Here is a 69,267-nt window from a genome sequence, read left to right as displayed (position 1 = left end):
GTTGCTCAGAACGAACTTCGTGTTCGCATTATTTCAACCAATGGTCAGGTCGCTGATGGTTTCACTAAACCACAAACTGAGGGTCGCCTTTGTGAATTTCGAAGCAATCTCAATCTTTGCAAGAGTTGTGATTGAGGGGGATGTAGAAGTATATTTGTATTAGGATTAGAGTCCTTTCCTTATACCATTGTCTCACGTAACCTTCTCCTATCAGGAGACTATCTTGTACCTTGCGCTGGTTCTCCTGGTCTATATAATGAAGCTACCCGGCGCCCTATGGGTCAAGCCGTTCTATTGAATCTCACAAACACGACTGATCGACTCGCCGGAATGTTACTCCTACAACAGTACATGAAAGTAAGAAACTTGCAGCAGCCATGGTTTTAAGTTAGTGTTTTACTGTATTGTCCACGGTTAAAAAGTGTTTTTTACAGGGACTGGTAATGCTTACATTTTCCATTGAGTGTCAGTTCGGATTTGCTGGCTGGCTTGCATTGATTGCGCAGGGAGGTACCTCGTCCGGCCATGGATCAGGTAGTCGTTGTCCGTACGCTTGACCATCTTTGCGTGACAGACCTTTCTTGCTTAGTATGCCGGGAGTGAGAGTGACTAATGAGGGCTGTCACCCAATGAGATGCTCTCTGTCGGCCTAATTCACTACGCCCCAAGCGATTTGTACCGGCACGTCAAAATTAACATGTTGGCGGGTGAAATTGGCACCCACCAGCACAACGATGACCGGGATCGCCGAGCTAGTGCCCACAGCCACAAATGGCTCTGTGCTGGCGGGAGCGTTAGGCAACCCACCAGCACAAATGCCGCTCCTTATCTCTGCAGGAGTTGAAGTTGGCCTCTCTCTCTTAGATCAAGCCTCTATGCCTTTAAAGTTTTGGGATGAAGCTTTCCTAACAGCCACATATCTCATTAATCGTACTCCTAGTCGGGTTATTAATTTTGGCACTCCCTTGACATGATTATTTGGCTAAACCCCTTCTTACTCTTCTCTTTGTGTTTTTGGATGTGCATGGTGGTCTAATCTTCGACCTTATAACAAACATAAACTTCAATTCCATTCAAAGAAACGTGCTTTTCTTGGTTATAGTAGTACACATAAAGGCTACAAGTGTTTGGCCATTGCCACTGGCTGAGTTTGTATCTCATGAGACGTTGTGTTCGATGAAGCTTTCTAGCCTTAATCCCAATGCCTGCACTCGGCTTAATCATGAACTCTTTTTTCCTAAAAATAATCATGGTGAGGCAATGAATACTGATGCTACTAACTTGCCTGATGCTTTACTCGATTGTTGTGAGCTGCCTTCTGATGATCAAGGTGCAGGGGTGATTGTTTTGCCGTCAAAAACACCTCATATGGTGTCCTTTCCGTTTTGGCAAGTGTTTGGGAGTCTGCTTCCCCTTTTAAGCTACCGTCCGAGGCTGACACGATCCCCGATGCTGATTCGGAAGCAAATCCCAGTGTTGATCTCCCAACATGAGCGTCTAATTCGCTCCCCTCATCTCTTGCGATGTCGCCTATCGCAGATCCTCCCGGCGCCAACCTGGAGCTGCCACATGTCTCCACAGCCCCGCCTACGTTCGATGCTTCGGGATCTTGTGCGGACGCGCCCTCCACCAGCGTCACGCCGCACGGATCCTCTACGGCGCCTTCTGGATCCTCTGCGCCGAATCAAGCTATGGCTGGTTCTGGTCGCCGGCGTCTACCTCCTCCACCTCTAGGATCGCCTTGCCCGGTTCATGGTCCTATCAGGGCCTCTCCTTTTTGTCCAAGAACTCATCTTCAGAATAATATACGCACGCCTACGCTTTATACTGATGGGACTGTTCGTTATGGGCTTTCAACTATTCTCCAAGAACGGGCTTTTTTGAAGGATTCTCTTGCTTCTGATCCTTTGCAAGATGCAATGCATACTGAATATGATGCTCTACTTCCCAATCAGACCTAGCATTTGGTTCCTCCTCAGCCTGGACGGAATGTGATTGACTGTCAGTGGGTCTACAAAGTTAAACAACGACCTGATGGTACTATTAATCGATATAAGGCTCGCCTTGTTGCTAAAGGCTTCAAGAAAAAATATGGTTTGGACTATGAAGATACATTAGTCCGGTCGTCAAGGCTGCTACGATACGCCTTGTACTGTATTTAGTTGTTACCCAGTAATGGAGTATCCATCAACTAGATGTTCAGAACACATTGTTGCATGGTGTTCTGTAAGAAGGTGTTTTTATAAAGCAACCTCCTGGGTTTGTTGATCAATCGCTTCCTCATTATGTTTGCAAGCTTGACAAGTCCCTATATGGTCTTAAACAAGCTCCAAGGGCCTGGTATTCTCGGTTGAGTAATAAACTTCAAGATCTTAGTTTTCAAGGTTCTAAGGTGGACACATCTTTATTTTATTTCAGAAACGGTGATGTGACTATTTATTTTTGATGTATGTTGATGATACATTGTCGTCAGCTCCAGTGATATGGCCGTGGATAAGCTTTTGTCTCAACTTAGGGACGATTTTGCTCTCAAGGACTTAGGTCCTCTTCATTATTTTCTTGGCATTGAGGTTAAGCATTGTTCTGCTGGTGGACTGCATCTTAGTCAGGGCAAATATGCCAACGATTTAAGCTTTAAGGCTAGTCTTAAAGACTGCAAGTCAGCTCCTACACCAATGGCTGCTTCGGAGAGGTTAGCGCGTACTGTTGGTGATCCACTTGACCCACCTGCAGCTACAAGGTATCCAAGTATTGTTGGTGGCCTCCAATATTTGACTCTTACACGATCGGACATTGCTTTTGCTGTTAATAAAGTTTGCCGGTATTTGCATTTTCTGACTTCTGCACATCTTACTGCTGTCAAACGTATTCTAGGGTACATCAGTGGTAAACTTGATTATGGATTGAAGTTTGTTCCGTCTTCTTCGCTTGTGCTTAGTGCATTTTTGGATGCAGACTGGACTGGTTGCTCCGATGACAGGAAGTCTACTGGTGGATTTGCTGTTTTTCTTGGAGAAAATCTCATCTCTTGGCATGCTAAGAAACAAGTGACCGTGTCTCATTCGAGTACTGAGGCGAAATACAAGGCCCTAGCTAATGCTACTGCGGAGATTATATGGGTGCAGCCTCTTCTTTCTGAATTGGGAATTCCTGAATCAAAGCCTCCGGTTTTGTGGTGTGACAACATTGGTGTTACGTATTTGTCAGCCAATCCTGTGTTTCATGCCCGTACTAAGCATATCGAGGTTGACTATCACTTTGTTAGGCAGCGGGTTGCTCAGAAGTAACTTCGTGTTCGCATTATTTCAACCAATGATCAGGTTGCTGATGGTTTCACTAAACCACAAACTGAAGGTCGCAATCTCAATCTTTGCAAGAGTTGTGATTGGGGGGATGTAGAAGTATATTTGTATTAGGATTAGAGTCCTTTCCTTATACCATTGTCTCACGTAACCTTCTCCTATCAGGAGACTATCTTGTACCTTGCGCTGGTTCTCCTGGCCTATATAATGAAGCTACCCGGCGCCCTATGGGTCAAGCCGTTCTATTGAATCTCACAAACACGACTGATCGACTCGCCGGAATGTTACTCCTACAACAGTACATGAAAGTAAGAAACTTGCAGCAGCCATGTTTTTAAGTTAGTGTTTTACTGTGTTGTCCACGGTTAAAAAGTGTTTTTACAGGGAGTGGTAACGCTTACATTTTCCATCGAGTGTCAGTTCGGAGTTGCTGGCCGGCTTGCATTGATTGCGCAGGGAGGTACCTCGTCCAGCCATGGATCAGGTAGTCGTTGTCCGTACGCTTGACCATCTTTGCGTGACAGACCTTTCTTGCTTAGTATGCCTGGAGTGAGAGTGACTAATGAGGGCTGTCACGGGATGAGATGCTCTCTGTTGGCCTAATTCACTACGCCCGAAGCGATTTGTAATGGCACGTCAAAATTAACATGTTAGCGGGTGAAATTGGCACCCACCAGCACAACGGTGACCGGGATCGCCGGGCTAGTACCCACCACCACAAATAGCTCTGTGCTGACGGGTGCATTAGGTAACCCGCCCGTACAAATGCCGCTCCTTATCTCTCCAGGAGCAGGCGCTAGTGGGGCGCATACCTCTCCCTTATCTCCTCTCATCTCTCCAGGAGGAGGCACCAGTGAGAGCGGCGGCCGTGCAGATGGGCCGTGGGTGCTAGGGGCGGCGCGTCTTGGCGGAGGAATCGGTTGTCGGCGGGCGCGGGCGCCAGTGGGAGCGGCGGCTGGTGGGGTGGACCCACGAGCCGGGGACCGGCGCGCTCGGTTGGATGCAGTGGGCGGTCGACACACGCGGAGACCGACGTGGGCGGGCGGCATCAGGTACTCTCTCTCCCTTATATATTCCTTTCTCTCATCCTCTCCCTCTCTCTACCTTATCTGTTCATTTCCTCTCCGGTGGGAGGGCGAGCTCCAACGGCGCCCAAGGGCGGGTGCAGAGGCTGAGCTCCGACGTCGCGCCCAAGGCTGGGCGTCGAGGGTGAGCTCCGGCGGGCGAGCGCTGAGGGCATGCTCTGGTGGCGCGCCCAAGGGTGGACGTCGAGGGCGAGCTCCGGCAAGTGCGCAAGGGTGGCGTGGGACTGACGCGATTGGCCGGCGTGAGGCCAGGCGGCTAGCGGGGCCTGACGCGGGTGGATGGGTGGCCCGCGAGCGCATGGGCCGGCGAGAGGACGGTCGACCGGCGAGCACAAGGGCCACTGCGGCCGGTCGGCTGGAACAGCCTCCAGCGGTCACATGGGCCGACGACCAGCGAGTGAAGGGACCGTCGGGGGCAGCCCCAGCCAAGCTGCAGTTGGCGCGGGCGACGACGGAGAAGTAATACGGAGTCGCGGCACGGGGCGAAACAAGCGGCGGCACGGCCATGGTTGCGGTAGCAGGAGCGGCTACGGCCATCTTTTTTTTATTACCTCAAAAATATCTTTGCAGGCGGGCTATCTAAGCACCCGCTAGCACAATTGGAACTGTACTAGCGGGTGGACACCTGCCAACATAAAGACATTGATAGTGAGTTGCTGATAGGTGCGGAATCCGCTAGCGGAAACTGGTTTTGACCGCCAGCGAAAATGTTTTGTGACGTAGTGATTAAGCGCACCACTAATCATGCATCGTACTCCCTGCTCTTCCACTAATCCAGCAAAGGATTCAAATGTCCATGATCAAACCGAGAGCCCATTTCCCGCTTCAGCTAATCGCTTCAGGTACTAAACCTGAATCTGGTACCCTCAAGCTTCATCCAAGAACCAAATTGCAGTCATGTAATAGGTCCTGGGAATCTCTACAGCTTCGCAATACGGTTTCTTAACATTCACTTTGTATCTTTCGGATGATCTTGCATTGGCTAAACGATCATACGGCCCAAGTCCTAAAGGGTTAAAACCACATCCACATGCTCTGCTTGGAGACACCAACCAACCTATGGTTGTGGTATCCCGTTGAGGTGCATCATCAAAAGTAGGGAGCCACTAATGATGTCGCCAATCTATAATGGTTCTGTTAAAGCAGGCAACAGCTCGTCCCTCTATGTCCGCGTCCTGGCTTCGCAATAGCATCGCGCTAACAACCCAAAGCCTAATCAGCTTTTGCGCTGTCAATGGCACAGCAAGGCCAACGCTGCAGTACTGCAAGTTGACCAGCCTGACTATTTTCGTGCTGCAAGCCTACTACAACACCAACAGTCCAACAACGGCGGCACACCGCGAGCCTACTCCGGCATGCCTGTATCACGCATAGGCATGGGAAGACTGTCAGCAACGTCTTCATCCCCCAACGATGGTAATCCGATGCTAATCCCTTTAAGTTCGGTGTTCATGTTCGCTCTAATCCCTTTTATGCACAAAGTATCTGGCAATATTATTGTCGTAACAAGTGTAGCCCTTCTTAGCACAAGAGAACAGTAACAGAAGCACCACAGAGCCAAAATTACAAGCTTCCTAAAGAGACTCGTTATCATCAGCTAGCTCCAGGCCCTAGATGCAGATCGAAGATCTACACTACTACACAAACAATCATCACCGCCGGCCTCAAATCCAGCATTACCGCTGGTTTTGGTGTTATCGGTAAAAGGTCGGCGGTCACCGTCGGACCTAGGATCGGTGCACTGGTAGAGAACTCGGTATTAGTCCCGGTTGGTAGGATGCAAATCTCCCGAAAATCCATCTGGGATAAACTAACCAGGACAAAAGGGGAGGATCTTTTGTCCCAGATCACTCAACCGGGACTAAAGATCCCCTTTTATCCCGGTTGGTATATAAAACGGGTCACCATGCTGTCAGCAACGTCTTCGTCCCCCAACGATGGTAATCCGATGCTAATCCCTTTAAGTTCGGTGTTCATGTTCGCTCTAATCCCTTTTATGCACAAAGTATCTGGCAATACTATTGTCGTAACAAGTGTAGCCCTTCTTAGCACACAAGACAACAGTAACAGAAGCACCATAGAGCCAAAATTACAAGCTTCCTAAAGAGACTCGTTATCATCAGCTAGCTCCAGGCCCTAGATGCAGATCGAAGATCTACAGTACTACACAAACAATCATCACCGCCGGCCTCAGATCCGGCATTACTGCTGGTTTTGGTGTTATCGGTAAAAGGTCGGCAGTCACCGTCGGACCTAGGATCGGTGCACTGGTAGAGAACTCGGTATAAATCCCGATTGGTAGGATGCAAATCTCCCGAAAATCCATCTGGGATAAGCTAACCGGGACAAAAGACCCTCCCCCCGGGTCACTCAACTGGGACTAAAGACCCCTTTTATCCCGGTTGGTATATAAAACGGGTCACCGTGCCAGTCACAAGTCACGCGATTTCACGCGAAATATGCGCGTGCGCGCTGCGTGGGATTCGAACCCACAACCTCCAACCTCGCGCGTAGCTTCCTTGCCATCCCACCTACACAGCACATCTGACTATATAGGGGATGCAATCCTTTTGTATTAACTTGTGGGGACCCTTTTATCCCGGTTGGTTTTACAAATCGGGATAAAAGGGTTCGAGGGATTTAGTCCACTTTCAGCCACCCCGTTGGGACCCTTTTATCCCAGTTTGAACCACCAACCGGGATAAAAGACCCCCTTTTATCCCGGTTGGTATTACAAACCGGGATAAAAGGCTCTCGACCGAACACCAACCGGGATAAAAGGAGGGGTCTTTTATCCTGGTTGGTGTTTCAAACCGGGATAAAAGGTCTCTCAGGGTCTTTTTTTTTCCACTAGCCTTTGCAACCAGGATAAAAGGTTCCGGTTGGTGAGCCCCCCACCAGTGACCGAGCTTTAGTCCCAGTTGGTGAACCTTTTGTCCCGGGTCAACTTTAAACCGGGACAAAATGAGGTGCATGAAAGGTGAGTTCTCTACTAGTGGTGGTGATGCTAATAAAAAAACGCGACTCACCAGCCCCACCGGCTGCATCCCGCCGCCACGGCTTGGCCGCGCCTCCCCCGCGACCCGCTAGCCTCCCCTCATCCCGGTCGGCCACAGCTCCTCCTTGCCGCCAGGAGGGGAGGGGAAGGGAGACGACGGGGAGGGGCTCGCCGCCTAGGCGCGGTTGGAGGGGAGAGGAGGGGAGGGGAGCTGTGGGAGAAGGAGAGGGAGCGAGAGGATCGTGGTGGCATCGGATCCGGTCGTCTTGCCCCCTCGGGCAGCACCGGCTCATCCTCGGAGATCCATCGCCGCTGCAGCCACAGCTGTGAAGTCCTCAATCATGCAAGTTATCATGCATGGTGGGCGCAAGGAGCCTACGGGCATACGAAACAAACAGACGAATGCCGCTATCGCTATCTGGATTCTGGAGGCATGCTTAAACCAAAATCTAAAAAAATATATGTAAGATGCACTGACTTGTATGGACAAGTAGTAATGTTCTCTTCGTATATCTCACCTTGTCCGGCCTGTAGGCATGGCTTATCTCAGGCGCGTGCGATGTAGATCGTCCAAGATCTTGCTATCATTGCCTTACAAGAGATGCTAAGCGCAAAGATACAAGCACGTTACCACGTACAACGTACGCACCGCCACTTGATTCCTGGCGGTTAGTATATATATTTGCCATGCTAACAAGACGTACGATTCCAAAAAAAATATGGGAGCATATATATCAGTTGGTTTACATATTTTGGACGGTTTCGCTCCAGTTTTTGAAGCTTTGGCACCTCTATCTACTAATAAATGTTACACTGGTTTTGAAATGTGTTTTTGAGCTAATTAAGATGCTGAATTATCTTTTATCTATTCTCATTAAATTTTCCTTATCTATTCTCATTAAATTTTCCTGTCACATAAGCAAAATGTTCCTTGATTTGGCACAGTAGGAGATGCCCCATCAGTCCACGGTGTCTTCATCCCCTCTCCCCAAGTCGATCTGCCACTAGCCTCCTGCTCATCTTATCATCTATCCCAGCGCCCCGCCATGTGTGCTAGTCACGGCTCCGGCACACAGCGGCAACCGGCCGGCAGGAAGCCGCCACTCAACAGCGAGCACCAATGGCAATGGCGCAGTGGCTCACCTCACTAATCCACTGACGGATTGTACTTAGCAGCGGCGAGATGCTTGATGAGAGATATTTTGGGGGGGGGGGGGGCACGACAGCCCCGGTGCCTCGAACCCTAGCTCCACGTTGGGGCTGAAGCCGACCTCCTCACCCTCCTCCCTCCCTCCCTTCCCTCCCTCTCTTCCTTTGCTACTTCGTCGTGGTTTCCTGGCCGGCGGCTATGCTTCGGCAGGGGCGGTTCTTGGCTAGGGAGGGTTGGCGGGCCCCGAATCTGCGGCTTCCGCGGGCGGATCCGGCGTCCCCACCGACGAATCTGCGTGGGGGCCTAGGCGCGGTGGGGGGCTCTGCTTAGTGGCGGTGGCTGGTGGCGGCGTTGGGTGTGCCCCCACGTCGCCTCCTCTGGCAGCACGGGCATCCTCGCCGCGCCACCATTTGGGCTCACCCGCCGCTCCCACTTCCCCTTGCCGCCACCTGGGTTGACGGCTGGCAGCGGTGTCGGGTGGCACGGGCGCCTCCCTCTACACGCGTTTTGCCCACCGCACCCCCTCCCCCTCGTCGCCGCCCGCCCAGCGGTAGGGCATGATTCACCAAGGTGCGGGCTTTCGTCTAGCTTTGGCACGGCCTGGCTCGATGCGGGCGGGCCTGTCATGGGCCCAGCAATGGTGCGTCCGCCTCCGGTCCTTCTGCCCCGGCCGGATCCACTTTTGCTCGGCCCGAGCAGCTCTCCGACGGTCTGGTTTGGTGCCTGCCCCTGCGGCGACCCGGGCGATCCACCGCCACACCCCTACATTCCCCTACCCCTCCCATCCCTCCTCCTCGGGGTTGTTGGTAGGCAAGGCCTCTGGGCCGCCGTCGCCGCCTCCAATGGCCGCCTTTGGGCCTCCCCCTTCCGGTCATACTTTGGTCGCTTCCATGGTCGCTATCCTCATCGGTGGTCCCCTCGGGGCCCGTCCTTGCTGGTCTCTTGCTCGACAGCGACTTGGGGCCTTGACCCGTATCGTCGGATGCTCGCCGCGAACCCTAACAGGTGGCTGCCACCACGCACCCCTCCCCCACTCCTCCCCTGGTCGCGCTCCTCCTCCCCTCACCCCCATCGCGCACCCCACCACACCCAGGTCACGCTCTATTCTCCCCAAGGTCGCTTTTTCTCACCAGCGTGAGCTCCTCTAGCAGGCCTGCCTGCTCCCCATTCAGTCGCTTCTTGGTCGCTCCATGGTTGTTTTTCAGTCGTCATGACAACGGTCCCTCTCTGCTGTGCCTATGGTTGTTCCTCGTCGTCGTCGCCGTGGATTTTTTGCTGCCATCCCATCACATTTTCCAGGATTCGATGGTCAACCGTGCAGAGTTGGTTTTGGGAGCCTTTGGCGAAAGCCTGGTCGGGCATTCGCCAAGGCCAACAACGGTTGCGTCCTTTGACGTAGCTCACCTCGCTGGGGGCGTTGTTGTGACCTCCAAATCCATTAGTTTTTGCCGGGTGGTCTGCTCCCCAGGGGACAGACAAACGATAGAGGCGTCGGCGTTGCTTCCTCCCTAGAGGCATCGTCTTGCGTGACCTCTCGCTCTACCGCCACAGGCTTCGAGTTGTTAGGCAGTCGGTGATGTGCGTGTGTCCTTGGTGTGTTTCTCTCCTGCAAGTATCGGTCGTCCTAGGTCGTGTATGGAGTGGTGCTGGTGCCATGGTTTTCTTCTCTATTGTTGTGTCTGCGCTTTGAGGACTCTCCTGAACTTACATCAAAAGTTGCATCATTGTAATTCTCTTCTTCTCGATGAAAATCGGTGGTACGCACGTGAAGAAAATGTCGGACGTCGTGCATGAACCTGCGGGGGACAGCGCGATGTGCCTGGCTACCATTCGTCTGCTCCCAATGCTGGCATGGGTACCCGCCACAGCAGCTGGAGTCGGAGTCATCGAAAAGGTTGTGCATCCTTTACCTGTCTGTCTGTCGAAGCTGCCGTCCTATCCGACCATGTTGCAGATGCACCGAGGGCCCCGTGAACAGTGTCTAGGAATATCTTTTGCACTGTAACATGGTATACGGTGAAGGTGCCATGTGTTGTCGCCGTGCGATCAGAGCATGTTAGATGCCTGAGATTTTTATACAGCGGCATACTATATACTTGCATATTATTGTAGCACTACTTGACTCTTGTCACAGAAGTCTCTGTTCCCAGCATAAGTGTTCCGTTCAGTACAAAACGAAAAAAATGGTCCAATAGAGGGAAAAGGTTATTCCATTTGGGAGAAAGAAAATTCCAGGAAGACACAACAAATGTTGAGGCCTCATCATGCTGTCCATGCATGTGTGTCCGACCAAGTCACTTCCAGTCAACTATGCGATCTATAATATTCGCCAAAATATGGTGATAAACATTCTGGAGGAAAAACTCTATTCGGAAGTACTTCGGACCCTCTGCTGCAGTGAACTTAAACGCAATAACTAGAACAATCCTTGATTATCTGTCGCCCAGCGTTTAGGTTCACTGGGAAGGAGGGAGGTGGTGACGGGCTGACGGCTGTAGCGACAGATTTTCTTTTGTAGCGCGTGTTGCTATTTTGTCCTTTTTAAGAGAGAAATGGTCGCCAGCTTTTAATCCCAGAAATGGTATTGACAAAGCTCAGCTCTTAAAAGACAGGCCCAGCCCAACAAGGATAAGGCCACAGTCCAACTGTCCAAGAAGCCCAAATATAACCTTTTAAATTAAAACGTCAGTTTTTTTTATTTGCCAATATATCAAAAAAGTGCTCTAATATTCACAGATGTACAAAAACAATATAATATTTGCTGTGGGCTGAACTGGGCCAACCTTACTGGCCATGAATCCAGGCCCGACCAGTCCAGTTTCTGTGTAGGTTTTATGCTACAGAATTGAACTTTGACGATTAGAATCACATTAGCTTTGACAATAACAGGCATATAGTATTATTATTGACATTCAACAGCATTCTTCTAGCTGGTGGCTTCTCATAAAGCAGCACTGGTAATTCTACTTTACAGTCTGTATGATATGGTAGCCACGAACCAGACATTGTACTTTTAATGTTTATTCTACTCCATAAGATTTGAAGTAAAATGTGCAACCTCGTTGATATCTACTCCTCCTTACAACAACCTATCTTAACTGCTGCTGTTTCTTTCCAACTGACACACTTCTGTACCATCAAAAGGAGGGTTTTTTCTGTTTCCATCAATCCATTATCTCACATTAAGCCATTCACAGTATATACATAGGGTGAACCGGTGGCATAAGGAATTATGACGCCTTGTAGTAAACCTGGTGAAATATGGAAGCATCCAATTTAGAGGTTTAAAGTGTAATGGCACTTCATTGCAAAAAAGGGAAAATGAAAGTAGATATAAATAGGACCAGAAGTTAGAAAATGAAAGTAGATACAAATAGGACCAGAAGTTAGAAAAGCATGAAATACGCGCAACAGATGCCTACAAGTTTTGCTCAAGTAAAGATGCTATAATGAACAGATAGCTGATCAAAGAACAATGGTAGTTTTACCTTGATATCCCTGTTGGATAGTCCGACTATCAGCCTTTCATTCCAGCACAGTATTGAAGTTATAATTGAGTCACAAGTAATGGAAGCGACGTCGCGGAGTTCTACCTCTGATTCATTTTCCAATAATTCCTATGGAGGAGTTAATAAAAGGAAAAAAATACAAAGTGCCAAATACATGTTAGCAAGACCTTTTTTTCTGGAAGACCATGTATATCAATAAAGAAAGTAAACATACCTGAATATTTATGACCTTATCCCATCCACCAGTATAGAACCATTTGCCACTTAATCTAACTGCATAAACAGCACCATTTTGAAGCTTTTCTGATTTGACAAGGACATCATTCTTCCAAATCTGATTTTGAAAAGAGGAAAACAAAACACTCAAGAATTAGAAGAAAAATAACACTATCAGGATTAGCGAAAAGGGTATGTCAAAATTTGTGGGATGGAATGTGGCTAGAAAGAAACATTCATGTTTCGGATTTTGGTGAACCTTAAAGTAGCCGTTCTCGTACGATGAAACAACAAAATTGGCTTCGGTTGAAATTGACAACACAGGAGCCATGCTTCCTGCTGTATCATCTTCCAGTACAGACAATGGTGTATGATCAGTGAGCCACCATGACCGAATGGTACCATCCCAACTTCCACTGTAAAGAATACCACTGGCCACTGCAAGGCAAGATACAATTGATTTATGACCTGTCATAGTGCAGCGAAGTGAATAATCCTGCCAAGATACAGTTGAGAATACTGAATTAATTTCATATAACATAATTGAATTAAGTATAATTGACGAGACATTCTTTTTATCTCAAACATGCAAGTGAGCTGCATGCCATTGTATTAGAGATAACAAAAGAAATGCCAATCCTTTTATAAAGTCCCGAGAAACATAATCAACCCAAAGGAAAAAAAATGAGAGTGAATAAGGAATGAACCAACAAAGAATAGAAAACAAAAAAGAACAGAGATCCCTAGCTCACAGCCTCAGACAATCCATGCTAAGGGCTGAGTCAGGTTTCCAATCCTGCCACATCCCCCCTGTTTTTTTTAATTAGCAAAAAATCAATAAGAAATATGAAAGAAAAAATCTGCAGACTTTATATTTAGATATAAAAATTAAAAAAAGAACATGGTGAAATCATTCAGAAATCGAATTCCCGTACAGAATTATGGAGCAAAGCTTAGTACCTCCAGTGACCAGGCCTTGACAGATTTGTCTCTGCTACCAGTGTAAAGATAACCAGTTCCAGAGACAGCCAAGCAGTTAACTCCTCGATAGAGCCAATCATTATGTTCATACCATTTATTTAAAGGTTCTTCATTGAGAGTGGAATCTACACGCCAGACAAAAATTCCACTACCGCTGTCTCCACTTATACAAAGAGAATGATTATCATTGTCAACAACAACAATTGCGGTTATTTTGTGTTCATGACCCTTCAAGCACTGTACATGAGAGAAGTCCTATGGAACAAATTCAAGAACCAATAAAAATCAAGATGAACCATACTAAAACTAGAAAATGAAGTGCAAAGGAATATAAATATGAAGTGGGACTACTGTGATTTCTCATGGGAGAAGCAATGAAGCATGTTGTCCTACTTCAGGAATGCTAACCAACTAATAAAAAAAGCATAAAGAGAGAATAATAACAGGTATACCTTCAGTGACCACACATTGATAGTTTTATCATAAGAAGAGCTAAACAAGAATCCACCTGCAGTGAAAGAAATATTAACAGGCAGTTCTTGAGCCAGCATTTCAGAACTCTATGAACAAAAGAAACCAACTAAAAATAGCAAGTGATTTAAATTACAGTCCATTAGCACTGTTAGATTTTTACCTCCAATGGCTAATCCTGTTACACAATCACAGTGGGCAACCAGCGTTGCTGATTTAAACATTCCGGCAGACTGTGGACCATCAATTACCCTATTGTCAATGCAACCACCATTACTTCCATCATCCTGATTTGAAATGTTCTCCTCTGCTCCTTGATACAGTTGTGCCTTACAATCTGATTTGAACATCGAGGATAGCTCCCCAAAGAGTAAACATCTAAAACTCTTCTGAGCTGCAGAGTCATCATCAGGAGCTAAAGCAACATCGCTGGATTTCATCAACAAGCCTCTAATACGTTTCCAGACATCAGCAATCTCTGGACGGCCTTTTGGATCATAGCTCAAGCACGACACTATAATTGCAGCCAATGGTTCAAGTTGCGTACCAAGCAATGAGGCATTAAGCCTTGTGACTACTTCCTTCTCCCAATCATCATATGACCCTTCAGAGTTCCATCCTGCCACAAGCTGCTCATCCCTAGTAAGAAATGACACCAATACACAACCCAATGACCAGATATCCGAACTACACCCAACCAAGCCATCAAAATCATGATCCATCCTTCGCAATGTGTCACCTAGCACCGCCACTACCTCAGGAGCAACAAAAGCCCCAATATTGTGTGTCCCTGCTCGGACTCCCCGGCACAAGGCCAACACCTGATTGAAATCAAGCAGGCAGTGCCCAAAGCGGTCGAGGCAGAAGCAATCGAGCCCAAGGCATCCCAGCACCAGCCCCTCACAATGCAACCTCATTATCACTTCACAGGCCTCCATTACAACAAATCCAATCTGAGCCACCATCTCCTCTCCAATGATCGTCTCCTCTTCCAACAACCGGGAAACACTACGCGTGTGCCGTTCAGATACCATCCACAACGGCGGAGCGTCGGAGTCCATCCAGACCCCGTAGATCCTGCACACCTGCCGTGCCAACCGCGCGGAAGAGGCGATCAGACCGGCGAGCTCCTCCCGCGCCGCGTCGCTGAGCGCGCCGATCGCGTCGAGGACCCGCGCCGCGTGGCTGGGCCGGTAGTATGCGGCTTCCTGCTCCGCCGAAGGGCGTCCTTCGCCGGGGTGGGTCTCGATCGGAAGGAGGCTGACGGGGCGGCCCCCCGCGCAGAACCAGGGCTCCCCGAGGTCGGTGTCGAGGGATCCGAACGCGAGGCGGGCGGGGGTGGGCGCGGAGCGGAGCGGGGAGGTGGACTGGGGGAGGACGGCATGGCGGAAACGGGAAAGGAGGCGGGAGTGGGCGGCGTGGAGCGGGAGAGGGAGGGGAGGCGGTGCGGTGGCGGTGGGAGTGTGGGACGGGGAGGGGGATGAGGAGGGGAGAAGCGCGATGAGGGCGAGGTTTTTCGGGAGGGAGGAGGGTCCGAGCGCGCGGGAGAAGGGGACGCACTGGGAGCAGAGAGGACAGCGGAGGGAGGAGCCGGCGGTGGCGGCGGTGGAGGCGGGCGGGAGGGCGACGATGCAGGCCCCGCAGAGAGAGTGGCCGCACGGGAGGACGCGCGGCACGGCGGAGGCGGCGTCGAATGGGGAGAGGCACACCGGGCACTCGGGGGGATCAGCGTCTGCCGGTGGCGCTGTGGTTGCCATGATCGTCTTCTCCACGAATCAGCTAGACAGGGGCCGAGCGACGGCCGGCACCCGGGCTGCCGGCAGGGGAGGGGTGCGCTTGCCCACTCACGGCAACGAGAGAAAAAGGCCCCAAAAACTATGCGAATTTTAGGGACATAGCAAAATTATATATAAAAAATTCAAAATAAATAGTAATTTGAAATTGTTGGAGGGTGGAAAAGTGAAAGTGATGGATTGGAAATGGATTACTGTTTACATATTTAAACTATACAAGTTTAAGGGGCATGGGAGTGACAGTTCGGAAGGGGCATGCCCCTTCACGAAGTGGCCCTTTCATCAAAAGGTGTCTCTCTAATTAGTAACTGCTAATGACATCACTAATCCATGTGATAATCACATGTTTAATTTAATTACATAATTAAGGTAATTGATCACTAATTCTAGTGATTCACAACACTCCTCCTTGATCAATTGCTTCATGTGATCTTGTAAACAATGTTCGTATAATTCCTTCAAAAATTATGTGGGAAAAATATAAGAAGTAGTGTAGATATGTCATAGGAAAAACTCCTTTAAAACCCCTTGGGGAAAATATAGGAAAAAATGTTATATGACAATATGATTGTTTTGTAATGCATATTGCCTCATTAAAAACCTATATATGAGAAAACCTTGATAGGAAAAACTCATTAGGAAAAGAGTGCAATATTCATAATCTTATGTATAGGTTATATCATGCTTGCAAATCTTTGAGTTGTCTCGTACCTATTAAAAACATATTTCTGGAATAATTATGTTGGTAAGGACTTTGCGAATAAATCTGCAAGATTATCACATGATTTGGTTTGCAAGATTTCTATCTCTCCTTTTTTCTGTAATTCGTGAGGATAGAATAATTTAGCAGGAATGTGTTCTGTGATATTGCTCTTTATATACACATTCACGTGAATCTAGTACTTCCATACTAGCCTCAAGAACCGTTCGATGTTCTGCATCATGTTCTAGGCCGCTCCCAAGATAGTTGGACACATGATGCAGATCGTCAACCTTCATACTAGAGGCCGAGAATGTCCAATTCCAGGACGGCAACCACCGCCACAACGATGACCACGAACCGCCGACCAACCAAGACCACTAGCACCAGTCCAGGCCGGAGCCCTCCCGACCTCGAAAAAGGGCCCCTAAGATCCTCGCCGCCGAAGCCGACCATGTGAGGCAGACAACCTTCCTCCAAGAGGAGTTCGACGATACATTGAACGCCCCATGCCCGTTCCACAAGGACGCACACCACAATCATCGGGACTGCACGGTCCTCAAGAAAGAGCTCGCCGCCTCGGTGGAATACAAGCAGTTTCGCCGAAACGACTATCGCAAGGAAGACAATTGCCGCGACAATTGCCGACGCAACGACCACAACAACCGCCACCGTGACGACCGTGATGGCCAACACAAAGAAGAGCACCGCGACCAGCACAACCCCGACGTCAACCAGGGCACCGGCAACGACAACAACGAGTTCTAGCGCGCCGAGCGGGAGGTAAACATCATCATCAACAGCCCTAAAGCTTTTTGTAGTAATCGCAAGCACAAGTTGCACAGGCAGGAAGTACACTTCGTCTTTGTCACACCAGTCCAATATCTGTGCTGGTCGGAGATGCCCATAACCTTCTCCAGGGAAGATCACTGGGTGCACATCCCGGATCCCAGGTCTTACCTGCTGGCCCCCACCATAGACATAGTCCTCCTCTCCAAGGTGGTGATTGATGGCGGCAACGACCTCAACATCATTTTCACCGAAACCCTGAAGCGCATGGACTTCAACTTTGAGCGGCTCCTTCCCTGCGAGGACCCGTTCTTCATAATACCCGGTAAAGGATCCTATCCTATTGGGAGAGTCATCGTACCGATCACGTTCGACACCCTCGATAACTACCGCACCGAGCACCTCACCTTCAAGGTTGCCAGCTTCAAGACCTCCTACCATGCCATCTTCGGCAGGCCAATGCTGGCGAGGTTCATGGCGATCCCCAACCATACCTACCTCATCCTTAAGTGCCAGCTCCAAATAGTGTCCTCTCCATCTTCGGAGATGTCGAAACGTCCTACAAGTGTGACACGGAAGCCGTACAGCTCGCCGAGACCCTGGAGTACTCGGCCAATGCCAACATAATGCTCGCCGAGTCCAAGGAGGTGGACCAGAGTCAGCTAACGATCCTAGAGGCGGACCCGACGCCCATGGCACTGCAGCCCAACCCGCAAGTCAAGAAGATCAACCTCAGCTTGGAAAACCCCTCCAAGACGGCCCGCATCGAGTCCAGCCTCACCCCCAAATAGGAAGACACGCTCACTAGTTTCCTCCGGGACAACTCGAACATATTCTCATGGAAACCATCCGATATGCCCGGTGTCCCGCGGGAGTTGGTTGAGCACTCCTTGGAACTGAGCAAGATAGCAAGGCCGGTCAAGCAGAAGCTTCGCCATTTTGCTCAAGATCGCAAGGAGGCCATTAGGGTAGAAATTAATAAGCTCTTAGCTGCCGGTTTCATCCGTGAATGTAAGCACCCCGACTGGTCAGCAAATACAGTCCTTGTAAAGAAGAAAACCAATGAATGGAGAATGTGTACCGACTACACTGATCTCAACAGGCACTGCCCTAAAGACCCCTTCCCTCTTCCTTGCATCGATCAACTCATGAACTCCACGGCCGGTTGCACCCTGTTGTGCTTCTTCAATTGTTACTCGGGCTATCACCAGATTGCCCTCAACACCGCCGACCAAGATAGGACTGCGTTCATAACGCCCTACGGCATCTCCTGCTACAACACCATGACCTTCGGGTTAAAAAACCCCGGTGCCACCTACCAGAAGGCAATCTAGGGTTGCCTCGCAAAACAACTTGGCAAAAATGTAGAGGCCTACATTGATGACGTAGTTGTCAAGACCAAAGACGAAGAGAGCTTCATCGCCGACCTCACCCAAACTTTCGATAGCCTCCGGGCCTATCGATGGAAACTCAACCCGGGCAAATGTGTCTTCGGTGTCCCATCCGGAAAGCTCCTAGGCTTCATGGTCAGCCAACACAGCATCGAAGCCAACCCCATCAAAGTGGATGCCATAAGGAATATGGCACAGCCAGCCAGCAAAAAAGACGTCATGAAGCTCACAGGCATGATGGTGGCCCTAAGCCATTTCATAAGCAAGCACGGTGAAAAGGGACTCCCCTTCTTCAAGCTGCTCAAGAAGGTGGACAAGTTCGAGTGGGATGACAGAGCCCGCAAGGCCCTCAAGGATCACTATTTCCAAGCTGTGTCACTACTTCCAAGCGCACAAGATTCGAGTGGTCTCTTCCTACCCAATCGGCGAAATCCTGCACAATAGGGATGTCCACGGCCGAGTCGTCAAATGGTCCGTGGAGCTCGGTGAATTCGACATCGACTTCTGCCCACGTCATGTGATCAAGTCCCAGATCTTGGCCGACTTCATCGCTGAATGGACTGACATTCAAGAACCGCCCTCCCTGGAGAGGCCGTAGCATTGGACGATGTGCTTCGATGGTGCCCTCAACCTCAATGGAGCTAGCGTGGGGGTCCTCTTCATATCCTCGAAAGGCGAGCAGCTCAAGTACATCCTCCAGATCCACTACAAGGCTACTAACAATGGCGCCGAGTCCGAGACCCTCATACACGGGCTCCGCATCACCACCTCGCTCAGCATTAAGCGCATCCTTGCATTTGGCAACTCCAAGGTTGTCATCAAGCAGGTCAACAAGTCCTGGAAGTACACCAAGGAAACCATGGACGCCTACTGCGCCGACGTCCACAAACTCGAGGCTCACTTTGACGGTCTTGAGTTCCATCACGTCCCTAGGGAACACAATGTTGCCACCGATGTCCTACCCAAGCTCGGCTCGAAACGCGCCCAAGTCACGGTCGGTGTGTTCGTACAGGACTTGAGAAAACCCTCCGTCAAGATATTGGACCCGGACCAAGCTGACGGCAACACCCACCCTAAGCCCACTAATGTCCTGATGATCGAGGCGGAGGAAGACTGGCGTCCACCTTTCATCGCATTCATCACCGACAACATGTCCCCAGAGGACAAAGCCGAGCATGAAAAGATTGCACGACGCAACACCAACTACGTCATGATCGGTAAGGAGTTGTACAGGAAGGCCGCATCTACCAGCATTCTAATGAAATGCATTATCCGCAACGAAAGCCTCGAATTCCTCCATGAAATCCACTCGGGTTTGTGCGGGAACCACGCCGCCTCGGGCAATCTGGTCGGGAAAGCGTTCCACTCTAGCTTTTACTGGCCAACTGCTATCGCCGACGCAAAAGAGCTCATCCGGAGGTGTAAAGGGTGCCAATTTTTCTCCAAGCTACAACACCTCCCAGCGTAGGTCCTGTGTACCATCCCACCATCCTAGCCCTTCGCATGCTAGGGGTTGGATATGGTCAGCCCTTTCAAGACCGCTCCAGGCAGATACACCCATATCTTCGTGGCAGTTGACAAATTCACCAAGTGGATCAAAGTCAAGGCTGTCACTAGCATAGAGTCGGCCAAAGCTGCTCAATTCATTGAAGAGCTCACACATCACTTCAGGATCCCCAATAGGATTGTCACCAACCTAGGCAAATAATTCACAGGGTCTGAGTTTTGGGATTTTTGCCAGGACAACCTCATCGACGTATACTACTCCTCAGTAGCTCACCCACGATGCAACGGCAAGGTCGAACGTGTGAATGGAATGGTCCTCTAATCTCTCAAGTCTTGCATCTTTGATGGCGCATCAAAGTACGCCACCAAATGGCTTCGCGCACTAGCCCATGTCATTTGGGGTCTTCACACCCAAAAGAGTGAGGCCACTGGCTACACCCCATTCTTCCTCGTTTACGGTTCAGAGGTTGTACTGCCAACAGATGTAGCTTTGGGTGCCTCGCGGATTCAATACTACGAGGAAGGAGAAGCAGAAAAGAGTCGGTAGGTCAACATCGACAGCCTAGAAGAACACCACGTGGTAGCTCTCATCCAACATGCGTGGCATGAACAGCAGATTCAACGCTACCACGACAGGAACGCTCATTCAACGTTGACAACCTGGTGCTCCACCGGATCCAGTCCACCAAAGACATGCACAAGCTGTCGGCCCCCTTGGAGGGCGCCTTTATCGTCAAAGAGGTCGTTCAACCCAGTACATACCGGCTGTAGTGGGTGGACGGCTCAGGCGTCCCCAACCCATGGAACATCCAGCACCTATGACGCTTCTACCCTTAGGATATAAAGATATGTACTCTTTCAATTTTCTCATATTGAATAAATAAAACCTCAGAGGTTCTTCGCGTACCTACTAGACCACACCCTCGCCGCTACAATTGGGGGTTTCCCCCATTACGCGCCGACCTCCGGGTCTCGCCTCTTCTCCTACCCCTCTCACGGCAAGTACGACTGACTCATGTGGACGACGTCCTAGCCCGCGAAGCCCAGGCAACCTTGCGTCCGTCCCCTCTACAAGCTCGAGATCCGCTCTCAGCAGAGTGCTGGCCAGGCAAGGCTGGGCGCTTGTGGCTACAGGCCTAAGCTACACGATGTCTTGTCGTATGCACCAAAGGAGGGATGGAGCCTTTTAACTCATATAAGTTAATTTAATAGTTTACTTGTCTCAAGACACAGATTGATACACATTATACTTTTTCTATTATAGGTTCAACTCCTTGACTACCTCTTCCGCAGCCTGTTGATATTGGTCGACCAACTCCGGAAGGCTATCAGGATTGAAGCCCTTGGCTACCCCTGTTCCGATGCGCTCCACTACCACTCGAGGGAAATGCAGTCGGGCATTGGTGGCCTCGCGCTCTTTGAGGTCTCTCTTGAGCCTCTCCTCCCTCTTCCCGGCATTTGCAAGGCGCACAACAAAAATGGAAGAATTAGCATTATCCTCCCGGGTCGGGGATATCACGAACAAGCTACCAACGTACCCTTAAGAATGGCGTCAAGGTCACCCTGGACCTCCTGTGATCTTCTTCTGCTCCTCCAGCTCCTGAGCCTTACGTCGAAGCTGCTCCACGGCTTCCTCCTTGACCCTTTTGAGCTCGGCCTACAGGCGCTCGGCCTTGAGGTGATATTCCTCGGCACGGTGGATGGAGTCTGCCCTCTTGTGCGTGCGCTTGGCCAAATTCTGTACAAAGGTTACTCCAACATTACAAAGATGGAAGACAGGGATGAAACTCAGCATCAAGATAGGTCGGCCAACTTATGTATAAAACCTCCCCGACCTTAGCCGAGACTTCCTTCAGGACGGCAAGGTCCTTCTTGTCTTCCACCACATCCCGCTCCAGGTCTATCCTAGAGAAGTTTAGCGTGGTGTGATCATCCTCCACATGGGCATTGACGTCGGTGTCGTAGCCCACCATCTCGGTGTCAACTGACGCCTCCTTGTTTGTCTTTTCCATTTGCACCATGGCGTTGGCATACGTAGCCCTAGGCGTGGAGATGGCGGAACCCCCAGCAGCATCTTGGTGCGACAGAGACTTTTGCTCGAGCCTCTCCGGCGCTACCACCAGGTCATTGTCGCGTTCGGCCTGGGTGGTCGAAGCAGACGCAGACCCCAAGTTCGCATCAAGAACTTGACTTCCTGCCTGGCTCCCAGTGTCGGCCTCCTGCAGGCTTGCCTCATCCTCCATCACCGCTTTTCGGTGTAGAACAGATAAAGGATGAAGAATCATACAAGTAAACTTTCAACAAGAAGTGAGGCCATGATCATACTCACAACGTGCTCTTCTTCACTCGAAACTTTGGGTGAAGACGTGCTGGTGGCGGTAGGGTCGTCTCCTTCTGCTTTCCCCCGTGGATCTCCATTTTCAGCCGCTCCTTGAGCCGCTCCACGTCAGTCGCGGTCGTCTCAAGGAGCTTGGCCTTCTTCTTCTTGGCAGCTGGGCTAGGCGATTTGAAGTCGTTGCTTGGCACCCCGGACGGGGTTTGCACGGGATGCCGCCACCACAGCGGGTGCCTTCGGCTTCTGCCACCCCTCTTCTTTCGCTTCTTCTTCTCTGCCTCCGGCTTCTCCGCCTCTGGCACCTTGGATTCCAACACCTTGCTAACGGCTAGGCGTGTTCGCTGCCCAGTAGGAGCCATGCCCCTGACCTCCATCCCTCTGCCTTGGACTAGTACATCCTCATTGGAGTTGTCAAAGGATGAGTCCGACTCCTAGTTGAGGGCGGCAAGCGGCAGGCGGCCGGTCGGTCTCGGTGGTCGAGCCAATCTTGGGTCGCTGTTGCTCGGCCCCTCCGGGAGCGGCGTCAAATAGAAAAACTCAAACTCTCAACTCTAACAAGTAAAACAGAATTAGGCAGAAACAGATGCAAAAGCGAAACAAGCAAACCAAACGATGAAACCAAGATCTTACCGGGTCGGCGGGCCTCATGAGGGAGTACGCCTTGGGGCAGTGCTTGTTCTTGATGACACCACCGAAGAACTCGTAGACCCGGCCGACGACCTCCTCCTAGGTAACCTTCCGTTGTGCCTTCTGAGTCGGATCCAACAGCCCCGAGTACTCATACGCCGAGTGGACCCTGTCCTTGATTCGCTGCGTTAGCCTCCGACAAAAGTTGATGCTCACAGCCCCGGCTGTGAGCTCACGACCTTTTAGGTCGGCAATCTCTTTCAGCAGTTGCTTCACTTGGACCATTTTTGCTGAGGTCGGCTGGTTTCACCACTCCAGCATTGTCACGGGTGCATACCCAAGGTGGGGCGGCAGCTCGGGCTTCTAATTGGCGATGAGGAACCATTCCTTGTGCCACACCTTGTTTGAATCCTTGAGCTTTAGGTCAAAATACTCCAGGACCTTCTTTGGTCACAGTGAAAATCCACAACCACCAATCACTCTTGGCTTCCCTTTGGTCGACACAACTTTCAATTGATAGAGATATCTCCACAGATTGAAATGGGGAAGAATGCTGAGGAAAGCTTCACAAAGGTGGATAAAAACTATGATGTCTAGTATGGAGTTAGGGTTCAGATGCACTAACTCAGTTTTGTAGTACTCCAGCAACCCACAGAAGAAATCCCCCGTCAGGATCCTGAACCCCTGCTTGAAGAATGCCGCAAAGATGACAGCTTCAGTCTTGTCCTCTGTGGGGAACTCCTGGCTTGCGATTGCCTTCCACTCTAGGAGGGACTTGGGACTGAGCAGGCCACGGTCAACGAGGGCTTGGATCCTCTCCTCCATCATAATGGATTTCACCCAGTACGTGGTTGGATCTGGTGCCTACTCCGTCACCATTTCTTTGGTTTCTATTCCTCGGGACACAGATCTGACAAAGGTGGGCCTCTTGGTTCGCATGCGGTGAGGAATGGTGGCACGGCGGAAGTGATTATAGCCTTCAGGCGGAGGAGCGGTGGATGCGGCTTGTGGACGCGGCGGCGCAATCTAAGGCTCTTAGGCGCGGCGACGATGGTGTTGGCTGCGGCGACACTTGGGGGCGAGTAGAGTGGAAATGGAATGGAAACCGCGCCTCTCTGGCTTTTGAAGGAATTGACGGTGTAACTCTAGCGATGGAATCTGTGGGTTCCCCGTTACGATGCAAGCTATGGACAAAATCTGCGGGTTTTCCGTCAAGTCTCACGGCGTGCCTTCTTAGCTCCGCTAGTCCTCGTGCTCGAGGACTGGGCACCTATTTCAGGTTGGCGTGCCTCCGTGGCTCTGCCAGTCTTCATGCTCGGGGGCTGGGCGCCTATTTCAGGTCGGTGTGCCTCCTTGGCTCAGCCAGTCCTCACACTTGGGGGCTGGGCGCCTATTTCTGGTCGGCGTGCCTCTGCGGCTCCACCAGTCCTCGCGCTTGGGGGCTGGGCGCCTAGTTCAAATTGACATGCCTCTGTGGCTCCGCCAATCCTCGCGCTCAGGGGCTGGGCACCTATTTTAGGTGGGTGTGCCTTCGTGGCTCCACCAGTCCTCACGTTCGGGGGCTGGGTACCTATTTCAGGTCGGCGTGCCTCCTTGGCTCAGCCAGTCCTCGCGCTCGGGGGCTGGGCACCTATTTCTGGTCGGTGTGCCTCCATGGCTCTGCCAGTCCTCGCGCTCGAGGGCTGGGACCTAGTTCAAGTCAGCGTGCCTCCATGGCTCCAGTAGTCCTCACGCTCAGGGGCTGGGCGCCTATTTCAAATTGGTGTGCCCCTATGGCTCCGCCAGTCCTCATGCTTGGAGGCTGGGTGCTATATTTGGATCCCTTTTAAGACAAACAGTACAATTGATTCTTGACCATTGGACCGATTAATTTAACCGCTTCAATGCTCGGGGGCTACGCCATATGGAGTGCGTCTTGCGATGCCCTCCTTGTCCTTCCCTTCGATCTATAGGATGCCGGACAACCCGGAGCTCGGCAGTCACATAGCCATGCGCATTTGGTCATACACCTATGGAAGCTTCAATTTTTTTTTTCCTTTTTTGAGCATTGCGCATTCTCTCCATCACTATGATGACACTGCACCTTCAGCCGTGAACATTACAATCTTCGTTGTGCATCCGTCAGGTTCCTGTTCAACTCCACATCGCTTGGGGGCTTGTGGGATAAGGGTACCCATGGGTCCTCACCGACCAGGATACTAGTCAGCCCTAACAAGTGGGCCCTCCTGACCATGCCATGTGGGCCAAGGCGTAAAGATACGTGAAGCACACGTCCGGGGGCCGGGCGAACGGATCCTGCCTGGATATCACGGGATACTTGTTGTAAACCGACTCAGATTGCTTTCCATGTAACAACCGACTAGGATTAGATCCTATCCGATTGTAACCCTAGGTCGTCAGCCTATATAAGGCGGCCAGGAGTGCCCCCCGAGGGCACGTTAACTCTTCACACCTGTGATCAGCAATACAATCCACCAGAACACAGGACGTAGAGTATTACACTCCGGATGCCTGAACCTGTCTAAACCTTGCGCCCCTGTGTTACCATTTGACTTCTTGGTCTCACGATCTCCCCCGCCTACAAATCTACCACCTGGCTAACCCCCTGGTGGACTGCCGATCACTAAATCCGACAAAGAGTTTATGCTAGAGAAGCAAAGAGAATCACTTTCACCCACAGAATCACTTCTCTCAGAGAATCAGCTCCCATAGAGAATCAGAATCAGATGAGATCTACCAATAAACAAAGATAAGTAAGAACTAGTGCTCGATTAATTAGAGGGAACCTTAGTTACCAAACAAGATCCGGATGTAGTCACTTGAAGATGAGATGCATCTGCCGAGGTACAAAATGGAAGAGGGCCTGATAGCTCTGGCTCCTACCTGGCACTCTCACCTCATCTCTCTCTATATTTTCTAAGTATGGTAGTGGTAGCACTTCGCTTCTTCTTCTTCTCTTCTTTTCTTGTGTGTTGAACCTTTACGCTGATACATCTATTTATAGCGGGCCAGAGGCTAGGAGTACTTGTAGGCAAAAGGGGAAGTCGGTTGGAGAAAGTCTTGATTTAGTTGAATTGGTAGGTTTAGCCGTACCTATCTAATCCACCACCTTCGTGCATCAACGTTCTAGATTGCTTTCTAAGGTTGTTAACTCTATTTGCCACATGTTTGCATGTCTGTGGAAGATAAAGTCAATTCGGCTGAACCAGGTGGGTTCCACCAAACTAGCCCTAGTTTTGCTAGCCCTCTGATCCACCGCTTTGCTTTGGGATGCCCTGGATCCCCTCTGGGGTAAGTGAACAGGTGAGTTTAGTTACTTGTGATTCTTTGGTGTGTTCGTGGATTCATGGGTTGTCTACTTGGATTCACGGCATCTCTAGGATCAAACCGACTTGCGTCCCTTGCTCAGAATCATGTTGAGATGTCTGGATAAGCCCTTGTTTAAGTTTCACTGATCCTTGGACTTATGGGCTGTTGTTGCTCCTTGACCATTCATGGTATTTGTGCACCAAATTACCTATATCCCTTGCAAGCATGTTGGAACACAAAACTTGTGGAGCTCATTAGTTTAACTCCCTGGAGCTAAGATGTTCTATCTCAATGACCCATTTTTTATGCCTCTCATCTAGGTACAGCTTTGTTCATATACGTACACGCACCAACCCAACACAAGCACGCCCACTCACACCACACATCATAACAAGACCTACAGCTACACACGGACTAGAAGACCGCATCCTTGGAGAGATCACCGGAAACCATCCAAGACTCTGTAGGCGACGGGCACGTCACGTTCCCTTTCTGGCACCATGCGAGAGAGGCTGCAAACAACGTTAAAGGTGCACAGCAGTAGCTACGAACCAGCATCGAGTAGTGCTCGAACGCAGGTGGCAGGCCCTCCAGCGAGCAACCTTACCAACGCGCTACACGCGTTCGCCAACGAGTCATTTTTTATGCATAGTTGGAGGTCATATTTCAGGAGATAACGACCGTTAATATGAGGTGATTTAGATGTTGTTTTGCCTGATTTCACTAATAGAAGGTGACAAAAATGTCAAATAAGGAATGAAAGTTATTCCTCAGCACATAAGGGAGGGAATATTTTTTAGGAACAAAAAAGGAATTGAGTTATTTTTTGACATCAAATAAGTTATTTTCTCTTAAACCAAAGTACCTAAATGGGGGTTTTGAAGAGCATCTAGGCCCCTTGTGGGTTTGGTGGTTGAATAACAAAAATAATTAAAGGACTTATGAGCTTGTTGAGCTTTGGCAAGGTTTTTATAAAAAATGACAAAGTTAAGCTCATGTCAGATGAAGCATGCAAAAGTAAAAAATATGACAAACAAAGATTGAATTAAGTAAAAGAGACAAAGATGCAAGTGAAATTGTATGGTCTCATTGATTGTTTGCTTGTATAATCAAAGAAAGTTGAAAATTGCATGAGGATTGCTTAAGATCCCAACATTGAGATAAGTGATCAAGAGCAACGGTGAAGTGAATGGAATTTCAATTGTAGGTTGCTTGGTCACATGGATGGTATTCCTTATCAAGAAAGAATATTCAAGCACAATGTTGGTATTTCAAGGAAAGGCAATGTAGAAGATTACCTGGTCACAATGTTGGTATGATAACAAATATTTAAGCCAAAGATCATGCTATTGACAAAATGTGATTCATTAAGTACTTATTGTTGATGTAATGCTATGTGTGACTTAAGTATGGCTAGATAGAGTGAAAAAGTGAAGAAAGTTCTAAGCTATGAGGTACTAAGCGAGGGTGAAAGGCAAGTGGCCGGCGAACCTTTGCTAGGGTGAAGAAACTAGTGCTTGGTAGAACTCTGAAGAACTAATCAAGCCATGAAGAATGAAGCATTGCAAAGTATCATACCATTGTTAGATCATAAGAATTGAGGTGACTTGTGGATATGAAGTTGTTTGTTGATCGGATCGATCAATAAAATCCCAAGTCAATAGTTCAAGGATGGTGTGCTCAATAGACAAGAATGGTTGCACCCTTATGAAGTGAGAACTGAAGAAAAGTGGCATTGTTCAAGTTATTCAAGCTCAAGTGGTTGAATTAGGTTTTATCTTCGATCTTGAGTATAGGTATGCCGCACTATCAAGATGGATACGACATTGAATGGTCTACCTAGTCTCAGTGCTCAAACTAACAAAACAACCTAATGCTAACATGAGAGACACACACACCTCACTCAGCCAGCTAACCTTTGGTGTGCCGTGCTGGAGTATACAGTAAGATGCCGGAACAGCCATATTCTGGGAGGTCTTCGGGGCTGAATTTACCAAAAATTCTGATAGGGTGTCGAAATGCTCCGGTACTCGGAGTCTGGTGCCTGGTTCTCTTGCTTGACGGGGTATCCAACATGGGACCTAAACACCCTTGTTCCGGCAAGGCTTTTAGTGTTGAATTTACCAGAATTTTTGGCAAGGTGTCGGAGTATCCGGTATTGACTTGTTCCTGTTGATTCTATTATGGGTGTTGTAATATTTGACACTTAACTGAGCTGAGTGTAATGGTTAATTTTTGGGGGCATGGGTATATTTGCTGCTTCAGCCCCTCCTTTCTCACTAGAGCTGGTTTCCCCATGAAATAGAAGCATCCTAGAGCATTTGTGAGCTCTCCCCAACATCTCTTTGTGAGATTTGCAAGATTTATGAGAAATTCTTGAGTTGGGTTAAGAGTTTGAGTGACTGAGAGCAAGAGTGAGTCATTCCCATCCTTGAGCACTTGAGGTATTCGTTAAGCATTCTTGAAGCTTTTGTTACTCTTGGAGGTGAAGCCTTCTGGATGACTAGGCGTTACCCAGCGAGCTCCCAAGCTTGTGGTGAGCCGTGGAAAGTTAGTGAAGGTTCTGATTTCACCTCCTCAAGGGAAGAAATCAAGTTAGTAGAAGCCAAGGTGATTCTTAATGAGAGTAAGTGGTTGAAAGAGACCCGGTTCCTTTGGGACCTCCTCAACAAAGACTAGGTGCTTCCTTGGAAGTACGGAACTTTGATAAACAAATCATGTGTCCACATTCTTCTTGTTGTTGTTCTTGAGTTCTTGCTCTCTCTACTTCATTTTTTTCCCAATCTACTTATTTGTGTGATGTTCAGTGTAGGCGATATGTGGATCTACTCCAAATCATCATTTGATGCGCATGCCTTCAAGTGATTTGAGCTAGAACTCACTATAAGCGAAGTTTAATTTCATATTTGGTATTTCGCACTACTAGTGCTGGAGTATCCGAGAAGGTGTCGGAATATCTAGTGATCTAATCCACAGCTAAGTCATATTTTTCAGAGATAGAGCAAACAAGGTTTACTAACTAACTATTGTATGGTTGTGATTGTGTTGTGGAATAATCAATGCAATTAAATGCAGTAAATACGAAGAAGTAAAGATTAAGATAGATAAAACATTTCCCTAGGACCTAGGTTCACTTGCCCTGAACCTTGTGGTGGCTATTAAGTAAAGTAAATATGAAACCTTCCTCTGTTGGAATACCCAAAGTATATATAGACATGGGAGAGGTGTTTTGATCTATAATATTTATTGTGGCAAGGTGAACATCTTGGAAACCCTAAAAAGGCATACAATCTCATGTGGATTTTGATCTAGAGATAGTGCAGTGCCATTTGGGGCCTAAACCCCACATGGGTCAGTCGACCCCACAACTTTGTACCTTGTTGATGCTCATCTTCACCATGGATGCGGTAAGCGTGTGCATAACAAGCACCAGCAAAAAGAATGCCACACCTGTGAAAGCATTATACTTGACTTTGGTGGACCATTAACGTACGTGGCACATACCCACACCCTCAAGCGGGCCGAATGAGCACGTGTGTGTTCTTTCTCTTCGCTCCAGCCACATGAGCCAATAGGGGTGGGCACCAACTTTCTACTTAAGTTGGCCTCCCGCCATCTCCATTAGCATACAAGATGGGACTAAAATACTTCACCTTCCCTCACACATTCATGCAGTAATTGGCCTTTGGGATTTCCTAGGAATTAGTAATAGGCCAAGCCCATATAATATAACAATATCTCACGGGTGCAAACCCGTTGTTGTCTCTAGTTGTGACTAGTGATAGACAAGAAGTGGTCCTTAACATGCGGGCAGTGGTGAAGCAAAGATTTCAAGCTAGGGTGGTCCAACTTAATATATTTTTTCTAACACTATAAATATAATAAGCCAACATATAAGTATAGAATTGATCAAACACAATAGGAGCAAATGGAAAATGTCTTGCAAACAGCAAACATCTTAAGCTGAACAAATATGAAATATGCTTAATGTATCTTACAAACCTGTAAATAGTTGAAGAAGAATACATGCTAATTCTTCTTATCTAAAATATGCATTAAAATCCTAAATTTGAGTTGAAATAGTACATAAATCAATTCTACATATTCATACCAAGCGTGAAGCTACACACAGGTAGGGCCCTGCGAAACTTGCGCCCCCTTCTCTAGTCATTGATTACCAGATTTCTACCTCTCTAGTTTGGGTCGCGTCATGCCTCCTACCTAGGGCTTAGTGGATAGACCATGAGAGATGCAGCCAGTTAGAAGCAAAGCAACAACCAGAGGAGGAGACAAAGGGCAGCGTGAGACGTACATCCTGCTAGTGTGCTACTCGTCATCAGACGCCACCACCTGTTCGCCCTTGGATGTCTGCATCTTGCATGTTACCCTTCGCAGAGTACTAGCAAAATGAAGGCATGACTCTTTTTAGCGTGCAAGAAGCAAACCGACGAATGACACGGACAAACATATTAGGCGCCAGCCAAATAAATTACTCAGGACTAATGGGTCTGGTGCCAATATTCAGGGTGGGCCATGGCCCATACGGCCCACACTGTAGCTCCGCCCCTACATCTGGGCCCCTACTAGGACTTGTTTTCATGCATTCCAACGGCCTAAATCTTTGTTACCCAACCAAACCCTACCTATAAATCCTCTCACTCTCAACGTTTCATTGGGCTTGTTCGCTTGAGTTGGCTGTTGCTGCAGCTTATGAGCCAGCCATTCAGCTGTTCCTGCAGCCAACTATTCAGCTGCTACAGTAGATGATCAGCTAAGGACCACCTGCTGCATGAGCTGCAGCACTTTAAAAAAGCGATCAACAGTGCGCCATTTTCATTTCACATTCAACCATTTGGAATCATAAATTGAAATGGACTTCATTTACCATAGCTTATACAAACATGCACAAAATAAATGATATGCATACAATTAGAACATTTCAGTATTAACAAATTAGAAAGAAATTGAGAGGTTACATTCATAACAACAAATTAGCAAATTGAGAAAATGTCTCCATCATGTCAACCCATAAAGTCCTACTGCAACCCAATCACGAACTTGACTAATATCATCGTTGGCAGTAGTGGCTAACCAATCTGATGTAGGATCATTTTCATCACCAGTCCTAATAAGGTAGGTGCCATGACCAAACATGTCAGTACCAACCATTCCAGGTTCGTTGTTGTCCAATGCAAAATTGTGTAGTGCAAAGCATGTGACAATAATCTTTGATTGCTTCTCCATAGTATATAACGGTATACCTTTTAGAATTTTCCACTTATTCTTTACCACTCCAAAAGCCCGTTCCACAACATTCCAAAGGCACAAATGATGGTAGTTAAAAATTTCATTCAAATTCTCAGGACCTTTGGCATTAAACTCCGATAAATGGTACCTGGCCTTGCGATATGGTGCCATATAACCCTCACGTAGTGGGTAACCATAATCCACCAAATAGTACTTTCCTACATATCAACATTGTTATACAAAGAGCAATTTAGAGTGGCAGCCCCATATGTTAGTTACTATAAACCTTACACACAAAATAAGCTCACCTTGGGGTGGGTGAGGGAAATGCTCAGCTTGGTTTAAAGCCTCCCTCAAAACAGCAGTGTCATGCACAACACTCTTTTTCCCGGTAGCGACAAATGTGAACCTCATGCCCATGTCACAAACGGCCAAAACATTCTACCTGGTGAATCCCTTTCTATTGATAAAATCATCATGTGCGTGCTCAAGGACTGACATCGGAATGTGGGTTCCATCTATAGCTCCTATGCACCCATCAAAATATGGTGAGAATTGATGCAGCCTAGGATGCACACACCTGAACAATGGATCCGTTGGCCTAATAACAGTACGTGCAAAAGAGACCACGACGTCTAACACTTCACCAAACTTTCGACTCACGGTGTCCAGTGACCTACAGAATCTATCTGACATTTATCTCTGGCATTGTCTTGTGCCACATGCCCATAGGAACATCCCTAATGCCTCAACTGAATCACATTGTCGTGTGGATTTTAGCCCATGGTTGGACACTAAGATTGAATGCAACAACTGAAATGCAGATGGATGGAGACGAAAATTTTTGTAGCACTTTTTACTGTCAGCAAGGTTAATAGCAACCCATTGACGGCCAGTCAACTCCTGCAAGTGCAACGGACCATCTTGCACTCCACATCCACTTGAGGTAGACGATGCATACGCAGCTAACACGCCAATGGTTGCACCCATGTCCCACCAGGTAGACCACTCATCGTTCAACCTTGCTGGTGAGGTGCTGGTGTTGCTCGAATTTTCGGAGCTTGACATTCCTTTCATTTTCAGACCATAACAACTGGCAATGGTCCCAACTCATTCAATCAACAATCTGAAAAGAATCTGATTCTTTGTTAGGACTACATATGCTAGTTTGAAGATGAACATATGAAAAGCATACCATCTGTTCTTTTGTTTCCAAAATCCCAGGTAATTAAATCTAAAAATATGATTTTATTGCGTATCTTTAGGATCCATTGATCTTGACTTATTGAGAGCCACCTCATTCATCATGGATACCTTGAGGTAAAAAATAAATAATGTTGTCAAACACATACCTAATTATTAAGCTATTCAAGTACATGTTATTTTATACCTGAACTGGAAGGTTGTAAACAATAATTTGTAAAATGTTAAAAACAACAACAACATGCAGCAATGACACAAATTCATATGGATTAGTAGCATGAATAATCCAGGTCTAACATAACATAATTCACATTACAGACATGATGCCACACCATGCCATGGTCACAGTACACGGACATACATTCCTAGATAGATGCAAATGACATTCTAATCATGCACTGGTACTACTTCCTCTTGACATTATCCCAAGTCCATCGGAGCCATGCAATTTGGTTCTCTGCAGAGGTAATGCTCCTATAAGATGCACGTCGGGCTGGCGATCTAAACAGCTCAGTAGCTATGAAGTACAACTCAGACCCATTCGGTACACCATCTTGTTCTACAAGGTGAAGCATTTCCATAACCTCCTCTTCCTCACGGCTGATTAGATTTCTTTCAATCATAGTCCTTTGCATCATGCTCTCAGATATGCGCTCGACATAATACTCCATGCTCTTAGTTCTCTTGGGTGGTGGGCTGTCAACAACATGCTCCTTTCCTGACCTTTGCGACACACGACCCACACTAGATCGTCCAACATTGTCCTCCAACCAGGCAACATTTTCATCTGCCGCAGTGTCAGGGTTGCCTTTACTTCCAGAACTTGGTGTTCTATCTCCAATTCCACCAACACATAACATTGGACCGCCTTCTATGTCCGTTGTCCCGAAAAGTGTGGTTAACTCATCATAGAATGGAAAAGCCTTGCCACGGAAATTTTTGTTTGCCTCATTCTCCTATAATTCATAAGTAGGAAATATGTAAGCATGTGGGCAATCGGAGGTCAAAGTAGAAGGTAAACGATAGGAATTCGTAATTAGTAGGATGAAAAGTAGTTACTTCAATTCGGGCTGTCCACCATTCATCATCGCAGTCGATGGTGCGGGTACTGCTGTTCCACCCGGCACCACTCTTGTTCTTCAGTTTTCTCCAATCCTTGTACTGCCTCTTAAGGGCATTAAATTTATTTTGAAGCTGTTTGCAGGAATATTTCCTGCCCGTCTGTTGTTTGAAATTTGTATACAGGTTGTGCCAACCTAGATTGGTTAGGCCCTTTTTGTTGTAGTTGATCTTATTCTTCTCATCAATACATAGGTCAAGGAATATTTTTGTAGTGTTATCATCCCAGTTGGCACGGCCTGCATCCATCTGTGTGCAAGGTTGAATTATATGTCTTCCTAACTACAAGGTTTGTATGCCACACACGCAGTAGTAATGACAACATGCAAGGTAGGAATCAACATTTATCACAAAGTGCACAAATGAGATGGAACTGATGCTTGCCTCGTTGTGCTTGCGTCTTGCAGGAGTTGTACGCAGCTCGTGGCGATGGGCTTCAGGTGGAGACCATGATGATGTAGAGGAGTGTGCCAGTGCTGCCACTTATGGAAGTTACCTTTTTGTGGCACACAAGCAATGCTCTCCTTAGCTAGAAACTACTGCTTAGTGCTTGCACTTGTAACTTACTATTTCAAATGTATTATGCTTAGATGTTTCCTTTTCCTTTTAAATGGAAAATATCGGTAGATGCGAAGATATAGTAGTGTCCCTTTGTATTCAAAAGAAACTTGAACAATATTCTGGAAAGCAAGGTTCTACTACTGTAAAGTTCTAAGGTACCTTGCTAAGGTTGGAGATATCATGACTGGGGAGGTATTGTCCCTTCTACTATACTGTTATTTCTTTTCATTTCCGCTATACCTAGAACCTGATTAGTACAAGATATCTACTTGGATGTTGTGCTTATTGAAATATAAATATTTTATTGCCCGTGCCAACGCACGGGCACAATCCTAGTATATATAAAAGACGCCTTGTAGTTGAAGGCTAGGTGAACATTTTAGTTATCTAAAAATAAATAGAGATACGCTGATTGATAACTACTAGAATCAGTCACATATGAATGTAGGAGCTGGAAATTTTCACTTTCCATCAACTAAAGTCTAAAACTAGCCAGAGATACGCACTTTATACTACAAAATTATACTACAGAGTAGAATAATGGATTGTTTGTCTGGCATCATTATACTACAAAATTATACTCTAGAGCACAATAATGGTTGACACTAGTGTAGATAACAAAAGTGAAGGCACACAAGATGTTACTGCCTAATCTAGCAAAATTGTCTCAATTTCGCACGATATAAGCAAGACGAGATGAGATCACCCCTAATCTAATTCAACAGGTTCAGAGGGTATTCCCAGATGCTAGCAGCCTCACCTCACTGCTACTGACGAATGGAAGAGATTGTACCAAGTCCATAATGGTCAAGATTCCACACAGAAGGGTAAAATCAAGAGCCTTAGCTTGGAATCTCCTGACTAACCGTAGCACTATTTTCTCATTGCCTGCATGAGGGAAGACATCAAAGACCTTGTCATGGCAATGAAGGCAGTAAGCTTGATGCATTTTGTCCAAAGACATGGAGGTGGTAATTTCTCATCAAAAGGAAATCTGAAAAATTGATGGATTGAGTGACGGGACATTAACCAACCTGGATGTAGGCCTCCTCTCTACTATCTACTGGCTAGTGTTGAGATGCATGAAATCTAGCAGTATACAAATGTAGATCGAGAATGGAGAGTATTGGCGGAGCTGGTTGGGGCGGTGAAGGCGGTGCGAAGCGGCGCGCCGGAGGCCGGCAGAGGCGGGGATGGCCGGTGGTGGCGGAGAGGCGGGCCTGGGCGGGGCGGAGTCCGGTAGGGCCAGGGCTGGCCGGCAGCGGGGGAGGGGCGGAGCTAGGTGGGCCGCCGACGGTGGGGCTGGAGAGGAGGGGATGGAGCTGGGTGGGACGGCGACGGCGGGTCGGAGTCCGGTGCGGGCGGGGCTGGCCAGCGGCGGGGGAGGGGCGGAGCTGGGTAGGGCGCCGACGGCAGGGCGGAGTCTGGCGGGGGCGGGGCTGGTCGGAGGCGGAGTGGGCGGCGGGGTCGGGAGGAGTGCGGGGCGGCGGGGTCGGGAGGAGTGCGGGAGATGGGGGAGACGGGAGAGACGACCGGATAGGAATAAGTGCAGCCATTTGGCTGCGTGCTTGAACCGCAGCCGAACGGCTGGGCTGTACAGCAACAGCTGCAGCCGGTCCAAAAAGTTTAAGCGAACATGCCCTTTTTTTTTGTCCACGCCGCCACTCGACTTGCTCCCCTCCGTCGACACCCAGCCAATCTTCAACAATGACAGTAAGCTAACCTAAACCTCTTTCTCCGTCTTCAGCGGCTCCCCGCTGCCAAATCTGCACTGCCTCCCGCTGTGCGCTAGCCTGTTAACTTGTGACATTCCTAACCCTACCCCATCCATTTGATTTGTTCTTCACCTCCGGTGACCAGAGACGTCACCACCACCCTGTCCCCTATGGCAAGCTAGCTTGGTACTGGCAGCCTTCACTCTAGGCCTCAAGATTTGAGGAGGCATCCCTAGAGCCGCAAGACCCCAACCCTGAATCCCAACTATTGACCTTTTCTTCTTTGCAAAAGGAAACCAAGTGTTTTTTTAGTGTTCCATATTCCCGCTAAATCTGTTTGAGTTTAGGATTGTTGAACCTGACACATCTTGCAAGTAGTTGTTATATTTAATTTATTACCATGGATACTTATATATGATAGCTAGTTTTTTCAAACCCATCTCCAATGTCTCTTTCATGAAACTACCCATATGCCGTCATCACTTGATTGTCTTTCCATTTTTTGCGTGAAATTTGCATTGTTCACACCTTGCATCCAGACTCTATAAAATTCGGAATTAGCACTTAATGGTTTTTCTGTTGGGAAAAATAGATATTTATGCCTTTATGCATTAGGTCTTTATTATTGGATTATATGTTGGATTGCATGATGTTTTTTGCTACTTTCATGATGTTGCCTTGAAATTTCCTGGTTACTCTAAAATTGAGAATTTCTTTGTAGGCACTAGTTACTAACTGTTGCCGATGATGCTTGTAGGTTACGGATGGAGACCAAGAAAACCATGAAGATATCATCATGCAACATGAGCAAGTTGGTTGTCGGTCGAACTGGTACAAAGGTTTCAATAATAGATACAAGTTATGAGCTTTATCCCAAACGTTATATTAGCAAAGTTAGTTTTGAAGGGAAATGCCAGAAGAAGTCCATGAAAACAATGAGTGGATCATCAAGCAACAAGGGCAAGTTGCTTGATGACATGGACATGTCAGAAGTAGAGCCAAGTGTTGGATTTTATCCAGAACATTTAAATGAAGTTGAGATATCCGTCCCTCATCCTGATGTGCCAAATGGGGACCACGGCTTGCCTGATTCTACGAGGTATGAGGTGGACGATACATCCAATGCACCATCACCCTTCCAGAGATCGATACTTGACCATCTAAGTAGCCTGGATGATCCAGAAATAGAACCAAGTTATAAACGTCTCATGGAATGTTTAAGCAAAGATGAGAATGCATTTACGTATGATGTGCCAAGCGGGGACCATGTCGTGCCTTCTTCAAAGAATTTGAATGGTCATGATTTAGTCTGCACAACTGATGAGCACGGACGTGTACTTTACATCGAACCTTCTGATATAAAAGTAAGTTTTCTTCTCAATAACTTATGATGTTCTCGTTATATGATGCTGTTTAATTATTTAATAGCTGGCATGCAAAAATAATCAAGGAGCTCCTCCATTGGTAGAGAACTCGGTATTAGTCCCGGTTGGTAGGATGCAAATATCCCGAAAATCCATCCGGGATAAACCAACCGAGATAAAAGGGGGGGTCTTTTGTCCCGGGTCACTCAACCGTAATACCAACCGGGACAAAACAGGTCACCATGCCAGGCGTTGCAAAAAAAATCCCGGGAGGGGCCCCCCACACGCGCACGTCACAAGTCACACGATTTTTCACGCGAAATATGCGCGTGCGCGCTGCGTGGGATTCGAACCCACAACCTCCAGCCTCGCGTGTAGCTTCCTTGCCATCCCACCTACACAGCACATCTAACTATATAGTGGATGCAATCCTTTTGTATTAACTCGTGGGGGATCCCTTTATCCCAGTTGGTATTACAAACCGGGATAAAAGGGTTCGAGGGATTTAGTCCTCTTTCAGCCACCCCGTTGGTGACCCTTTTATCTCGGTTTGAAACACCAACCGGGATAAAAGGGGGGTCTTTTATCCCGGTTGGTGTTTCAAATCGGGATAAAAGGCCTCTCAGGGTCTTTTTTTTTTCCATTAGCCTTTGCAACCAGGATAAAAGGTCCCGGTTGGTGAGCCTCCCACCAGTGACCAAGCTTTGGTCCCGGTTGGTGAACCTTTTGTCCCGAGCCAACTTTAAACCGGGATAAAATGGGGCGCATAAAAGGTGAGTTCTGTTCTTAGCTATGGTGGCTCCTCTATGTTTGATGAAAAACTCAATGTTTTTTTAAGTCGTCCATATGATCAGAATGAACATGAAGAGCTTTGGAGGAAAGCTACCCGACAAAAGATCTATGCTTCAGGAAAAGTTGGTCGATCCTACCTTGATTACCACCCAGGTAATTTAGTCAGTTTGGGGGTTTTCAAAATTACTTAGTTAGGACGATGGCAACTGTTTTTAGCTTAATTATTGTGCGGTGATTAAAATTCTATTTGGACTAAGACTCAAGAAAGGTGTGCCATTAGGACTTCTAGTTTTACAAGCACTTGAGCAGTGTATGGTATTATGCTCCCATCATCTAAAGTAACAGTGGAATTTCGAAATTGGAGTTTTATTCCTTCACTCCATGGATCATTGACATCCATTTGGAAGTTAGCAAGCTTGGTTGTCTCACACAGTCACACTAGTTTATAACCACATTAAAATGATGCAGTAGCTTCACCTTATTGATCTGTATGGTATTATTCTCCCATCATCTAAAGTAATAGTGGAATTTCGAAATTTAAGTTTTATTCCTTTACTCTATGGATCATCGACATCCATTTGGAACTTAGCAAGCTAGCTTGGTTGTCTCACACTAGTTTATAACCACAATAAAATGATATATAGCATACCACATCGAACAAGAAACCTTGGTTTTATTTTTACTCGAGGCTTTCTTCTATGAACTGAGATCTAGATTATTAACTTCACTGCATGGTGCCTATTTGACACAACATAAATATATTCACATTAGGGAATAGAGCATTAACTTATGGTCCTCTTAGCAGTTTTGAAGGCTCTTGTTTCATTGCTTTATTAACCTAAAAAAATGCAAGAAGAGAGTAATTGGTTTGTTGCATATAGTACTTCGTGAGCAAAACTGATGTTTGGTAAATCATGCAGATCTTGCTGTGCAAATAAAGTCAGCTGGCCGTGATGAGAGACTGAGCCTACTGAGAAAATTCTTCTTCTGGTTCAAGGTGATTGTTACAAATAACGCTTGATGACCATCTTGATTGTGTCTTTAATTTTGTTTAGTCTTTTGCTGTTTCCTTCGTGAAGGTGAAGTAACAGCATGTCATGTCGGCATTAGTGTTGATTATGGGCAGGGGTGGATCTGAGGCCAAAGATTAGAGGGGGCTCATCTTCCCCTTCTTCCTCCCTCCTCTCTTTCCCTTCTTCTTCCTCCTCCTTTTCTTCTTCCTTCTTTTCATCTATGGCTGAAATTTGTAGGGGGATGCTTTGAAGGGCTCTATGGGATCCATGGGGTAGAGGGGCTCCAGCCCCCCAGCCCCCGCGTTGGATCCACCCCTATTATGGGATGGCATGATTTGTATGCCGTGTAAATAGGCTAGCTTAATAATCCATGAGTTACACTAATTTTTCTCTTTAAATACTCATATAATGCAAGGAGAAAAGCTGCCCGGTTAGTGCAACACCAAACTCAATTGTTCATTTCTTTTTGTGTGCGCGCCTTCCAAGTCCGCCGGGGGTGAGTTTCACGGTAAACTCTAACAGTGATGTTTACTGACCTTTCCTTTTAGAGAACATGTATAGTCTTTGTATTATAGCTTTGCATTATGAACGAGAAAGAAACTGAATGCAGAGATTTGCGCTTATTTCACTCATTCAATGTTGGAATGGTTTTCCCTTGATTCTTTCATATAAACTGAGTAAATTACATGCAGGTTACTTTTTGGTTTACTTTATCTCAATGCCATCCAAACTTGCCTAGTGCAATCTTGGTTAAAAGAAGGCTGTAATAATGTATTTAGCATTTTACATATAGACATAAAAAGACAATCAGTTTGGCTGTCACTCTATTTCTTGCTTCACATCAGATATATGTTACCAAGTGTATCACCATTTCAGATCTGCCGACATTCCTTTTTTCTGTTGACTTGTTATGTTGAAGGCATATCAGACTAAAGGCAAACCTTCTCTCTCTCTGCAGAACTTATGCCATGATGGAGCCTACAAGCCATGGATGCCCAAGACAGCCTATGAGTATGAGCCAGGGCAAGCGTTCGAGGTGCGCCGGGATGAGGCCCGCGGGTGAGCCAGTGAGCTGAGATCTGCACTCATTGCGTCTCTGATCTGTTTTGATGCATATGTCACGGTTGTGGCAATGCTTAGTATCAGAAGTTGCGTTTGGACTCGAGTAATCTTTCCGGTGTAGGCTCTGCTTCTGTAGATCGCCTGGGATGCTCGTTTTGGTTTTGGAACTCACTGAGCTTGGATTCAGTCAGTCTTCAGACTTGTGCCTCCTGCAGCTGTGCTGCTGCAAGGTTTCGTGGCCTTCGAAGTAGATGATGTTGTGATAAAATGAACCTATGGCTATTGCTGTGTGTTGAATGCGTTTACCCAATTTGAGTTTTCTTCTTTTTAATATAATCGGCAGCCCTCCTGCCTGGTTTGTTTAAAAAAAATACTTTTATTCATAGAGTCAACCAATCTATTATCTTCATAATTTTATTGTTTAGGAGTGTTTACCAAAAACTTCAGCTATTTTTCTATCACCCGTCCGCCATGAATTTTTATACAATCAATCTCGTTTTTTGTGTGACAAGAGAAATAGTGGGTGAAAATATTCTTTTTGCAGAGAAAAAACTAGTGTAATGATGAAGAGTGAAAAAAACGAGCAAAAAATACAGACCTAGCCGATCTTTTGCAGAAAAAAGCGCGGCAGCCCATGAGCCTCGTGATTGACTCCTCCCAGTTCGACGCGTAATATTGTACCGGAAGTTGTATTTGGACTCGAATCTTTCTGGTCAGCTGAACATCTTTTAAGGATGGTTTCTGAAATTACTGAGAATGTAATCTTTCAAACTAGTACTGAGCATGCAATCTTCAGACTATTGTATCTTGCAGCAGAACGTCGTAGCAGTTGAAAGTTGGAAGAGCTGCTTGAGGCTTTGATCGGTCGAAACGGGGGGCGGTGGACCTGTGGTTTATCGCAAGCAGGCGCGGCGCGCGCTGAGTCGCTGAGAGGTCCAGTGGTTTATCGCGCGGCTCGGATTCGAATCTCGGGCCCCATTTGTACAATTGGGTGGGCCCGCAAAGTTTTGGGGGGAGAGCCCAGGTGACCTGATAAAATTATGGCCCACGTGAGCCCAGAGAACTTCTCTCCCAGTTTTCCCTCCTCTCAAGCAAACCTTGTCAGCACCGGTCGCATGCCGACATGCGAACGTAAACAAACCCCCCCCCCCCCCCCCCCCCCCCCCACCCCAACCCCACCCCCTCCCCCCAAAAAAAAAAAACACGCCACGCCCACGCTAGCCGTTTCCATAATTCCATTTCCGGCCCTGCAATCCTGCACCGGCGCGAAAGCACCCTGACCTCCCTTCCCTCCATGGCGGCCTCTCCTTTACTCCTCGGTCCATGGAAATCCACTAGTGCCATCACCTCCGGCATAAAGATCCCCCGCAATTTCAGCAGAAAGCTCACGGGGAGGAGGAAGAAGAAGGGAGTGGTGCCGGCTGGTGTCGCTTCTTCGTTGAGCTGAGCCCTTGCTGCGTGCGGATCCCTCTGGTAGCGGAGGAGCTGAGGATGGGGCGCGGCAAGATCGAGATCAAGAGGATCGAGAACTCCACCAACCGCCAGGTGACCTTCTCCAAGCGCCGGGCCGGGCTAGTCAAGAAGGCCCGCGAGATCGGCGTGCTCTGCGACGCCGAGGTCGGCGTCGTCATCTTCTCCAGCGGCGGCAAGCTCTACGACTACTGCTCCCCCAGGACCTCGTGTGTATCCCTAGCTCTCCATTATCTTCTTGGCCTACTTTATCGTTCTTCTTTCTCTCTGTTTTTGTTATTGGAACTAATCGCAAATTAAAACGTAAAACTTCTGTCTGATCGTGCAGGCTGTCAAGGATCTTGGAGAAGTACCAGACCAACTCCGGGAAGATACTGTGGGATGAGAAGCACAAGGTGCACGCACTTCTGTTTCGTTTTCCCCCTTTCTTTGGTTTGTTTCAGTACCACGAGCAGATTAGTGGTTCAGATACTGAAGCTCCGAAATGTTTCAGAGCCTGAGTGCAGAGATCGACAGGGTCAAGAAGGAGAACGACAACATGCAGATTGAGCTCAGGTCGGTGTTTCTGTTCAAGATCTGGTTCCAATTTCTTGCTCAGTTCATGTTGTGATTGTGGTGACGCGTGCCTTGTGACGGTGCAGGCATCTGAAAGGCGAGGATCTGAACTCCCTGCAGCCCAGGGAGCTGATCGCCATCGAGGAGGCGCTCCAGAACGGGCAGACCAACCTGCGCGACAAACAGGCAATACTTCATCCGTTGGCTCCAGCTCGCATGTAGTGTAAAGTATATTAGGCCACGGTCTTGTTTCTGATGTTGGTTTCATTTCGTTGTTTTGTTGTAGATGGAGCACTGGAAGATGCACAAGAGGAATGTACGAGCTCCAAACTTGAATCCTGTCTTTATGTTCGTAAGGGCTGTCACATTGGATGTGATTATAAAACTAATTGCACAACTCCTAGGCTAAATCACGAGACGAATCTATTAAGCCTAATTAGTCCATGATTTGACAATGTGGTGCTACAGTAACCATTCACTAATGATGGAGTAATTAGGCTTAATAGATTCATCTCGCGATTTAGCCTAGGGGTTCTGCTATTAGTTTTGTAATTAGCTCATGTTTAGTCCTCCTAATTAGCATCCGAACATCCGATATGACACCCTAGTATACAAATGAGGCCTAACTGTGTAGTCTGTAGATCATGGAGAAACCATTTTTTTACTTTTTCCTTTTGATGGAAGTCGTTGAGTATTTCTAGAGTGAAAATATGTTTACAGATCCTGATAAAGAAAAAACATTACAGCTTCTGATCATTAATGGCCTTTTGTAACTGATTGCAGGGGAAGATGCTGGAGGACGAGCACAAGCTGCTGTCTTTTAGGATGGTAATTCCCCCTTCTGGATAGCAGTTGAACATTTGCTTGACCATTCCTTGTTTTCTCCTTTTCACTTCGAATCAGTATGCAAAATTCTGAACAAATTCAATGTGCTGAGCTAACTGAAGAAAACCTGCACTCCAAGCTCAGGAATTCTTCCTAGGCCATGGAAATTCTTGGTTTTAGGTCTAGTTCTAGCGCGGTTAGCTCACCTATTGGTATTCAGGCAGGATGACCATTCAGCCTTACCCTGTTACCCACCCAAGACCCAACTAACCAGATAAATCCCAAACGAATTAGTTTTCTGATTGCATTTTTCCCGTTACTACCATTTATGTGTTCTGAATCAGTGAATCTCTATGTAATGCATATTAACAATCTTCCAAAATCCACAGTAGCTCAGATTTAGTAAGAGTAACCTCATTCTGCAGTTGCTGAAAGAAACCTGAAAGCTCAGAACATAATGAGTTTTTTTCCTCTCTTGTTTTCAGGCCTACCAGCACCAACAGGATGTGGAGCTGAGCGGCGGCATGAGGGAGCTGGAGATCGGGTACCACCAGGTCCAGCACGACAGGGACTTCACTTCCCAGATGCCGTTCACCTTCCGGGTGCAGCCCAGCCACCCCAACCTGCAGGAAGACGAGTAGCGAGGCTTCTGAATCCTCCTACTATGCCGCTCTGAACTGAAGCTCTACACCTGCATCTTCTAGCTTGTGTTTCATCGTTCAGCGTTGGCTCTGTATCTTTCTTTTCATGTCAGTCTGGATGAACAATGTTGTCTTTCAATTACTCCGATGCGGTCGTGTGCGTCTCTTTTAACTTTGGTAGGCTAATGCCGGTCCATGTCCTAATGATGCCGGCATTAGGACTGAAATGTGCGATTAACTTGGTACCTTATGCTTGTTTGATCTCGGTTCTGGCTGGTGACTGATGGTCATTGGAAAACAGAAGCAGCAGAAATGGATACGATGTCGTTCCTTTGCCAACTGAATGCATTATACAAATGAATTTTAATCAAGAAACAGCAGCACTTACAATCACTACCTACATCCCTCGTAACTTTTAGCTAGATTTTGCGATCAATCAGAAAATTTCGCCCCGGTTCATCACCTGAGCATGTCCCCATTGTCTATGAACGGGGCCAGCGGGCCACTGAACGCCGGCGAGGCGCTGAAGTTGCTTCCGGCTTCGCTGAACATGAGGCTGTGCCCGTACGGCAGCGGCCTGTCCGGCAGCTCCGGCACGTCCATGTCCCCCTCCAGCATCCTCACCGCATCGCCGATGGTCGGCCGGAGCGCCACCATCACGTGCGCGCACAAGATCCCCACGAGCACGAACTTCTCCATGACCCCGCTCCGGGGGCTCTCGGCGGTGGACAGCGCCTCGTCGAGCACCTCCCTCGCCTGCCCGGCCTTGACGAGCGTCCACGCCCAGTCGGTGATCAGCACGGGCCCCGCGGGCGACGTCATGTCAAGCACGCGCCGCGCGCTCATGATCTCGAGGAGCAGGACGCCGAAGCTGTACACGTCGCTCTTCTCCGTGAGCTGCCCGTAGAGCGCGTACTCCGGCGCCAGGTAGCCGTGCGTCCCGGCGACGCGCGTCGTCAGGTGGGACTGCCCGTCGCGGCTCCGCCGGGCGAGGCCGAAGTCCGCCACGCGCGCGCGCATCTCGCCGTCGAGCAGGATGTTGGTCGCCTTGATGTCCCGGTGGTAGATCGCCGGCTTGACGCCGTAATGCAGGTACTCCAAGCCCCTCGCCACGTCCAGGATGATGCTCCGCCGCTGCGCCCAGGTCAACGGTGGCAGCTTCGCCGCCGCTTCCTTGTCCCTGTAGATGAAGTCCTCGAGCGCGCCGTTGGGCATGAAGTCGTAGACGAGGAACCTCTGCTTCCCTTCCTCGATGTCGTCGTCGGCGATGCAGCAGCCGCGAAGCGGCACCAGGTTCCGGTGCCGGAGGTGGCTGATGATCTCCACCTCGTTGGTGAACTCCTCGTCCCCGCCCTCCATGTCCGGGTCCAGCATCTTCTTGACGGCGACCACGGACCCGTCCGCCAGCACGCCGCGGTAGACGGCCCCGAACCCGCCGCGGCCGACGAGGTTGCGCTCCGCGAAGCCATTGGTGGCCTTGGCGAGCTCGGCAATGTCGAAGAGAATCGAGCCGGTGTTGGGCCGCGGGTGCGACCGCCGCTCCGCCGACCCCTCTTCACAGATCTTGGGGTTCTTCTTCTTCTTCTTGCTATTGCCATGCCTCCGCTTCCTCCAAAGAAAGAAGGCGAGGAGCGATGCGAGGAGAACGAAGGCGATTGGGATGGTGGTGGCGTAGATGGCCGCGTTGTTGGACTTGGACGGCGAGGAGGGAAGGGAGGAGAGGCCGAGGCCGAAGGCGCAGGCCGCGGTGGGTGGGTAGGTGGGACCGGCGGCGTTGGATACACCGGCGGCGTAGAGGACGGAGAGGTAGAAGCAGGATTCCGACTTGCTATCGTTGGCCGCGGCGGTGGTGAGGTGCGCGGTGGCGGCGACACCAGCCGCGTAACATTGGGAGCAGGTAGCCGGCGAGGAGAGGTCGGGGCCGCAGGAGGAGTTCAGGGCCTGGACGGAGTCGTTCCCGACGGCGGCCTCGAATTCCGCAATGGTGGAGACGCCGGCGCAGTAGGACGGGGTGATGGCGAGCTGGTCCGGGTCGGGGAAGCACTTCGGCACCAGGGACGAGCCCGGGAGGCCCGCCGGCGCGCCGGAGACCAGCTCCGAGACGCCGTCGAGGCAGGCCTCCGAGGCGGCCGCGGACGGGAGGCGGAACCGGCCCGTGGCGCGGAGGCGCTCGGCGAGGCCGATGCCGAGCAGGGAGAGCAGCGTCTGGCAGCAGGCCGTCATGTTGGGCGCCGCCCCCGCGCACGGCGTCGGGTCCCACGGGAACGTGCGCACGTAGCCCAGGTCGAGCGGGCACGGCTCCGACGTCGCGTTCCCTCCGCCGCCGCCGCCCGCCCCCGCGGCACGCGCCGGCGAGTCGACGAGCAAGAGGAGGACGACGAGGAGCGAAAGAGGCCTGAGCATCTTCGGGCTCGGCATTTCCGGGAGCGGTTGGCGCGCGCCCGGCTGCGAGTGGCGGAGGAGCAGGAGCTCTGCTCCTTCTCGGCTGACGTCGGGGGCGGAGAGTGAGACAAGGAGTGGTAAAATGGGGCGGCGGCTAAGCCATTGCGTGCACGAGTTCTTTATCCGCCTTTAATATCGCGCGCGGATTTTTTTTGTGCGGTCCGCGGAGTATGACGGGTGGGGTCGGGTAGGTGGTCGTGGGCGTCGGATTGAAGGGGACGTGGTTGGGAAGGCGTGCGCCGGCTCGCCGGAAGGCCGCAGGAAATGAGTGGCCGGGCAGGTGGTCGACGACCGCGGTTGTGGTGGCGGGGAGAACGCAATCACGTCTTGTGAGTTGTGCCAGCGGTTCGGGTGACGTGGCGTTGATTTGGGGGGCTGCATGGTGACGTGTCAAACATGGGTAGCGGCTAATTGTGGGAGCATATTCCAAAATTTTAAAAGGTGAGCACGCTCATATGTTGTACAATTAGAGCAGTTTCGCAAAAATATTTTAAACTAAAATGCGACGTAACAATGTTTTCGAAAAAATAACAATATAAGAACACTTTATAAAAGATATATTTCGGATTAATTTGTTTTGATGAAGGAAACTTTCAATAGCTTATGTCGAATAACTTTCATCAATAGGTGACTCAGCGTAGCTCAGCTGGTGAGGTTCCTTTGTGTTGTAACCTGTCCATCAGGATTCGAGTTCTCGTATTTTCCTAAATTTATTCCAGGATTTAACGGGCGCTATTCTTTTAGTGGTAAATTTATTCCAGGATTTAACTGGCGTTATTCTTTTAGCCGATATGCACATCGACAGTGATGCGCTAGTAGTGACTTCGTCAATCCTGAAGATTTGCCGGCTCAGTCTTCCGGAGGTGCTCATGGGGTAGTATTACGTGCGTGTGTTCGTAGGAGCGAGTGTCCATACGTGTTTGTGAGCGTCTACATCTATGTGATTTGAAAAAAAAAACTTTCATCAATAGAGAATACTTTTAAAAACCACTGCTGATGAAGAACATTCTTCACCATGTGGGATCTCCAAAACCAGAGACATTTTTTGTCACGTAGGATCTCCAAAACTATAGACAGATCTAGCATTGGTCTGGAGCGACCCTAAATCCTAAGTACTCCCTCCATTCTTTTTTACATGTCACATTAGGTTTGTCGTAAGTCAAACTTGTCCAATTTTAACCAAATTTATAGAAAAATAGAGCAACATCTATAACATCAAATTTGTTTCATTAAATTCATCATGGAATATATTTTGATTGTGTATATATTTGCTAGTATAGATGTTGTTATATTTTTATATAAAATTGGTCAAAATTGGATAACTTTAACTTAGGACAAACCAAATGTGACATGTAGAAAAACTAGAGGGAGTATGCTGGAAGTTTTCTTCTGAAAATAACAAATTTCTATTATAATACATATGTACACCATTGTATTTAAAGGATGACCATGGTTGTTTGATTTTTTTGAGCTATCCTTCGTTCTCCAAACTACTCCTAACATTCCAAATTACTGGTTCTTTTGACTTTTCTAGATTCATAAATAATTTGGGATGGAGGGAGTACAAGTTTACATGAATATAAAGCAACTAATATACTCCATCATTTTACTACGTTTGTCTATGGCGTCAATTAATTCCATAATGTTCATTTTTATATAAAAAAGAGGAAAGGATAACTCCTCCCCCAAACTTTACTTGCTCATGAAAAATAAAGAGCACAACAGCCATAGTGAAACATGGGGAGTCGTAGCATTATATTAAAAATAAAGCGATGGATGGAGGGGGATTCTTTTTACATGGTAAAAGACTATATAACAAGCAAAGTCAAAGCTAAAATTGAAGGTTGTTTGTCAAATAGAAGGTATAACCACACTGCCTGAGGATGTTCCAATACCTTTGTGGTCATGTTTGGATGATATCTACCATAGAAAATAGTATTGAGTAATTGTGTTCCTTGATTTGTAATGTAGTACGTTCCTTTTATTTTAGCGACATGGTTATTTAATTCATACTTTTATAGATAAAGAATATAACTCCCGAACTCTAGATCAACTAGTGATGCATACAGCTATTAAATGTCACATACACCTAAATAGGTGTGTACCAGAATTTGTGCATATAGTTCATGTTTAGGTCAAAAACCTATCTTGTGGTTTCATTTTGAGTTGTTGCTCTAGGTTAGGTGGTTACATATTATACATATTTAAATAATAAAATATTTTCCAACCAAACAACAAACACGGCATGACCATGTACTTGTATATAAGAAAAAAAATGAAATAATATGTAACATGCTTGATCAAGCATTCTTCTAATAAACTACGTGAAAGGATCTAGAATGTTGACTAGTGAGGGGGTGAATAGTCAAACCTGAAAATTGTACACAACTTTGAACAATTTTATCAGAAATCTGCAGATTCTTCGGAGATTTACAAGATTGAACTACAACTTTATGAAATGCTTGACCAAAAGTAAATCGTCAAATATAGGTTATGCAACAGGCTATACTGAGCCTTAGGGACAAGATAAAAGAGCTAGCAACCTTCTAGAAAAGTAAACCGAGCATAAACCCTAGAAATATGTTCTATGCTTGAATATGAACGAAATGAAGAACAACAAGCACAAGAGACACAAGGATTTGTTTACCGGAGTTCAGCTCCACACTTGAAGCCTATGTCTCCATTGAGGAACCCACAAAGGGTGGGCTTTTCACACCTAAGCCACTTTTCTCACTCTAGCGACCACAAAGATCAAGCTAGATTCACTTACACAATTGTCGGGGTAATACAAACTTCCCGTAGGCAACCACAAGCTTGGATGCTCCATGGGCAACGCCTAGCCGGCTAGGATCTTGAAGCTCTAAGAGTAACAAATACGAAATCACCAGCTTAACGAAGAACAAGGTGTTCAAGAGATAGGAAATCAGCTCACTAGCACTCTCCCTTGCTCTCTCTCTCTCTCTAATCCCTCCTTAAATCCCCACCAAATCTCACCAAGAATGCCAAAGGGGAGTAAAGAGGGGGGCTTTCAATGTTTCTGAACATCTCAGCACAAAGTTAGGTCAAGAGAGTTACTGTGGGAGAGGGTGAGAGGGTATTTATACCCGTTCACTGAAAACTAGCCGTTGGAATGTTAAGTTCTAGAGATTTTCGAAACTTTCTCCGGAGACTTCGGAACTTCCACTGAAAGTTTTGGAACTATCAAATCAGCACCATTCTAAGTATTTCCCAAATGAAGTGCAGGTGCAAGGTGTCTCTCATAGGTTGGTTATGTCATCTTGAGCACTTTTTTTAACGTAAAGACCAAAGATTACGCATCCCTCTTAATAGTACGGCATTTCTATACTTACATTCAAACCGAAAATACATTTAGCCTTTCAAGGTATGCCCCGTATTCATTCATTTCCATTTTGAGGGTCATCTACAAGTGCTACATGTCCACCAATCCTTTTAAACCTGCTCATGCACTTGAAAGTTCATTAGAAACTTAAGCTTGTATCATTAATTCACCAAAACCCACTTAGGGGACCAAGATACTCTTCACTACCGGAAGTTCATTTGAAAATAGACATTACAATAGGGGTAATTAGATATCATCAATAACACAACTAGTAAATAGAGTATCATATTTATAATTTTTTCTAATACTATGCAACTAAAAAGGCTTAGGGCACATGCCCCTTCCCGTGTTCTTGTACACACTAGCAAGTTATTGTATAAAATGCCTTACCCCTTCCCGTTCCTGTGCACGCTAGCAAGTTATTGTATAAAAGTTTGAGGATACCATACAAACTTAAGTCATGTTTATATTCATGTACTGATGGATGCAAGTGCTAGACTTTTATACTGACTCATCTTAGCCGAAGTGCCAAGTTCTAAGACGTTGTCTAAACTTTAGCTGAGAGAGATGAGCTAATGAGTGCTAATAGAAATTAACATTTTGAAAAAAGACCAAATACCCCCTCCCCCAACTTTGTGGAGGAGGGAGGGAGAAATAGGAAGAACTGTGATATCATATAGACTTTAGTTCCATCCATTAACCATGTCTCCAAATAGAATGGGCTAAAGTTTAGCCTTTAGCTTTAGCTCATCCAAATTGAACCTTATCTAGACTTAAGAGATCAAAAAATTGCTTATATTAAAGCATCCATTGCATCTTCCTAGTAAGATTTGTAACCTGTGATTCCACTTGATCTTAAAAATACCCAAATGAACAAGTATGAAGCTAAAAAATTGTCACCACTAATGTGTGTATTGTGTTGAGGAGTATTATGGACTATACTTACAATGTGTTAACAATATGTTGTCTTTACAACAATTGTGCGATTATCAACATTCTAGTATTTGAGATTTGAGTCTATTCGATCAAGATATCGCACTACTCTCCTTTATTTTATGTCTCGTTTGTTTTTCTTCCCCAACAACTCAAGCAACTCATAAGTGATGACAACATATCACACCTTTATCATAAAATATTTAATTGGAGACTTCTTATGAAGTTTTCACGTTGATCCTAACAAGACAAATTAAAGGGAAAACATAAATCCTAAAAATTCTCACAAAAATTAAAAAACATCTGCCCTTAAATTTACATCTAATTTACCGCCATTAGCTTTTATTTAAGATAATTTAAAGTAATTTTCAAAATTTGAATATGAATTACATATGTATGTTCTTATTAAAATTTTATTTAAAACATGCTGAATATATAATTTTAAATTATCTATTTTTATCATCGTTAATATGGAAAATAATAACTTAAAGTATATATGCATGATATGTATCACTATTTAGATCATGTATGCATATATAGAGGAAGAAATGAGCGTATGGATTTCTATTTAGAAACACAATTCAAACTAAAGGTTAATTTAAACTTAAACATATACAGAGATGCAATCATGCAATGCAAAAAAGAAAAGACACTATGAATATCTGTGAAAAGGTCTATAAGTTAATTACCAAATAAAGTCAATTACAACTGGATAAAGATGACTATGCAGCTTATGTGTATTGCGTGTTAGAATTTTTTAAGGAAAAAGTTGAAATTACTCCCTTCAAGTATAGTGAAAGTCTAAACTATGTTTTTGTTCAATTTACCCCTTAAACTATGCAATTTGGTTCAACTTACCCCATAATGCAATTTGTACGTTTTGTTTATCCATACACAAGTTGAATTTTAATTTCATACTTTGTAGGGTGGTAGTGGACATCATAATCTTTATTAAAAGAATATTTTATGAATTTTTATCATTATTTTTTATATATTTTTGTATCTCAAGGATAAATTTTATTATTAAATATCATACCCTACCAAAATAATGATAAAAAAATTATGATATATTTTTCTAACATGTCTTATGATGTCTGCTATCATCTTACAAAATTTGAACTTAAGACTCCACTTGTGCATGGAGAAAAAAAGATAAATTATGTTAAGGGGTAAATTGAACCAAATGGCATAGTTTAGGGGGTAAAGTGAACCAAAAAATACTTTAGGGGGTTATCCAGACATTGGTTACACTTGAGGGTAGGAATTCAGAGTTTTTCCAATATTTAATAAATGAATATGTGTTCTAATTTTTTCAAATATATTTAATAAGGAAAAAGTCCATTTTTGACCATCCACTATTGCCTCAATTTGGTTTCAATCACTGAAAAAAACCAGTAATCTTTGACCACCTAACTGTTAAAACCGTCCATGTTTGACTATTTATGATTTTAGTTGGTGGTTTAGCTGACGTGGATGACATGTGGCAGTAGGACCCACACATTAGTGTTATCTTCGTCCTCTCCCACCCTTCTCCCTCTAACCGCTCACCTCGCCACACATCCCTTCATCCCCGCGTCGGCCACCCACTAGGCAAGCTCTGACCCTCCTTGACTCCACCCGCGTGCGCCACCTCTCGCCCCCGCACGTGGCGAGCTCTGACCCTGCACTGGCCATCCCGGCGAGTGGCGAGCTCCTACTCGCCTCCACCCCACGCCTATGATCGCATCCCGATCGGCTCCGCAATGAGGGCCCAATGGCGATGCCCCGCTTGCACTTGCGCCGGTGGCTGCCATTGACCTCACCTCATGCTGGTAACCTGTGGCGAGCTCGCGCTATTCCCCCGCCCTGCGGCAGCCCCCCCCCCCCTCCGCCCCCCCTTCATGCTGCAGCTCGTCGTGAAGCTCAGCCTCGGCCCTTGCTAGCAGCCGCCTCGCTCACCGCCTTCGCCCGTGCTAGTCATCGCGCTCCTGCCTCCTTCTACTCCGACCAGGGCCGATCCTGAGATTTGGGAGGACCGGGGCAAAAGTAAAACTCGGGACCCTTTAATACAAATATTATAACAAATATATATGGAATGTTACCAATAAATACTTAAATGTATCTAAAAGCAATATTCATATCAAATAATTATACATATTATCTTAAAAGTTGCTTCTAACATTCCTCGTTGCAAAGTCACTTATGATAGGGTTGATGTCAATCTTATCCAACAATTTCTTCTCGATGCATAATGTTGCCAAACCATTTAACCTCTCTTGAGTCATTGCTGACCTCAAATAGTTCCTCAGTAACTTCAACTTTGAAAAACTTTAGTCAGCCGATGCGACAGTCACAGGCACAGTAAATAAGAGTCGGTAAGCAATTAAGATATTAGGATAACAATCCACATCTCTAACATGCTCAAAAATCTCCATAGCAGACATTACACCATCTAGCAAAGTGAATTTCATAATCTTTAATTCATAAATAAGATCATATACCTCAACATCAGATGAACCATCAAAAGAAAAAGTTTTTGCAAATTTAGTGCAACATTCTTCAAGATTATTATCATTTAATGACTTCAAAGTACTTGAGCTCATAAAAAATCTAAATATATCTTTAAACACCATGAATTCTTCAAATCTGTTCTTCAAAGAAGCGATCGCCATATCAACCAAAATAAAAAAAATATTCAACTTCAAAAGCATTCTCAGCTTCAAGAATTTCTTCTTGGCAATTACTTTCATCAAATTGTTTCTTCCTCGTAGCACGACGTGTTTCTGGAAATGATACCTCTACACCCATGTCTATTGCAATACCTTTGGTGATGATCAGACTAGAAGAAAACCTCTCATTTCTGTAATTCTCAAAGTATTGCGTTATACCTTGTATTTGCTTCAAAGTAGAGTCAATGCACATGGCTGGTGATTGCAACTTCTTGCTCACTTTATTTACAGCAAATAAAATATCATGCCAGATAACCATACCAAGTAGAAACTCAAAGCTGCCAAGTGCATCAAATAAATTTTTTGCATCACTTCTATCCTTAGGTTCAATGTCAGAAGCATGATGTAACTCAGAAAACGCATATCTTAACTCAGTAGCTTGATATCTTATTGCTGTAACACTTTTGATTCGACTCTCCCAATGAGTATTGGACAATGATTTCACATTTAGACTAGGAACATGTTTAAGTAAAACATTCCACCTTTTCGTAGAACCAGCAAATAATACATATATGCGTTGAACAATTCCAAAAAATCAAACAGCTTTCCCACTAGATTTTGCCATATCACAAAGAGTAAGATTTAGACTATGGCATGCACATGGCATATACAATGCTCTTGGATTGATCTCAATTAACTGTGTTTTTACCCCTTTGTATTTTCCTTTCATATTAGAACCATTGTCATAGCCTTGACCCCTTATGTCACTAATATTTAGGCCTAAGGACTCCATAGATTCAAGCAATACATTAAAAAGCCCCAAGCCAAATGTGTCATACACCTTCAAGAACCCCAAAAGGTAGTCCTCAATTTTTATCTTACCATCATACAAATTAACACATCGAGCTAATAAAGTCATTTGTTCTTGATGGCTGACATCAGGGGTACAATCTAGGATAACAGAGAAATACTTGACCTCTTTAACAACCTTTATGATAGAAGTTGTGATATCAGAAGCCAAAAGAGATATCAACTCATTTTGAATTTTATGACTGAGATAATGATAATGAATTTCTTTGTTCTGAATACGTCTAAGGTGGTCTTACATTACCAAGTCAAATTCTGCAATCATCTTAGCACAAGCTAAGAAATTACCATTACTATCATTATAAAGCTGCTCACTACTTCCTCTGAAAGTCAAATTGCGTTTACCAAGAAATTTCACAATGGCTATTATTCTTAACAAAACTTGCCTCAACCGTTCTTTCTCCTTTGTGATTTGCTGCTACAATTATTTGTCAATTGTTTCCTTTTTTCACAGTCTAGCTCTCAATTCATTCAACTGTTCGTGTTACTAATATGGTAGACACTATTTTCATGTTCTCTAAACTTCTCACTGATATGCTTCCAATTTCTTAACCCATCACTTGCTAAGCAACTAGGACTCTTGCTAGTGCTAGACTTGAAGATCTTATAGCAGAAACAAAAACCTTTATCAACATCCTTCGAATAAACTAACCATTTTCTATCATGCACCTTTCCATTGCTTAATTTTCTAGAATAATGAGCATATGAAAAATGTCTTGAGGCAACATCTAGAGAAAATTTTATATTTTCTTCTCTTATAGGCCCTTTCTCGACTAATATGTCTCTTGCTTTATTATCAAGATTATCCCAATTTCTTGGATCATAAATATCTGAAGTGTAAACTGGTTCCTCATCAACACTAGCAGACTATGCATATGCACCTGATGCCTTTACTGTGGTCTGAGAGTCACTTACATTGTTATCATCGATGTTGATGTTAACATTTTCTTCCTGATTCCCATTAGTTGCTTCATCCGCAACAACTACTACCAACTCATCTGGGTTCGTCGAAGCGTTCGTATTACTCTCAGGGCCTTGATTACTCTTGCAAAATTTATCCATAGCTCCTCTCTGTGATTCTATCAACTCATCCACACGTCGTTTTATTTTCCTTTTCTCGTAACCTGATTCATATTTTCTAGACGATATAATATCGCACAGTGCTGAAATTATTATAAATGCATAATAGTTATAAATAATTTGAGATTAAATAACTTGTGATAATGAATTAATAATTAATGGTATGGAGAATTGGGGAATTGGCAATCGAATCACCTGATCACATAAGCGAATTGGCGCCAACCGCAAGGTCCGCAAGCAACAAGCTGAGAATCGGCGGCACGCAGGGGTTCTCCACGCTCGCCGAGCGCTTCCTCGCTGTGCGCTCGTTCAGCAACACCACCGCATGGTCACTCAACGTGTGAAACTGCACGCACGCCGCAGATTGGTTAGGAACAGCGATCGCCGGGCCACCGGGGTTGTATGCGCGTGTAACATCCGCAAAATCACCAACAAAAATCACCCGTTAAAAAATCGCTTTCAAAATCTTTTTACCGCTGAGCTCCCGGAAATCTAAAATCTTCCCGGCGATTTCGCCATCCCGGCACCCAAGCCGACAGCCATCTTTTACCCCTTCCGTAATTTTCGCCGCGTGCCATCGACAGACCTCCGCGCGTGCTCCAACCGCGTGCCGCAATCGCCGCCGGTTTCCCCTTTTCTTTTTCTCTTTTTTCCCATCTCTTTTCCTTTTCCTTTTCTTTCTTCCTCTCTTCCTTCTTCCTTCTTCTTCCTCCTTCCTTCTTCCTTCTTCTCTCTCCTCCTCCTTTCTTCTTCCTAGCGCCACTCCTCCTGGCCGGCCCCAATGCCATTACTCCCAGGCGCCCGGCCCCTGGTGCTCGGCCTCCTGGCGCCATACCGCCCGGCCGCCTCGGACCCGCACACCCCGGGCCCCGTGCCGCCGCCCGGTCTGGCCTCGCTAGCCCCGCGCACCGCCCGCTGGCCCCTCCCCGTGCCTACCTCTCACGCCACGCCTCCGGCCTCCTGCGCCGCTCGCCCGCCGGCCCCTACCCTCGCCCGTCGACGGCCCCTACCGGCCGCCGCTCGAAGCTCGCCGGCCCCGAGTCGCGACGCCGCCGGCCATTATCCTCGGCCGCTCCTCGCCGGCTATAAAAGGGGGCCCTCTCGGCCGCCCCTCTCCCAAGCCGTGCCATACCCCATCCATCCACCCACTGCCTTGCTCCCTCCCTCACCGAGCACCACCGCTGCCCGTGTGCCGCCGCCTGTGCCGCTCCTCCCGTGCGCCGCCGCCACCCGAGCCACCACCGGCCGCCCCCTCTCCATCTCCAACTCCCCAAGGTAAGGGGCAAAATGGAGCCCCATCCACTTCCTCCACCCCCTCCGCCCACGGCTCGCCGCCGGTGAGCCCGGCCGGCCAGCCGCCGCCGGTCCCATCTCCTTCCCACACTCCCTCTCTCTGTTCCTGGGAGAGGAAGATAAAATTCCCTCAAATTTTCGATCTACCCTCGTGAAATAGTCCTTCCACCACTCTCAAGCACTTCTCACGGATAAGCCCCTCCACCTCAAGAAATATTTACAAATAGGTCCCTGGTTCCTCGCAAATCAGTCCTAAACCTCCTTTTTAAGCCCCTAATCCATGTTTAACTCATCATTTCATGCGCCAAACTTCCTCCAATTAATCCCAAATTCGACCACGTCATCCTCCAGTATACTTCCGCCGATCCATATCCAAATTTCCCAAAAATACTCATTCTACCTATTTTTCGTTCGTGTTTCCTGTTCGGAGCTCAACGGGTAAAATCCTATTTTCTTTTATTTATTTGTGTGCCCGCTTGTGTGTGCTGTAGATCGCGGAGTACCCGAGGAGGAGCGCGAGAAAGAGTTTGACCGCGAGCCCGAGCCCAAGGACCAGCAGCACGAGCCGGAACTCCCGGAAGGCTTTGAAGACGGCAAGTCCAATCTCACACTTTGATGCATATTCAATTCCTAGTTTTTCAAACACAACCTATCGGCCTGTTTTATAAAATGCATATTGTTTTATTGCAATACATGGTTGGATAGCCACCCCTTGATTGTTACGAATAATCCTTGATATCCTATGTTTATCTCTAAATATGACTTGCTCTGTTTAGATGATAACTACTGCTAGAATGCTTAGGTATTCATTACTCAACTTCAATCATGATTACAATGGTTTATTCAGAGAATAAATGTGTGAGTGTGTTCAAATGGGAAAATGGGTTTCCGGGTTCAAAGGCAAGGAATGTGTAGATGAGATGGATCGGTGTTTCTTGTGTGAAATGCCAGAATGTTGTGCTCGTACCTTAGTGGTTGAGCAAAGTTGGGAGATATCCATCCTGTCATGGTTAAGGACCGAGTTGATGTGTCATCTTGCCTAATTCAACCATCGTGCAACCACTCGACCGTTGTATGGGCAACGACTTAGCATAAATCCCACTAGCTAAACTGATAGTCTTCGGGGGTGCTGGTGAGCAACGGGAGCCCATGGAAAAGGAGTAAGATCTTGGTGACTTAGGTCCCGGTTATGGCCTCATGGATGAGTCGTTAACCCCTTGGGTGCTTCCGTGGGGACTAGTCAGTCTTAGCTAAGGTGGGTAATAGCTTTGTTAGGATCCGCACCGGCACTAAGGTGATCGTGCTGCGGTACCCTACTTGTGGGAAAAGTGTACAACCTCTGCAGAGTTAAAACCTATCCGGGTAGCCGTGTCCACGGTATTGGACGAGTTACGGCTTGGTCACATAACTAGCACTTGGGAATGGATGGTTTCATGGTGTGTGTGTTGGATTTTGGAAGTGTCCGGCAGTTGTGCCATGAGCTATGGTGGACAGGGAGTCCGATAGCAATACAATTTGGATCCTTTGTGTAGGATCAACCCCGCTCAATGTTTCGGTACTAAAGAAAAGCTTTACAAAAACTCTTTTGAAAACAAACCCGTGCATGTGTTGAAAATCTAGCTTTATTGCAATTGAACCTTAGCCTATCCTTGCTACATCCTGTGCATATACTTGATTGTATCCTCCTCCGTGGATGGGGTTGGACTTGTTGAGTACTTTTATACTCACCCTTGCTTCGTTGCTACAGAGGAAGACCCAGACTTCGTCGCCGAGGACTTTGAGTAGGAGGTTGTGTCCGCACCCAACGCTGCCTGTGGTGTTGGCCTTTCCAAGATGCTTCTGCTGCCGTGTAGTCCCGAGTGTTGTCTTTTGTCAGTCGCTTGGTTAGCCGCTGTTATTTATTTGCTTCTTATCGCTGCGTGGCTTTCACGCCTACTCCCTCGGGAGTTGTACGGTAACTGAATTATCTGTTGAATAAATGTGCTATTAGCCTCCTGGGACTGATATTTGCAACACATTTAGTCTCTACTTATGTGAGGACGCTTCAGCGCGCGCGTATACAGCGATGAGTACCATACCTGGATGCCGACGCAGATGTCCGTCGCACAGTCCAACAGCCGCTCGTCGACGCGCACGACACGGTGGCGGCCCTGGTCCCTGGTGGCGGTCGAGAGTACGTAGTTCTAAATTCTAATCGCGATATGGCCCTGGCGGCGGCCCCTGGACATCGTGTACTCGCGTTTCTAAATTCTAATTGCGATCCTTCCTAATCCCGTCTATCTCCAAGGTACCTGTCTATCTCCCGTCATTTGACCTGGCCACTTGGGGTGGGCCCCCTGGGATTTAGGGGCCTGGGGCAGCCGCCCCCTTGCCCTCCCCCAGGGCCGGCTCTAGCTCCGGCCTGCAGACCTCGATCTTTCCCTCCTCTCTCTTTTCCACCCCAACACTCGGACTGCAGGCAGAACTCCTCCCATGGACTCCTCTGGCCTTGAGATCGGGCACGAAGTAGCTTGGTGCGGAGGAGCCTTAGTGGTGAGCTAGAGAAAGGGAGAGAAAAGGGGGGGAGTGAGGGGAAGAAGATAACACTGGTGTGTGGGTCCTACTTTCACGTGTCGTCCATGTCAACGAAAACACCAATCAAAACCGTTAAATGGTCAAATGTGAATGATTTTAATAGTTGGGTGATCAAAGATTCCTATTTTTCGAGTTTGATGGTTGAAACCAAACCGAGACCATAGTTGGATGGTCAAAAATGAACTTTCTCCATCTAATAAATATGTCCAATTATTAGCTCATACGGAAGTATAGATTGACGGGCTAGTTGTCTTTTCAGTCTTATTCGCAATCACCCTGCTAAACAATACTCAAAACAAGTCATTCTACGATTTAAAATTTGTCAAAAATAAATCATTGTAGTTAATTTGACTAGCCATGCAACAGTTAATTAGCGTCAAATATAACTAATAAATAGGGTTAATAGAGATAATTTATAGGATGACTTGTTTTTTACGGAGGGAGTACTCCCCAACCAATGAAACAATGAAACCAACAACATTGCTCACGACTCTTCCGCCACCCATGGCTTCTAGGACAATCTAGTTGCCCTGTCAGGCCACCGCCCAACGGCGGTCCGTTAACCACCCTTTGGTCTTCCCGATCAACACATGGTCTCTCGCCCCTATAGCCAAGAAGAGCCTCGTCAAAGCTCGCCCTTGCAGACAAGACCTTACCCAGCTGCTCGGTGGAGAGAAGATCGACCAAGTATGTTTTAGGAATTCCGTTTTGTAGATTCAAACAGCCGTCGTGATCGTGGTCCGAGAATACCACAAAATGGTGGGGGTTGCAAATTCTGCCTACTGAATTCTTTATTGCTTGTTGCTGCGGGGCAGCGAACCATATATTCGTTCAGCATGGCAAATAGCCATTAGTCTCTCTTTTTTTTCGAGAATGGCAAATAGCAATTTAGTTAATCAACAGTTTAAACTGAAGCTGAATGATTGACACGCACATGCAGTGTCTATGGACTTGGAGAAAGGGGTCCAACCTAATCCGCATCCGCCGCTCAACGAAAAAAGGGTGAGGCTTGTTTTAGAACTACTCCGGTCCCTGCAGATAATTATATGCTTCAGTGTGTAGTCTATCAACTGGAAAAAAAAATGCCATCAAGAGCACACGACCATTGCGCCTTTCCATTTCTTTATTAAGCACACAAATAGTAGGTCAGCTCATCTGAGATGGTATATTGGCTTCCAGACAGAAACAAGAGTTTCTGAAAACCGGAAACCAGATATGCTGGCTGCTGATTCAGATCTGCTCGTAGGAGAAAACTACTCCACCGTTCCAAATTATAATTATAGATGATTTTAGTTTTAGATTCATATCCTTTACTATGCACTTAGATTAAAACACATAATTTGAAACTGATAGAGGCCTGGTTTTGTTTCTTTGCTTATTTTTAGCACCCGTATTTAGATACTAATTAGGAGTATTAAACGTAGATTATTTACAAAATTCATTATATAAGTGGAGGCTAAACGGCGACACAAATCTATTAAGTCTAATTAGTCCATGATTTGATAATGTGTTGCTACAGTAAATATTTATTAATGATGGATTAATTAGGTTTAATAGATTCGTCTAGCCGTTTAGTCTCCACTTATGTAATGAGTTTTCTAAAAATAAGCAAATTAAGAAACGCGTCCATAATTTTCTTTTCGAAACCGTACGACAAAACATAACATTTACAGTCTGTGAAGTGCCTGCAGAGTTGCAGTCTTGCAGGCCCAACGACAGCAATACAAAACTGCCAAAAACTGCGTGCGTGTCCAGCGAGCGAGACGAAGCGTGCCGCCATTCACCATCGGAGGAGCCATTGACCGGTGCTTTCCGACTCATACAGTTAAATTTTAAGGCTGGTGGGCCTGAATACCTGATTAAGATGTCGGGTTAGGAGATAGGAAAGCAGAAAGCTACTGTCCAAAGCGCATGGTCAAGGTGGATATACATGCCTACATGGACCCGAAATCGGGTCCTAAATTCTAGTCCTATTTTTCGCTGGTCTCCCCCACATCTTTGACCAAAGCACACTGCACATGCTCGTAGGCTCATGGCTCAACATGGACACACCCACCAAGCACGTAGTAACCGTTGGATTGGCTCGATCACGGCTCGCCGCACGCCATCGTTTTCGGCTGGCGACCTCCGTGGAGGTCGGATCGCTGTCAGCCTGACACAGGCTAGAGCTAGGAAAACACTGGCCAGTGACGCTCACGAGTGATGGCCAAGGTACGACATCGTGAAATCGCGGGCTATGGAATTTAGCGGGGACCCTCAAAAAATGATATGAGTGCTACAGCGCCCACTATAACAGCGCTAACATATTTAGCGGATTGCAAAAAAATAGAGAAATTATAGCCCACAACATAAACAAATATTAATACTTTATAACATAACTAAATAAAATAAGTAAAACAAACAAGTGCATAACAACCACAGTTTGGAGTTTAGACTTTCACCGTTCAAGATCACACTTCACTGAGACATCACAACTTCAAATTCTTCACTCAATCAGACAAGTTGAAAGAGGTAGAATCATCATCATCATCATCCGAAGCAGCTGGAGAGGAAGGCAATAGCATGTCAAGATCAAGGTCAACATTGCCTAACTCAAAAGAGGAAGTCTGCATTTCTTCCGAACAGGGATTAGCTCTTTCTCTTCCTATTACCCTGCTGTTGGAGCTGTACACCTCTCCTTTTTGGTTGTGTTGCTGCTGCAGCTCCCTGTGATGATGATGCACCTTAACCTTGAGCACCTGAAGGTTCTTGCTCTTGTTCTGAGTTTGCATTTGGCTCACTCCCAGTGATCCATTCATTATCTTGATCTTCTAAAACATTAGCTACTATTTTCTCACAGGGTCTCTGTCGTTGTCGAGATCGGCGGATCAAGACTTAGACTAGTAAATTTCTTTTATGCGCGTAAAGCCTCAGGTGGTGGCGTGGGAGACACGGATTAGACTGGTTCGGGCAAGGGAAGCCCTACGTCCAGTATCGAGGATGCTCGTATTGCCCACGCGGGGTTCTGTAGTAGGGGTTACAGGTCGACGAGAGAGGGACTGGTCCCAAGTCTCTTTCGTGCTTGTCCTCTCAGGGAGAGTCGTTGTGTGCTGTGGCTTGTGGGAGAAGAAGCCGATCCCCCCTCCGGCCCTGGATTCCTCCTTTTATATCGCAAGGGGGGTGGCCGGAGTTACAGCTGGGATTGGGTGAGGAGGACCGTAAAGAGGAAAGCGTAGAATGGTAAAAAATACGGCAGGAAGGAGGAGCAAGTTCCTAGGCGCCTGACGCCTCCGCCGGCCCCTGGCGAACGCCGGCGTGTTCGCCAGCGTGCATGCCGGAGGGGGAGGCGGCCGTGTGCCAACTGTCGTTGCATCCTACAGATAGCTCCTTCGACACTCGTAGGCGTCGGGTCATGATGAAGGCGTTCCGTCGTTATCCTGGTGTCTGTTGGGGAGGACGGTGGATGCTATCGTTCAGACGACGGCTCCTGGAGAGAGGGCGTCACATCCTTGCTGCTGGGCGCGCGGGACCCGAGGGCGCGCGGGGCCCGAGGACAGGCCAGTCTCTCCTTTGCTCCGGCCGGCGCAGGCCATGAGTACCCTGCGGCGAATGGGAGCGAGCCGCCCGCACTGTAGCTTGTACAGTGTGGTCGTGCACGGGTACTTGCGACGGGTTGCGTGAGGAGCGCGGTCATCCCTTCCCTCCGCCAGGCCTGCGGCGCATTTATGGCGAGGCCGACGGGGGACCCACAGGATTTTGTCTGTCTCGCCCTCCTGGACCGCATCCGAGGGGGATGCCTGCCCCGGGGGCCCCAGCGCGCCCGACCCCTCCACTTGGGGTCGGACGAGGCGGAACTTCGTGGCGAGGGGTCGGGCGCCCCCGACCCCGGGGCCGCAGTCGGGCGAGGCGGAAGCCTCGTGGAGGGGGGGTCGGGCGTTCCCGACCCTGGCGCTTTGGTCGGGCGAGGCGGAGTTTCGATTATGCTTAGGTGGGCTCAGGCCTCCGCGTTTGCTCTTTTTAAGCAGTATTTTAGGGGATCGTTAATATTTCCCCCCAACAGTAGCCCCCGAGCCTGTGGTGGAGCAGAAGTGCTCCTCCGGAGGCTTCTTTCGCTGTTTCGCCATGGGCTCTGTTTTATGGCGCGCTTGTTTTATCCCAGCTTGGCCGGGGAACCTGCGAATTGTGACCACACGCGTGGTCGTTGGTTGCGATGCTGGCCCCCGAGCTCCCGCGCGCTGCAAGAAACCGATCGGGAGGCTAGGTCGACTTTTGATCGTTGTCCCTCAAGCGTCCGTTCGCTAGGACGGAGGGGTTGAGCCGGGCCACGTTATCCTCGTTGGACGAACCGTGGTGCTCGTTTGAGCTGCAAACGGGTAGGTTCGCAGGACGTCCCCCAGGAGCAGGTGCGGGACGCCCCCCAGGGGTCGGTGCAGGGCGTCCCCCAGGGGCGGGTGCGGGACGCTCCCTAGGGGTCGGCAAGGGGTGCCCCCCTGGGGTCTTCGGAGCCTACTGCCGCCGCAGCTTCGGAGCCGGCGCGGGGCGCTCCCCAGGAGTCCGCACAGGGCGCTCCTCGGAGGTCCGTGGAGCCTACCTCCACCGTCGTGCCTGCTACCGGAGAGCAGCAAAGCGGCGACAAACGGCCGCTGCTGGATGCCCCGGGGTCGGCGTCGGGCTCCGCGTCGAAGCGCGCGCGCCGCCCTTGTGCTTCAAGGACATAAGTTGGCCTTCCCTGCGCCTTGTTCCTCTCCTTTTCGTTCGTTTCTGCTAACGTCTGTCCATTGATGTGCAGCACTGCTCCCCGTGGCCTCACCCTGCAGTTGGCGCCTAAGAAGGCGCTGCGGTTGTCGACCTCCTCCGGGGGGCGGGCCGCGGCCCCGCCCGCGGCAAGCGGCGGGGTTCCTTGTGCGGCCGCGGATCCCCCCGCGGAGGTGGCCCCTGTGGTGGCGGCTGGCTGAGCGACGGCGGCGTCAGCCGCGGGAGGGGGAGCGGACTCCACTCCGCCTTCGGTTCCCCCGGTTGCCCCTTCAGCTCAGGGCGTGATCCTCCCGGGTTCTCAGGCCGGGGAGGTGATCGACCTCGACGCCGACGAGGCAGAGGGGACGGCGGCGACGGGAGGTAGGGTGGATGCCCCCGCAGCCGTGGCGGGATCAGAGGCGGAGGGAACGCCTGCTCCCGGAGGCGCGGCGGCGGCGGAGGCAGTGGTGACGGAGGCAGGGACCTCCGCCCCGATCACCCCCGTGGGAGTGGCTCCGGCGGCAGAGGCGGAGGTGCCCACTGGGATACCGCTGACGGCCTCGGCGGCGACGAGCGTGCAGGTGCCGGGGCCGTCGGTAGACTCGGCGGCTTCTAGTGCCATGGTGCTGACCTTGATGGCAGCGTCAGGGTCGGCGCCTGCCTCGGCCTCGGCTCCCTCCGTTCCCAGGGCGTGGAGAGGGTCCGTCCTTCGCTGGTCATCCCGCGATGACCCGCCGAGGCATCTCTTCGCGCTGGACACCGCCGCCGAGTGGCACAAGTGGCAGGCGGTGCAGGGCGGCATCGCCCACGTCCAGGCGGCTCTGTCTTCAGCGTTGGGGGTTCTGGGCAACACCGTCCTCCCTGGCAGCCAGGTATGCTGCTCCTACTGTTGGTGATCAGTACCTCCCTTTTGCTTTTTGCCTTAACGACGTGTTGCTTTGCAGGCTCTCCAAGAGGGCAGTCGGGGGAAATCTGATTTCCTCCGACGGCAGCAGGGTCTCTGGGAGCGCTTTAATACTGAAAGGGAGCGCACCAGGGACCTGTCCCTGCAAATCAACGCCGCCCAGGGGGTCATTCGCGACCTACAAGGGCGTGAGCGGGCGGCGTTGGAGGAGGCGCGGCGTGCAGAGGCCAGGCTCCAAGCCGTCACTGAGAAGGCCCGCCTCGACCTCGAGGAGTTCCAGGCCGTCGCTGAAAGGGCCCGCCGCGATGCCGAGGAGCTTCAAGCTGCCGCTGAGAGGGCCCGCCGTGACGCCGAGGAGCTTGCACAGCTGAGGGGGGAGCGTGAAGCCCTCAGCGCGGAGACTGGTCACCTTTGCTCGCAAGTGCAGGGACTTCAGTTCGCCGTGTCCCGAGGGGCCGACCGGGAGCGCGAGTTGAAGACCCGGGCCGACGGTGAGGTTTTTTCCGTTCCCGCGTTCCCATGTTGTTTGTGTTCTGTTCTTTGACTTGGTTGGCTTTTCTGGATGGTTTCTGCAGGTGAAATCGCCAAGTTGTAGGGTCTGCTCGACGCGGAGCGCGGTGAGCACGGCGCCCTGCGAGATGCGGTCCGCGTCGTCTGCGACGACTCTGGCGTAGCTCCGGAGGAGGGGTCGAGCTCTCTGCCGGCTCGTGTCCTCGGGGTACGCCGTCGGCGTCGCGAGATCGCCGTGGACGCGCTTCACATCGGCGTGCGGCGAGCCTTCGGGGTCTTCGGCTCTCACTATTCTGGCATCAATTTTGCCGGGATGAGTGAAGGGTACGCCGCCGGTTACACCGAAGCTGAGCTGGACGGGATCGATGCAGCGGTGACCGCGCCGGCGGAGGCCCTCGCGAAGCTCCTGGAAGATGAAGCCGTCCCTCCTGCCGACCCCTCGTCAAGTTAGCTGTACCGGGCTTGTGCCCAAAAGTTGTAAATATGTCAATCTTGAACTCGTTTTGCGTTGGCCATACGGGCCTGTAATATGACTTTGTTGCGTGAAAAATCCCGATCCCCTTTACTGTTCCTTTAAGCTCGAAAGCTTAGGATGCGTCGCCGGGTGCGTCAGTAAGTTTTGATGAGCGAAGGTGCCGTAGCCGCTGGGGCGTAGGTTTTTTCGCAGTCCGATCAAACTTGCCTAAGCACCGTTCACGCATCCTTCTCTTTTTTGCGCCCAAAGGTCTAGAAAGGGAGTGTTCGGTTTGAAAAAGAAAAAACGTTTCTTTTAGATGGCGCCAAGCGGCTGGGGTCGGGACCCCCGATAGCCCCCGAGGGGTATGCGGTCCTGGAGCAAGGCCAGCGTCGGATACCCCTGAGCTTGAAGGACTGAACCGAGGCGGCTCGGGGTTTCTTTTTTCGCAGAAGAACAAAACTGGTAGCCCTCGAGGGGTATGCGGCCCTGGAACAAGGCCAGGGTCGGATGCCCCTGAGCTTAAAGGAAAAAACGGAAATGACGGCAAGTTTATGCAGGACTTGGAAATAAGAGCTATGGGTAGAAGCGCCTTAGCTGTTCTATGTTCCAGGCGTTGCTGAAGACCTGCCCGTCGGGAGTTGCCAGTTTGTAGTGCCTGGCCGTAGTACTTGCACGACGATGAACGGGCCTTCCCATGGGGGAGTCAACTTGTGCCGACCCCTGTTGTCCTGGACGAGCGGAGCACTAGATCACCGACGTTGAAGGCGCGACCTTGTATCTTGCGGTTGTGGTAACGCCGTAGGGCCTGCTGGTATTTAGCCGAGTGTAGTAGGGCTACGTCTCGCGCCTCGTCGAGTTGATCTTGTGCGTCCTCGAGTGATGCCTGGTTTCCCTGTTCGTCGTATGCCTTGACCCTCGGCGACCCGTACTCTAGGTCGGTGGGCAAAATGGCCTCTGACCCGTAGATCATGAAGAACGGGGTGACCCCGTCGCCCGGCTGGGGGTCGTCCTCAAGATCCAGAAGACTGCGGGAAGCTCCGCAACCCACCGTCCGCCGAACTTTTTAAGGCGATCGAAGATCCGTGGCTTGAGACCCTGGAGTATCATGCCGTTGGCTCGCTCGACTTGCCCGTTCGTGCGGGGGTGCGCCACTGCCGCCCAATCCACTCGGATGTGGTGGTCGTCGCAGAACTGGAGGAATCTCTTCCCGGTGAACTGCGTGCCGTTGTCGGTGATGATGGAATTTGGGATCCCGAAGCGGTGGATGATGTCGGTGAAGAATTGTATCGCCTGCTCAGACCTGATTTGCGCCACAGGTCTTGCTTCGATCCATTTGGAGAACTTGTCGACAGCGACGAGCAGATGGGTGAAGCCCGACGAGATCCAGCCCCCAGACCGCGAACGGCCACGTGATGGGGATGGTTTGCAACGCCTGTGCGGGCAGGTGAGTCTGGCGGGCAAAGAACTGGCATCCTTCACAGGTGCAGACTACCTGGGTAGCATCCGCGACCGCGGTCGGCCAGTAAAAACCTTGTCGGAAGGCGTTGCCCACGAGGGTCCTTGGCGCGGCGTGGTGACCACAAGCCCCGGCGTGGATATACTGGATCAGCGGCTTTCCCTGCTCGATCGGGATGCAGTGCTGGAGGATCCATGTGTGACTTTTCTTGTAGAGCTCCTGGTCGATGATGGTGAAGGATTTGGCGCGGCGCGCGATCCTGCGGGCCTCTGTTCTGTCTGCCGGGAGCGTGTCGCGGACGAGGTAGTCGAGGTATGGGGTTCTCCAGTCGATCAGGGGGTCGGCCCCCGCCGCGGAGTCTGCCGTGATTTCCATGACCACGGGGTCGGATGGATCGGCTTCCAGGGCCGAGTCGGGCAAAGCAGCGTTGATTCCCTTGGGACTGGTGCTCGGGTCCGGGACAGGTGGCGCGTTGCCGACCTCCCCTGGCTCGGGTCCTGATCCCAGGGCTGGGAGTGCTTCGCCGACCCCTGCCGGCTCGGGATAGCGGATTGAAGGCTTCAACTGGTCGCTAACGAAAACGCCGTCGGGGACGGGCATTCGGCCGGACGCCGCCTTCGCCAGCTCGTCAGCGGCTTCGTTGAAGTGCCTTGCGACGTGGTTGAGCTCTAACCCGTCGAACTTGTCCTCGAGCTTACGGACCTCGTTGCAATAGGCTGCCATTTTGGGGTCGTGGCAGCTCCACTCCTTCATGACTTGTTCGACGACCAACTGGGAATCACCCCGGACGTCCAGCCGACGGATACCCAGCTCGACGGCGATGCGGAGCCCGTTGAGGAGGGCTTCGTATTCGGCGACATTATTGGATGCAGGGAAATGGAGGCGGATCATGTACCTGATGCGCACGCCTAATGGAGAGACGAAAACGAGGCCCGCTTCGGCGCGGGCCCTCATCAGTGATCCGTCGAAGTACATTGTCCAGTACTCCTGCTCCTCTGGCGCCGATGGGGTTTGAACCTCCGTCCATTCAGCCATGAAGTCGGCAAGTGCCTGAGACTTGATGGCGGTGCGGGGGATGTAGGCGATTCCCTGGTCCATGAGCTCAAGCGCCCACTTCGCGATTCTCCCCGTAACATTTGGGTTCCGGATTACTTCACCTAAAGGGAATGATGAAACAACCGTTACCGGGTGGGAGGTGAAGTAATGACGCAGCTTCCTCTTCGTGATAAGGATGGCGTAGACGAGCTTCTGGATCTGTGGGTAACGCGTCTTGGATTCGGACAAGACCTCGCTAACGAAGTACACCGGGCGTTGCACTTTGAGAGCGTGTCCTTCTTCTTCCCGTTCCACCACCAGGGCCGCGCTAACCACCTGGGTGGTCGCCGCGACGTAGAGCAGGAGGGTCTCGCCATCGGTGGGCGGGACTAGAATCGGGGCCTTCGTTAGGAGGTCCTTGAGTCGGTCAAGTGCCTCCTGGGCCTCGCTGGTCCATTCGAAGCGGTCAGACTTCTTCAGGAGCCGATAGAGAGGAAGACCTCGCTCGCCGAGGCGCAAGATGAAGCGGCTTAGAGCTGCTAAGCATCCCATGATGCGCTGCAACCCCTTTATGTTCCGGATTGGCCCTATGTCGCTGATGGCCGCTATGTTCTCCGGGTTTGCCTCGATGCCGCGCACGGAGACGATGAAGCCTAATAGCATGCCCCTGGGGTCTCCGAACACATATTTCTCGGGATTGAGCTTAATACGCTTATCCCTCAGCCTTTCGAAGGCTAGCTCCAGGTCGGGAACAAGCTGGTCACCCCTCCTGGATTTAACCACGATGTCGTCAACGTAGGCCTCAACGGTCCGCCCGATGAGATCTCCGAAGCACTTCAGCATGCATTGCTGGAAGGTAGCCCCCGCGTTTTTGAGGCCGAACGGCATCTTAACGTAGCAGTAGGGGCCAAAGGGGGTGATGAAGGAGGTAGCGAGCTGGTCGGCCTTTTTCATCACGATCTGATGGTAGCCGGAATATGCATCGAGGAAGCTTAGGGTCTCGCACCCGGCGGTCGAGTCGACTATTTGATCTATGCGTGGCAAAGGAAATGGGTCCTTTGGACATGCTTTGTTGAGACCGGTATAATCGACACACATCCTCCATTTCCCGTTCTTTTTTGGTACAAGGACAGGATTGGCCAGCCACTCGGGGTGGCGCACTTCCTTGATGAACCCGGCCGTCAGAAGCTTCTGGATCTCTTCGCCAATGGCCCTGCGCCTTTCCTCGTCGAAACGGCGCAAGCCTTGCTTCACTGGTTTGGAGCCGGCCCTGATGTTCAAGGAAT

General features: G+C 48.5%; 6 protein-coding genes across 9 annotated transcripts; 2 read left to right on the top strand and 4 right to left on the bottom strand.

Moving 5' to 3' along the window:
• Window positions 1–11,405: 11,405 nt before the first annotated feature.
• LOC117850054 (uncharacterized) lies at window positions 11,406–15,565 on the bottom strand. Of its 4 annotated transcripts, XM_034731832.2 has the most exons (7): window positions 13,876–15,558; window positions 13,694–13,749; window positions 13,221–13,496; window positions 12,520–12,756; window positions 12,259–12,378; window positions 12,024–12,152; window positions 11,406–11,786 (listed from the first exon to the last, which is right to left on the bottom strand). In XM_034731832.2, exons 1-7 carry the CDS (start codon window positions 15,467–15,469, stop codon window positions 11,766–11,768), a joined length of 2,433 nt encoding a protein of 810 aa, XP_034587723.1. In that variant the 5' UTR covers window positions 15,470–15,558; the 3' UTR covers window positions 11,406–11,765. The 4 variants fall into 4 exon arrangements, 2 of the variants coding, with proteins under 2 accessions (XP_034587723.1, XP_034587724.1); XR_004639170.2 differs by lacking the exon at window positions 11,406–11,786 and having other exon boundaries at window positions 12,520–12,728; window positions 13,876–15,563; XR_004639171.2 differs by lacking the exon at window positions 11,406–11,786 and having other exon boundaries at window positions 12,520–12,698; window positions 13,876–15,562.
• Window positions 15,566–17,105: 1,540 nt separating this feature from the next.
• Window positions 17,106–17,785, top strand: LOC117849112 (uncharacterized). Its single transcript, XM_034730707.1, has 2 exons — window positions 17,106–17,464; window positions 17,521–17,785. Exons 1-2 carry the CDS (start codon window positions 17,106–17,108, stop codon window positions 17,783–17,785), a joined length of 624 nt encoding a protein of 207 aa, XP_034586598.1.
• Window positions 17,786–26,601: 8,816 nt separating this feature from the next.
• LOC117849111 (uncharacterized) lies at window positions 26,602–33,980 on the bottom strand. Its single transcript, XM_034730706.1, has 3 exons — window positions 33,672–33,980; window positions 33,150–33,568; window positions 26,602–26,674 (listed from the first exon to the last, which is right to left on the bottom strand). The coding sequence occupies exons 1-3, from the start codon at window positions 33,978–33,980 to the stop codon at window positions 26,602–26,604; spliced, it is 801 nt and encodes a 266-aa protein (XP_034586597.1).
• A 7,474-nt stretch (window positions 33,981–41,454) lies between these two features.
• Window positions 41,455–43,885, top strand: LOC117850341 (MADS-box transcription factor 4). Its single transcript, XM_034732170.2, has 7 exons — window positions 41,455–41,917; window positions 42,037–42,103; window positions 42,202–42,263; window positions 42,350–42,449; window positions 42,550–42,579; window positions 43,047–43,091; window positions 43,574–43,885. Exons 1-7 carry the CDS (start codon window positions 41,730–41,732, stop codon window positions 43,727–43,729), a joined length of 648 nt encoding a protein of 215 aa, XP_034588061.1. The 5' UTR covers window positions 41,455–41,729; the 3' UTR covers window positions 43,730–43,885.
• LOC117850340 (probable receptor-like protein kinase At1g11050) lies at window positions 42,909–46,289 on the bottom strand. The gene is made up of 2 exons (XM_072292774.1): window positions 44,193–46,289; window positions 42,909–44,068 (listed from the first exon to the last, which is right to left on the bottom strand). Exons 1-2 carry the CDS (start codon window positions 46,145–46,147, stop codon window positions 44,017–44,019), a joined length of 2,007 nt encoding a protein of 668 aa, XP_072148875.1. The 5' UTR covers window positions 46,148–46,289; the 3' UTR covers window positions 42,909–44,016.
• A 15,106-nt stretch (window positions 46,290–61,395) lies between these two features.
• On the bottom strand, window positions 61,396–67,981 carry LOC117849110 (uncharacterized). The gene is made up of 2 exons (XM_072292382.1): window positions 67,021–67,981; window positions 61,396–61,448 (listed from the first exon to the last, which is right to left on the bottom strand). The coding sequence occupies exons 1-2, from the start codon at window positions 67,979–67,981 to the stop codon at window positions 61,396–61,398; spliced, it is 1,014 nt and encodes a 337-aa protein (XP_072148483.1).
• Window positions 67,982–69,267: the final 1,286 nt, after the last annotated feature.

Source organism: Setaria viridis, chromosome 3 (assembly GCF_005286985.2).
Source record: "Setaria viridis chromosome 3, Setaria_viridis_v4.0, whole genome shotgun sequence".
In the NCBI taxonomy this organism is placed as follows: Eukaryota; Viridiplantae; Streptophyta; class Magnoliopsida; order Poales; family Poaceae; genus Setaria; species Setaria viridis.
This window is presented reverse-complemented; position numbering and strand designations above follow the sequence as displayed.

What these genes read in the sequence shown, in the direction of transcription:
- LOC117850054 (XM_034731832.2), bottom strand. Translation starts at nt 15,469, where the DNA reads ATGGCAACCACAGCGCCACCGGCAGACGCTGATCCCCCCGAGTGCCCG. An exon ending in TCAAGGCCTGGTCACTGGAG is followed by an intron (nt 12,757 to 13,220) that starts GTACTAAGCTTT and finishes GTATCTTGGCAG; the next exon opens with GATTATTCACTTCGCTGCAC. An exon ending in ACGAGAACGGCTACTTTAAG is followed by an intron (nt 12,379 to 12,519) that starts GTTCACCAAAAT and finishes TTTCAAAATCAG; the next exon opens with ATTTGGAAGAATGATGTCCT.
- LOC117849112 (XM_034730707.1), top strand. Translation starts at nt 17,106, where the DNA reads ATGCCCATAACCTTCTCCAGGGAAGATCACTGGGTGCACATCCCGGAT. An exon ending in GGCAGGCCAATGCTGGCGAG is followed by an intron (nt 17,465 to 17,520) that starts GTTCATGGCGAT and finishes AGCTCCAAATAG; the next exon opens with TGTCCTCTCCATCTTCGGAG.
- LOC117849111 (XM_034730706.1), bottom strand. Translation starts at nt 33,980, where the DNA reads ATGGATGCAGGCCGTGCCAACTGGGATGATAACACTACAAAAATATTC. An exon ending in GGTGGACAGCCCGAATTGAA is followed by an intron (nt 33,569 to 33,671) that starts GTAACTACTTTT and finishes TATGAATTATAG; the next exon opens with GAGAATGAGGCAAACAAAAA. An exon ending in CAAGATGGTGTACCGAATGG is followed by an intron (nt 26,675 to 33,149) that starts GTCTGAGTTGTA and finishes CGTTGTTTGCAG; the next exon opens with CCTCTCTCGCATGGTGCCAG.
- LOC117850341 (XM_034732170.2), top strand. Translation starts at nt 41,730, where the DNA reads ATGGGGCGCGGCAAGATCGAGATCAAGAGGATCGAGAACTCCACCAAC. An exon ending in TGTGGGATGAGAAGCACAAG is followed by an intron (nt 42,104 to 42,201) that starts GTGCACGCACTT and finishes GAAATGTTTCAG; the next exon opens with AGCCTGAGTGCAGAGATCGA. An exon ending in GGAAGATGCACAAGAGGAAT is followed by an intron (nt 42,580 to 43,046) that starts GTACGAGCTCCA and finishes AACTGATTGCAG; the next exon opens with GGGAAGATGCTGGAGGACGA.
- LOC117850340 (XM_072292774.1), bottom strand. Translation starts at nt 46,147, where the DNA reads ATGCCGAGCCCGAAGATGCTCAGGCCTCTTTCGCTCCTCGTCGTCCTC. An exon ending in GACAATGGGGACATGCTCAG is followed by an intron (nt 44,069 to 44,192) that starts GTGATGAACCGG and finishes TAATGCATTCAG; the next exon opens with TTGGCAAAGGAACGACATCG.
- LOC117849110 (XM_072292382.1), bottom strand. Translation starts at nt 67,981, where the DNA reads ATGGCTGAATGGACGGAGGTTCAAACCCCATCGGCGCCAGAGGAGCAG. An exon ending in GGGCAACGCCTTCCGACAAG is followed by an intron (nt 61,449 to 67,020) that starts GTTTTTACTGGC and finishes CTTCCTCTCCAG; the next exon opens with CTGCTTCGGATGATGATGAT.